The sequence below is a fragment of the Aptenodytes patagonicus genome, chromosome W, assembly GCF_965638725.1.
Source record: "Aptenodytes patagonicus chromosome W, bAptPat1.pri.cur, whole genome shotgun sequence".
In the NCBI taxonomy this organism is placed as follows: Eukaryota; Metazoa; Chordata; class Aves; order Sphenisciformes; family Spheniscidae; genus Aptenodytes; species Aptenodytes patagonicus.
In genome coordinates, this window is record NC_134981.1 from 3,963,841 (window position 1) to 4,034,625 (window position 70,785).

Consider the following 70,785-nt stretch of genomic DNA (forward strand, 5'->3'; position numbering starts at 1 on the left):
TGGGTTTTTTTCCTGGGTCTGCTTTTTTCTTGGTTGAGTGGAGAAAAATGGGGTCTGGTGGTGAAGTCTGGGGATATGGGAGGGTGGGCATGGACAGCATGCGTGTTTTGTTGTCTCATGTTGTCCTCATGGCAGGCTCTAGCCCATTCAGGCTGGGAGGAGGTGGGCAGATGGCCTCTTTCTCTCTCCTCCTTAGGTGAAGGTGGGGCTGTGCCAGCTCCTCCTGGGCATCGCTCACCGCTGGCATTTCCTCCTCCGGTTTTCCCCAGCATGGGGAGAAGGAAAACTCGGGGCCGAGGGCACCCAGCAGTGCAGAGAGACCACAGGGTCCAGCTTTTAATCAGTGCAGGCCTCAACCCACCTATCCATGGCTTTTGTCCTGAGCAATCTCCATCCCTGGTCCAGCTCTCCGCAGCCACATCCGTTGCCAGCAGAGGTGTCTAGCCTAGCAGTGAGATGCTATGGAAGGGAGATGCTCACAGCTCTCCTCCTTGCTCATGGGATCGTAGCCTTCAAGTCCCCGCTTTGGGAAGAGAGCCGAACTGTTTTCTTTAGTCTAGCAGAAAAAGGCTTATCATAGAATCACAGAATGGTTTGGGTCGGAAGGGACCTCTAAAGGCCATCTAGTCCAACCCCCCTGCAACGAGCAGGGACATCTTCAACTAGATCAGGTTGCTCAGAGCCCCGTCCAACCTGACCTGGAATGTTTCCAGGGATGGGGCATCCACCCCCTCTCTGGGCAACCTGGGCCAGTGTTTCACCACCCTCAGCGTAAAACATTTCTTCCTTCTATCTAGTCTGAATCTCCCCTCTTTTCGTTTAAAACCATTCCCCCTTGTCTTGTCACAACAGGTCCTGCTAAAAAGTCTGTCCCCATCTTTCTTATAAGCCCCCTTTAAGTACTGAAAGGCCGCAATAAGGTCTCCCCAAAGCCTTCTCTTCTCCAGGCTGGACAACCCCAACTCTCTGAGCTCATCCTCACAGGAGAGGTGTTCCAGCCCTCTGATCATTTTTGTGACCCTCCTCTGGACCCGCTCCAACAGGTCCATGTCTTTCCTGTACTGAGGACGGTGTGATGAGATGCTCAGAAACTAGAGCTAGGCACATTCAGGCAAAAAAACAAGAAAAAGATGCAAATTTTTTTAGTACCGAGACTAATAAAATGCTAGAAACACGTGCCAAGGTTCAGGGCAAGACTCCCTTGATTTGAAATCTTTCAGCCAAGATTGCCTCTCCTTCTAAATGCTGGAGGGCAGGCAGGAACGAGGGCCTTGCTGCAGAAATTACTGGGCAAAGTATTTTATTTTGTATGAAGCTGGAGGGCATAATACATGATCATAATGGTCCCTGTTGCTTGAAAATACCGGTATGAAATAAACCTTTGTTTTGTAGCCTAGATTTCCTATGAAGTGTGGTCTGAAATCCATGCATAGAGTTAGCATGGATGTTAAAATCTTGACTAACAGAGCGAATATTAGGAGGAATAGGGAAAGGAGGAAAAATGTTCTCCTGTAAAGTTTAGGACAGCAAGGGATGGGGATGCTTGGGGAGCAAAGATGCAAGCTGTGAAGGAAAATACTCTTGCACCCACTAAAGGGAGATTGATCGGTTGTGTTCAATATTGTGTGTAGCTCAGGTCCTCCCTCCCGAGCACGGCGTGAAAGCAGAGGAAATAAAAGCTTGGCTTTTGCTAAGGAAAAGAATGACCCGCAATGTCAGTTTTTCTGCGGGAAGAACGGCTGAATTCAGTGTTTTCCTTTCTCGCTCCATCCCGCTGCAACGCTTCGCTGTGCGGCTGGGCAGGCCGGCGAGCAGATAATGAATCTGCCGAAACGTGGTTATTGATATAGCTGAGATCATTATACCTAAGGGTCTTGTGAGCTTTCCCATCTAAAGGGGCATTTTTCAGAAGGTTGCGGTCATGACATAAACAGTCTCATTTCGTATGAAATCTCAGCTGGCGAAGTCCTCAACCTGGGAGCATTTTTTAAATACGTTATCAGGAAGGTAAATCAGGTCAGCCGCATTTTTTTTTTTTTCTCTCAGCTAGGAGAAGTGAAATGGTTCGTTTGCCTCTTACTGTTAATGTGATATTCTGCAAGGAGCTGTGGCCTGATCCACAGCTTTTGAAAGCAAATGAGATTGTTTCCACCTACATCAGGGAGCTTCTGCTAAATTTCTTATTCCTGGATAAGGATAACTTTCTGGATGGTAGAAATTAAAGCAAGTGGTCTGGGCAGAAGGTTATCAACGCCCACAGGCTGGCACTCTGGTTACGATGGGCAATTTGCTTGGTTGTCCTTAGCCCATCCACGGGTGGGATGGTGCGAGCAGACCCAGCAAGGAGTCGTGGCTCATTTTGTGCGAGAGCAAAGCAAAAATAATCCGTCGAGAAATTATGAGGCAGGGAAAGCGTTTCAAAAGCTGCGTGTAGCAATTGCACCGGGGCTGTGAGTTGTGCAAAAGTGGTTGCAGTGGAAGTCAGGCTGAAGTCTGCAGCCATCGCTAGGGTCTGGGTCTTTGCGGATGCTCTCCCCCTCCTCCCTTTTATCCCCCAGCAGATTGTATTTGTGTCACTTAGGTTTTTTTATGACCCATCTCAAGTTTGTTCTGGGGCGCTGGGAAGGTTTTTTGGCATCGGGGCTGGCAACACGTGTAAGGTAGATGTTCAGAAGCCTCACGTGGTCTGGACCTCCCTGGAGGTCTTCACCTCACCCAGCTTCAGCTGCTCTGGGGCGGGAGAGGTACCTCCGGTAAAACTCTGCACCAACCCATCAAGCTGTGCAAAGTGGCTCTTCGATCCACATTGTGCCTTTTATTATTAACGTCCATTTGTGTTTAGGATTCATCCTACCATCATTTTTTTTTAGGGGCCCTCCCCCAGTCCCAGCCCTGCACAAACACAAGCTGAAGCGGACTTGAAAATCTTTCCCGATAAAGACAAAGGGAGGTCTGAAGCAGTAAAACCAAGCAAAGTGACCTGGCAACTGCCTTCAGGCATGTGTCATCTAACCGAGTAATCAAGCGATACATCAAGTATTTATATAGGTGTGGGTTCAAGGAGGAGGATGTGCGTGCACTCCATTTGCAGCGCGTGCCCTGGGGAGCAGGAGCTGGTGTCATTCCCTCCTCGCTGCTGGCTTCAGGGATGAGGCGAGGTTCCCGGCCCGTGATCTTCAGCACTGGGAATGGCCGTTGTCTCAGATGAGCTGGCTACGGCTTCATTTTGGGAGATGGCGGAGGCTTTAATGCGTTTAGCTTTACAGCACCTCTCTGATGCCATGCCACCAAGCCTTCCGCGTCCTAATCTGTCGCCCTTGGAGATGATCCTTCTCTCCCACCAAGCAAGAGATTGCACAGGCAGCAGCTCTGCCCGGCTTCATCTTTGTTCATTAGGCTGAGAATAAGACCCAGTGGGGAAAGGTAAATGTTTTCCAAGCAAAATACAGGTTTAATTCAAAGTTTGTGTAGAAGTTTTGCCACGTTCTTGCTAACGTGGGTTCATTCTTGTTTCCTTGTGGCACCATGAAGCTGCAGGGGGGCAAGAAGGACTGGGAGCTGTGGATCAAGAAGGACTGGGAGCTGTGGATCAAGAAGGACTGGGAGCTGTGGGGCCAGCTTCACCCGGAGGTGGCTGCGTTTCCAGAGCTGGTACCGGTCCCTGCTTGAGCAGATATACTGGGGGAAGAGGGGAGGTCAGAGTGCAGCTCTTCCTCTGAGAGCTTCCCAGTGAAGCTATATGATGTAGCAAAATCCCGTCATAGAGCTACACATACAGTGTGTATATGTACACGTACACCCTGTACACGTATACAACATCATCTTGGCTACATCCAGCCCTGTTCCTCCATAGAAATCAAACTGTGTATTCATTTCTCTCTCAAGGAAATCTCTGGGTAGCATAAATGACCCTATTTCCATTGAAGGCACTGGAGCCTCATTGAGTTCCACCATCCACGTTAGGCAAAGCACTGGAGATCCCTTAGGATCGATCTGGATTATGACCATTAAGGTTTCAAATACGAAATCACTGAGACTCTGGCTAGATTGTTTTAGCAAAGCACTTAATCGACATTGGTTTTCACTGATTTGCTTTAGAGTTGGGGTTTTTTTGGCTGGGAATATTGTGACAGCAGCTTTGCATGTACACATAGCCTGGACCAGCGAATCTGCCCGGTCCGTGGCATGGGGTAACTGGTAATTCAGCCTCTCGCTGGAAACCACTCCTCGTCTGCAGAGCGTGGGGCTACTAGCAAGGAAATCCTTTTCACCAGTCACCCATTCAGCCTTTCCCAATGTCCACAATTACCTTTTAAAGATAAAAAACCAGCAGCTCTTACCTGAGCCATGAGCCCAGAGACCTTCTTAAACCAGATGGGTCGTATTCCCCATCCTCCTCCTTCCTGACCTGGTGGTACCCCAGCGATGAGGGTGTGCGTCAAGGTTGTGGGCTCACATCTCTTCCTTCCATTTACTCTGTCACCTTTAAAATAAGGCCAACATTTGGAAGCACTTAGGCAAGGCTTAACTTTATTGCCTGGAGAGCGGTGTTAAAGTTAATGGGGATACGTACCATAGCAAACGGAAACACGTGTGGGTGTGTGGGATAGACACCATGGAGAAAACCTCGCCAGGCTTTTCCAAGTTTCCCGTTTGCAAGCAGTTTCTTGTGAGATCTGGGGGGAAATATGTTGCTGGATTTTATTTCTTACCAAAATTAACCTGTAAAAAAATAATCATTTTTTTTTACCAACAGGTTTTGGCAATGAAATAGGGATGTTTGAGGAAGAAAATTATTTTCCTTTGAAAAATGTGACTGGTGCAGCAAATCTTATTGCGGAAAATATCTTCCTCTGGCTCTCAGAGAGCTGGATTGACTGAGGTTGATTATTGTGCTCCAACTAGCAAAAGTTTAAAACCGGCCTGAAAAACTCAAGTTCAAAAGGAAAAATTGCAAAAGTTCACAAAACCCAGTTTATTGTTAAAAAACCCCCAGCAAACAACTGTAGAAAGCAAAACTGTGTCAAAATTTATTTTGCCCATGAAAATCTTTAAATTTGATGATCATTTATTTTTCTGATTGGACAGGCATCCTTAAAGTACTTTTTATTCTGGAGAGCTTTCAATTCAATATACTTTTAATTAGAGCTTTCCTGACCTGGGATAAGCAATCATTACAACCTTTCCTATTTTTTTTTTTTACTAGGTGTTTCCCGTTGTGCTTGTGAACCGAGGTGGGGTCCAGCACAACCCTTTCTTCTCTTCTTTCTCCTGCTATTCTGATTTCACACCCTGTTAGAAGTAGCTTAGTCTCTCTTCCTTTATAGTCTAGGACACCAGTTCATCCCTCCGTTAACAGTGATCAAAAACCAGGAACCAATTTCACATGGAAAATGGGAAATAATTTCCAGGGTTCAGTGGGGACCTATTGGTCTGCAGTCCTATTTTGGACTCAGAGTCATCGCTGAGATGTTTTAGTTGTCACTGTCCACCCCCCAAGTATTGTTCCGTATGAAAATGTTGGGTTTGGCTTGCAGGAATTTGGGGACATTTTCAATCATAGAATCATTTCGGTTGGAAAAGACCTTTAAGATCATCGAGTCCAACCGTTAACCCAGCACTGCCAAGTCCACCACTAAACCATGTCCCTAAGCGCCACGTCTACACGTCTTTTAAACACCTCCAGGGATGGTGACTCCACCACTTCCCTGGGCAGCCTGTTCCAATGCTTGACAACCCTTTCAGTGAAGAAATTTTTCCTAATATCCAATCTAAACCTCCCCTGGAGCAGCCTGAGGCCGTTTCCTCTTCTTGTCCTATCGCTTGTTACTTGGGAGAAGAGACCGACCCCCACCTCGCTACAACCTCCTTTCAGGGAGTTGTAGAGAGCGATGAGGTCTCCCCTCAGCCTCCTTTTCTCCAGGCTAAACAACCCCAGTTCCCTCAGCCGCTCCTCATGAGACTTGTGCTCTAGAGCTTCGTTGCCCTTCTCTGGACACGCTCCAGCACCCCAGTGGTGCTGGGGACCTTTCCATAAAACCATCTTGGGAAACAAGACCACGAACAATGCACTTTGTTAGCATGGGATGGAAGTAATTGTTTCTTCCACAGGTTGGTTTTGGTGGATTGACGGGAGCAAGGCATTTTGATGGAAAAACAAAGCAGTTTTTGCAGGAAATGAAGAGTCGCTTGGCTTTGTGCTTAGGGTGCGGGTGGGTGGTTGGATGGGTGCTCCCATCCCAAGTTGGATGCAGGCTGTGGGACTACCAGGAAAAGCAGTGGGTGGCAATTGGTGTTTCTCTCCACGCCAGCTTGGCAGTCGCTGGATGCTGCCCAAGTTTTACTTTACCCTTATCTGGGGCCAGACATATTATTCGCACCGACTTCATTTACTGATTTACCCAGACACTCCTTAGAAACCCAGTAGTCAGAGGAGTTGCAGATAGTGGTTTGGGTGTGGGGATGGAAGCAGCTTTTTTTTTTTTTTTCCCTACAGACCAAGAAAGCGTGTAATAAAAGTTTCAAAAGTAACCGTGCTCTGAGCACAGAGCTCTTCCAAGCCATGTCTGGGAGTGCCAGGTTGCCCCAGGCTATCTTACACTTGATTTTGCCTCGTGCTTCAGAAAGATTTCCATTGTATAAACAATTTTGGTTGTCATTTGGGGTTTTTTTAATCTGCTTCTTTAAAGGAAAACCAGCAGAAAGGCATGTAACATGGAACTCAGTGTCTAGTTGCTCTCAACGGATTTATTGTATTAACAAAAAAAATCTGTATTTCCTCGTTGTCATAATACCTGTGCCAGAAAGGAACTAGTATTTTATTAAATGCAGTGTTTAACTTAATGCTCCGAGATGTGGCTGCTTAATTTGGGGCAGAATCTCAAGAATGAGCTGATCCCTAGGGCACCCAACGAGGAGAAGAGGAGGGACCTGTTATTTATCACTCAACACGATGGCCAACCCTTTGGGGTTGCGCGCATGCCAGCGAGCCAGGCTTAGCCAGGTTAGGCTGCTCGCGGAGGCGGCACACTCTGCTGAGCTGGGCTCCGGCGGGGTGACTCCTCTGCCGGGGACATCCCCGTGGGATGGGGTCGTTGGCTGCATGGGTGCAGCTGAGGTGGCCAGGAGGTGGCTTTCAAATCTGGGTGCCAGGGGGGCTTTGAAGCCCCACGCTGGGCACTTGGGAAGGGTTTTCAAAGTCACTCGTTCCTTGGATCGGGTACCCAATTTGGGGTCTTGTCACCTGGACAACACAGCGACTGGAGACTTGGGTAAGCAAACCCCCCTTTGAAGATGCCTTGCCTCCATCTTCTTGCTCGCTTGGGTCGTTCATGCGCAAAACCTGATTTTTTTTAGTTGAATTATATCCAGTGCTTTTCCAAAAGAGGTTTTCATCCCCCCCAGATTTACCTTGTCTCAGCCAAACGGGTGCACGGTTTGCAGGGGAAGCAGAGCAGATCGGTAGGAAAGTCACCCACAGGGTCACCTCTGCGGGGGCAAATCAGCACATGGTCAGGGGTCACCGGTTACACCAGGGAAAGGTTTGGCCCACCGAGTAGAAAACAAAAAGGATGCGATAAATCTGCTTTTAAAAAGAAGAGATTTAAAAAAAAAAACACCACAAAACCCCAAGTTTTTCTTTCCAAAGAACTTTGTGTGATTATTTAAAAAGGAAACATGAAAAGATCCCGGTAAAATCGGTCCGTGTCCCGCGTGTTGTTTAGACCTTAATAGTACAGGTGGACGAGGAGGGCTCCGTGCCAAATACTTTTGGTTTAGAGGGAGTGGTGGGAGTGAAATCTCCTAACCGCTCCTAGAAAGGCTTAACTTTCCGCACACAAATCAATGACAATCTCCGCTCGGCTGCAGACACCCCGGGAGCGACGCTGCCGGATTCCCCGTGCAGCCAAGGCAGGCAAGGGGAGGACGAGGGTCGGCACCTGGAGCGGGGAAGGTGGGTCGGATGCTGTACTTTCAACTTCCAAAATACGAGATCTTTAATTTTTTTTTCCCCTTTCAGGGCTTTTGCGGTTTATTGAGGGGAGGGGAAGGCGCTTGAATTTCATGCTCGGAGGCTAATCGTGTTCGTGTTAGAAATCTTCAGTGTGTCGTAGCGATCCTCTGTACTAATCTATTGCTATTTACATGCGTTTTTAATTGCTGGTTGAACTCGAACCTGTGATTCTCTTTCTGATTTCCTTGCTTGGTATCTTGAATCTTTACCAAGCCCGGAGATTTTGGCTGTGTATCAACACCTGTACGATACAACTTCTCAAGTTGCTGGGGTTTTTCTGTAAGTCCGGCTTAGTTGTTTGCTTGTTTGTTTGAGATAGGAAATATCAGTGCAAAAACACACCTGGTAACATCTCCTGCTGGGTAGGCAGAAGGGCTCTGATGAGGCAGATGATTCATATTTATAATATAATAGAGTAGAATAAAATATATGTTCCGTTCTGTATTTTTAATACTTACTAATATTTGTTTTAAAGTAATTTTTGTTTCGGTTGTTCTTTGCAGAAAACTTGTGGAAAAAACCCCGCTCTCCTCTTAAATAGTTAAAGCGGCTCAGCAGATTTAATGCTGGCAGAGAAATCGCGATTAAAGACAGGCTGGGAAGCGTGGTTGGGATGAGGCTGCTGCTCGGTGCAGGGTTAAGCCCGGCTCAAGCCGACCTGCTCGGCACTGCCCGTGCCGTAAGCGGGGATCGCACGGGGAAAACGGAGGTGCTTTATCTGGAGACCCCCTACTGGGAGTTTGGGTTTAAATCTCAGTCTCTCTCTGGAACTTTTTGCTTCTTTACTAGCAAATGGGACGCAGCAGGATGGTGTGTTATACGCAGTTAAGCTTTAATATTTTTAACAGCTCCTTGAGATTCAGTGCTATTTCAGCAGCACAAACCCCCTCTCCAGCTCCCCTGATCCTGCGCAGGTAATTCCCAGAGCTGCGTCGCCGATAAAAACAACAGCCATGGTTTTGTTTAAGGTTGGGCTGAATGAAAACAGGAGGGGAGGAATGTGCTCAGCAGAGGAGGAACCGGAGCTTGGCCATCCCGGCGTTGCTTTCCGGAGCGTGTCGGGTGGATGGAAAGACTTGGCACGGTCATGCGGGGACCTGCAGCTTGTTCTGCCCTTGAAAAGGGGATGTGGCAGCCATCTTCCGGTTCACCCAGGTACAATATTTGGAGGAATGAGACCGAGTGGGACTTTGCCCTCCTTTCTGCTTGGTGGAAGTGGGATCGGATAGAGGTTTCTCCTCCTGGGATGAACTGGAGGTTGGGAGCAGCAAAGGCAGCTGGGTCTATCCGTATCCCGGTCGCAGGGAGCGGATGCCGTGGGCACGGCCAGCCCTTGCTGCCTTCAACGCCTCCAACACCCCACACTGGAGAGCAAACCTTTTGCGGGCTTCTCAACGTGTATCCTGGTGTATCCACCCCGGGACAGCCCAGCAAATAACTCTTGGAAAGGTGGATGAGATGCTTTGCCGTCTTTCCCCGGTCTTCCAATGCCTTCCATCACTCCCACCACCGCAAAAAGGACATTTCAAACCCGTGCTCTGGAGCAGGCAGGATTTAACACCCACTTTACACTTGTGCTTGACGCTGTTTACTTCAGGTGCCAGGCAATACGGAGTCAGACCCGGCATGTTTGAGCGCTGAGCAAGCATTAGCCGTACGAACCTGGGATTTTCCGGCGAGCCTGGGGCTGTCCGGCCCCTAACTCCCTTAGCCTCCTTTGAAATTCCTCCTCTAATTAATAAGTAAGTGGCAAGTTTCACTGACATAATTTCAGAGCTATTGCTTTTAATTAAATAGCAAGCTATTAAAATAGTTTCAAAACACTGAAGTCTTCCCTCCCCAGTTCGTAGTCCTGGTCAGATTCCCATTAATTGTCACCGGTGGAATGGTTTTATAAATTTGGAAGCAATTAGGAAAGGTGAAGGATCTCAGACCGCACCAAAACGCGGTATTACCAGGTGTGTGCGGATGATCCTAGCAAAGGGGGCAGCGATGGGAGGGCTCATCCCTGCCGCTGCTCATGCCCCTGCCCTCCCGGCAGGATGGGGATGGAAGGCAGCATCACGCCGGGTATAGTATATAAATTTCTATAATGTATAATGTATATATATTATACACTGTTGTATTAGTATATAATGGTGCAGAAGGGGCAGCTGTGCGCTTTGGCACCCAGCAACACCACGCTGCGGGTCGGGTCAGCGAGGTAGCTGCACGGTTTATTTTCCTTTGGCTGAGAGCTTTAGCAATGAATAGAGGGAGGGGATCCGGGGCTGGGATGCTTCTGCCAAGAATGATTTGGAGGCCTCTTTATATTAGTCAGAGCTTTTTTATTCCTTACTGGAAGCCTGAGAGAAGCCGCGCGCCCGATGGCAACGTTGCTCACAGGTCTGCATAATTTTCAAGTATCGCTCATGTGAGCAGCTTGCCTTAATTATAGATTTATTTCTCGCTGCTGTTGGATCGCTTTGTTCCTTGTCCCTCAGAAAGATGTCCTTGCCCCTAAGGAATGGGTGCGTGGTGGTCGTGAGTACTTTTTGGGGGGAGGGGGAAGGATGCCACATCCGTGACGGTGGTTTTGCGAGGGGCTCGATGTGCTTGGCAGCTGCAGAAGAGGAGGAGGAAGAGGGGATGTCCCACACCATGAAGGCTCTGCGCCGTCTCCGTGTGGGTCCGGGCAGGCACGTGGATGTTGGGACCGTCAAATGACTTCCACCTCCCAGGGTGCGGGGAGAGGCAGCAACCCCGGCGTCGCCGTCCCCCACCCTGCCCTGCCTAACAGGGAACCAGTTTGGGAAGTGCCTCCGTGTTGCCCGCGGATGAGCCAGCCCAGGAGGAGGTAGGAGACCACTTTGGAGAGAGATCCTGGCACCGCTGGGAGGAGGCAGGGTGGAGGGATGGAGACCAGCCAGCTTCCTAAGTATGCAAACAACCCACACCCATGTTCGGTGTTTATCCCCGCTGAGCCCGTCACCATGGTATCTGGGCACCTTTTGCCAAGGTGAGTTGAAGCTGATGGAGCAGATCCTCTGCCAAACCCCTGGCTCTCTAGGCATGTGTCTGGGAGGTCTCTTAGATCAGCTGGATCTTCCGGGGTTACTGCTGCTGGGATAATCCCAATCGTTTTGCTGCTGCCTTTGGACCCCCCCCCCCCGCCGCTGCCTGCCCCATCCCTGGCTGGCTCCTGTCTTCCATGAGCTCATGAGCTCCTCAAAGCAGATGCATCCTCACCTCTGCCATGGGCTTTCCTTACGCCGTGTCGCACCACGGTGTCAGGCGGGCAGCCGGAGAGGTGGCTTCACAGCCCCCTGTGCTGGGACTGCTGCCTTGATGCAGAATTTGGGTCCTTCTCCCCCCCGTGGCTGTGGCTCTGTGCTGCTGGGGAGTGATCCAGCGGCTGGTGGTGCCTCCAGGAACATATGGGGTCTGGGCGCATCATTGGGTGACCAGCCGGTGATCTGTCGTGTTCTCCTCACTGTTCCTGTTCTCTATCACTGTTCTCCTGTGGTTTGGGGCAAGTTGTTCCGTCTGCTACCAGCAAAATGGAGGTGAGAAGGTTTGATGGCCTCCCAGGAGGAAATTGGAGGAGGGGAGAGGGAGAGGGAGAGGAGGGGAGAGGAGAGGGGAGAGGAGAGGAGAGGGGAGAGGAGAGGGGAGGGGAGAGGAGAGGGGAGAGGAGAGGAGAGGAGAGGAGAGGGGAGAGGAGAGGAGAGGAGAGGAGAGGAGAGGGGAGAGGAGAGGAGAGGAGAGGAGAGGAGAGGAGAGGAGAGGAGAGGAGAGGAGAGGAGAGGAGAGGAGAGGAGAGGAGAGGAGAGGAGAGGAGAGGAGAGGAGAGGAGAGGAGAGGAGAGGAGAGGAGAGGAGAGGAGAGGAGAGGAGAGGAGAGGAGAGGAGAGGGTGAAAAAAGAAAACAGCAAAGAGGAAAGAAAAGTAAGCAGCATATTTTTTCTGCAAGGTATTTAGCTGGGAACATATTTATTATCAATGTTGAGCAATTTCAAAATGGGAAATTTCCTCTCCTGCCCTACCAGCAAGTCGTTGCCCTGGCTGCTTGCTGGTGGTGTGCGAGAGGAGATGAGTCACACCGGCTAATCCCTGTCTCCTGACTGCCGTGTCCCCTCCAGACCTTCTCCCCGGCCTTGCAGGGCTGCAGACTTCTGGTGCAGCTGCCTTTCTTGCATAGGAATAATCGGTCAAGGGGATGAAACTCGAGGCAGCCTCAGATGCATTTGGCGGCTTCTCGTTTCCTAGCGGCTGCCCAGCGATTGCGTTACGGCTGCTTTTATAGCCTGCGCCGAGAGACTGAACACCAGCTGAAAGGGGACTCTGCAAGTCCACCTCAGCCGGGATTAATGCCTCCGTGCCACGGCTAGACGCTGGAAATACTAGAAGGGGACAGATTGCAAAAGAAATGGGTCAGATTTGCTTTCCTTTATCATCAGGTCCCTGTGCCGTGGGCAGGTCTCGCTGCCTCTGTCTTTAGGGAGGTGTTGGATGAGACAGCCTTCTCCATGGACAGGTCCCAGCCCCTTCAAGGTGCTAGGTGGCTTTGGGAGCTGCAAGGGAACATGAGAACATCTGAGCAGCCCAGGGCAGAGAAAAAGGTGGTGATTTACATCCAGGCCCAAGCTTGGTTCACTTCTGGCAACTTCTGCCCTCTTAGTCCTGTCTGAAGAGAAATTAAAGAGACTGGCTCCTCTGCGCCTTAATTTCCCTGATGTAAAATAAGTCAGTAGTCACCTTCCATGGGCCTTGGTCTTTTTTTGAGAGGACTTGGAGATGCTCTGGATATAGGGTGGAAAAATGAATGCCAAGTGTTACAGCAAAAGAGAGTCAGAGATTTTACAGCGGTGGCTGCAGAGGAGTAAGCAGGTTGCAATATCCCAGCCTTTCCACCGTGCGCATGCACTTTCCAAACAGTTTTGCTGCAATTAATTACAGTGTAATTAAAGCAGAACGACAGTGCTAACTAAGGGCAAAATCTTGTGAAACAAATAGCGTTTGGGCTGATTTTGTAATTGCTCCAAGTTCCCCAGATACAAATTACACTGTCAGGGCTCCTGATTTATGGCAGAACAATATATGCACAAATAACTCAGGGCAAGAGCTGCCTGCGTGGGTTTGCCAGTGCGGAGGTCCATGCCCCATCAGTTCTCCTTGTGGGTGACCCATGAAGTGTGTGGTTCTCCTTGAAGCGTGGGTTCTCCTTGAAGTGTCCCGTGGCCAGCAGGGCACGGGTGGCACCAGCTGTCCCCCTCTGCCCCATCCCCAAAGCTTCTCCCGAGGTTTCCTCGCCAGGGAGGTGGCAGTGCTCCATGATGCTGCAACTCCATCATGGGCAGAGGGACACAGCCGGCGACAAGCCACCAACGGGGACATGGTGGGCAGAGGGATCTCATTCATCCCTGGTGGTCCAGCCTATGGGACAACACGGCTGATGGAGCAGTTTAGCCCTTGGGTCCCAACTTTTTCATGCTTGCAGAAAGTCCCCATGTGGGTGAGCAGCAAGGCTTGGCTTGGCTGAATCGCAGGCAGATTGTGCCGCCTGATCCTTCTCGGGCTATCTGGTGGGGCCATGATAAATCGTGCCGGAGCACGGTGACTCAGCTGGGAAAAGTGACCTGCAAAGGGAATACAAAGAGGTTGTGGCCTTATCTGCTTCTCCAAGGGGGACCGGCTGTTTTGTTTTATAGATTTGTTTCCTCCGCTCCCGTTTCCAGCCATACTGGGAATATCGCGCTTTGTTTTCGTGCAGGAAGTCCCTTTCCAGATTACAGAACTGGAGTGGGTGTTTTCTCACCTTTAATTAAAAGGAGTGAAGCTGTGACTTTTTAGCAAAGAAATCCTGCCTTGCAAGCGTTTGGAGGTCGTTTGAGTTAATGCATTTCAAGAAATGCAAACAAAACCCCGAAAGTATCCAGACATCGTTGCCTGGAGTTTAAAAACAAGTGAGGTACGCTTCTAAAAAAAGTCACGAAATCAAGTGAAAAAGAAGGAGATGAGCTAAAAGCATCAATTCTTACAATTAAACCCCTCTCTGTTCATGGGGTTTGGGCCGTGAGTCGCTGTCTGCTGGTGTCACAGTGCCGCCGTGAGCCCGCTCGGTCACACCAAGGGCTCCCCGCGGGATTCAGCCGTGGAGGGATAATCTCTTCACCAGCCACCACAAAATCCCGTGGTGCTCATGAACATCCTTTGCTGTGGGTCACGGGTGGCTTCCCGGTGTACCTGGAAAGCCGTGGTGGTTCACACCACCATCCCGGCTGCGGCTCCGGGTTGAGCATCTCCCCCGGCAGGTTTTGGCGTCGGGTACCAGTGCCCACCCCCCAGCACATCCCACCAGCAGCCGAGCTCTTGCTCTGAATACTAAATCCTGAGGCAGAGAGAAGGAGCCCCTACACTGATTAATTTGAGCCCGCGCTGCTCTTATCCTGGTTTCAAAGTAATTGTCTCTCTTGTCCACAATTTTCTCTCCTTACATTTCACTGCATATTTATTAGGTTTTCGTGAGGCTATCTGCAGCCACATTAAACCAATTTACTCCTTGAAATGTCTGACCTTTGATCTGCCAGCCACTGCCTTTCGGAGCCAGAAAAAGACCCTTTAATAACGTGTCACATGAAAGGCTCGCTGCAGAGCCTGTCACTTGCACACCCAAACTCCAGTTAATAAAGTATCGGACGAATCAATTATTGCCTAATAATTGTTACCTACATTTTTGCGCTAAATGAGGAGAGTATTTTTCCCCTCTTTTCCCGGTCGCTTTATAATCTCCCACTAGAGAAAACTAATAAGGCAAATACATGTACACAGCTATAACTAATATTTCTCAAGCAAAATCTTCAAGCTTTGTAGCCGGTTCTGATCCTAGCAGACGCGGGGTTTTTTGCAGAGGCGTTAGACTATCTGGGTGCATTTCATTTTAGGAGTCCCTGCAGCATCCCTGTGTGCTCTGCTGTGTGCTGTGTCTCCTGAGCCCCTCCAGCTGCCCTCTGCAGCAGGCACAGGAGAGGAGAGGGGGGTTAGTGGGTTGCAAAGTGCTTTGCGGGGGATGTTTCGGCTGTTTTCCAGGCAAGGGCAGTGAGGCAGGGGGGGTGTCGTGACTTGTCCGTCACAGCAAGGTTGGAAGCAGCCACCCCAAGGACCACGCTCTTCACCATCACCTCCCAGCACCCCGGGCACCTCCCGGTGTCCTTGTGCATCAGGGTTGGATGCTCCTGTATCATCGCCGGAGGACAGGCATCCCGCTCCAGGGGTGATGCCTCATCTCCTAATCCATGGAAAGGACAAAGCGGGGAGAGGACCGCTTCCAGTGGGCTGCTGGCACAGCTGGCTCTCCACGCCACGAGACTGGGCAGCTCCCATCACGGTCGTGGCTGCATCCAGCCACACTGGGTACCTTTTATTTCACATTCCTGTCATGTATTTGAAGTGACCAATACGTTCTCTCTTACTGCTACGGAGCCGTCGAGCTCTCAGGGGTTTGCTGAGAAAAATAGAGGCAGATGTGGCCAAGCTGCTGCTGAAATAAGGACGTGGGGATGGAGCTGGTGGGGTGCAGCGTAGCTCCCTCAGGGTCTCTGCAGCCTCTGGGCACAAGACACTGCCGCCCTGAACCCCAAGAAGTGATCTGTAGCATCTCACACTGGGTCTCAGACCCCTTTTTGTCAGGCTGCTGGCTCCCTGCACCTGGTCTGGACTGCTTTTGGGGATGATGGAGAACATCGTTCAGGTCCTCATGGAAGCCAGAGCATCCATGAGGCCCCAGGGGTACAAGACCCTCTGCTCAGGCAGTGGGGCTTTGCTCATGCTTTGGGGAGAGGTCTCCCTAGCACTCCCGACCTCTTCTCTGGTAGGGACATCGATCCTGCTTCTGCTGAAATCAGCAGCAAAGCTGGGTTTCACGGGGGTGAAATGGGCCGGTGAAGTTTAATCACAGCAATTACAGTTTCTGTCACCTGCAAGGCTCTCCGATGCATCACTCTGAAACAACGTCTTGCCCAGGAGCTCCATTTCACTCCCAGTGACATCTCTCCAGGGCAGGAGCAGGCAGCTGTCTGGAGGGGAGCATGCCTGGGTACAGATCCATCCTGGAGGTGGCCTTGGCAACACACTTCAGCATTTATGTATTATTTATTTTCCCCGACGCTTTTCATCTCTTACGTAGTTGCTTAACAGCACCAGGCTTGCACAAAGTGATGGAGAAGGGCTGAAAAATGCGGGAGGCAACCCAGGTCTCCTCTCTCTGCTTTAATCTTCCTGGGAAGACTTCTCGCTTGCCATATGGGGAGGGACGTGCTCCTGACATCCCCAGCCTGCAAAACACCGCAGCGTAGAGCAGAAGCAAAGTCTCGAGTTTCAGGGGAAGGAGAAACCATCTGCATCGCTCTCTAGCACATCTGTGCTGATTTGGCTGCGAGGACTTGGTTGCAAGCCTGTAGGATTCATCTTCAGAAAGGCTGGTATTAATTGCCGTTGAAATGGGAAGCGTTAAAAGCTGGGCGAAGAAGAGGTGAAGAAAAACGGGGAAGCTTGGAAATACGATGGGCTGATAATTCTTTCCATCGCTCTTGAGAGTATTAACAACGTTGATGGTTAAAATAGTTACTGTAGGAGGCCATCTGCTAGGCTTTGCCTAGCATGAATTGGGAGGGGAGGTGGAAGTGAACATCGCTGGGGAGGTTTCAGACCAAATCCCAAATTTGAGATGAGATTCAGATGGTCCTGAAGACCGTCATAAACCTGCATTTCTTATCTGCATTAAAAAATAAATGTACCAAACCAGATCTTATTCTCTGCATTGTTGACTGCATTTTGGATGGAGGTACCTAATCTTCCTTCCAGCTTCAATACTGGCTCACACCTTGTGCCTTCATCTCTGCTTACCCAACAAAAAAAGTCATGGTCAGGGGCACATTTTATCCGGGACTGTTTCCAAGTTGAGCTTCAGAGGGGAAGTTAGCCTGGAACAAGACAGGGATGGGGAGAGGGACTCACGCTAGTCCTGGCCATGGAAAGCCACGCTTCCGTGTTGACCGAGAAGTCCTGTCCTGGAAGACCCCACGGAGACTTTCACCTTGTCCTTGTGTTTCTCAGAAACCAGCACTTTGCTTTCACACCTTCCAGCAAGGAGAGCCCTGGAGTCGTGGGTTGATTCCCCCTAAAATGATGCTGTCGCTTTTACCTTCATCTTTTATATTTGACACCCCGCGGTGCCCAGGCAGGAGCGTCCCAGCCGAGATGCTCCACATTATTTCCCAGCCCTAAATCCACGGATGCTCAGCTCGTGGCCCCCGCCTTACCCCATCCGTGTGGGCGAGGGGAAATTCAAGACTTTTTGACCTTCAGTTTTCCTCCTTGGGAGATGAAATTAATACTCCCTGCCGTACCTTGCAGGGATGCTGCTGGGATGAGTTAGTTAATAGACCAAATCTCGCTCGCCTGCCTCCGTGAGGGCGATCGCCGTGTGGCTGAGTCTTAACATTCGCCTTTCCAATGACCACAGGGGACTTTGGGTTGGGACTGCTGGGATTTTGTCACGACTTGGGCAGGAGCATCCCGTGGACCCCACCAGGATCTGGCCCTTGGGTGGCGAAGGGCTGAGGCTATTGCAAAGATGCCGCAGATGCCTCCCTGCAGCCTTGCACCACATAATTTCCAGGCTCGCAGTGCTGTCTCCGCAAAGGTAGATTTGGTTTCTATTAATAAGGGGATAATAGCACGGGAAACCTGGCTACAGGATGGCCCGTGCCCAATTACCGCGGTCGCTGGGCTACAGCAGCCGCTTCCCTGCAATTATCCCACTGCGCGCCGGTGCAGCGCAGCCCTCTGCATTTTATTCTTAGTAACAGAGCCCTGGGCAAGGTCAGGGGGGTCCCTGCAGCCGAAAGTCCCCTCCTGGGGGACGCGGGAGCTGAGGTGGGGATGGCGGAGCCACCTCAGTGTCACCTGCCGGTGGAGGGATCGGGCGGGGGCAACATCGGAGCGATGTTCCCCCAGCCCCGGAGGATGCAGCCACGAGGCTGGCAGCAAGGCAGTGCCCTGTTTTGTCCTTGTCTCAAGCCAAGTGGCGCAGGGGGGTCCTGGTGACCCCCATGGGGCACATCGGGCACTGTGGGGTCCATAGCAATCAGCCTCATTTTTGGGGGGCACAAAATCCCCGATCCAGTCAAGACATGGTTTAGTGGTGGACTTGGCAGTGTTAGGTTTAGGGCTGGACTCGATGATCTTAAGGGTCTTTTCCAACCTAAATGATTCGGTGATTCTATGATTTAAGACTGAACGTGATGCTTGGTCTCGGTCCCAGTATAAAATGGGTTGTATGGAAGCTCTGCTGGTTTGCCTCCACTGGGAATTGGCCCACCCAGCTTAGCAAGCCAAGGTGGGAATCACGGAGGCAGGAGGTGCAGGGGGTGGTCTGGGGATTGAGATTTGGGGAACGCAGGGTGAGTTTCTTTTCCAGCACATTCCCTGTGCGTCTGTGGGAAGCCACTTTGCTTCTTTATCCCTCAGCCGGGTATCCGTAAACACGGATAATAGCCTGACAGAGGGATGCAGCGAGAAGAAATACATTACAGCCAGGGAGATGCTCAAAGGCAAGCTACCCAAATCACTCTAAAAACATGGAAGACCCTTCCTAAACCTGCGTTGGTTGTGGGAAAGCAGTGAATGGAAAATATATGTCAAGGATAAAAAGTGATGCTTAAAGGGCAGGAATAAAGATTTTCTTGTGAGAAAAGCCCAGCTCTAGTCTGTGCTGTTTCAAATTAAGTTTTCGGTTTCCTAAAGGCAGCAGACAATGCTTCACTCAATTCTCTCCCCACTGTCATTAAAACTCGAGTGTGTTGTCTGAATATAGTATTTTGCCCTACCTTAAGAGCTCTAATCTTTTTAGGACCATTTCTTGCCGCTATCTGCAGACACTCGAAAGCCTTCTCGACGGCGGAGTGAAATACAATCCCTGTCTTGGGGAGCTTTACCTCCCCTTTGTCTTCTGCAAAGACAGAAGGAAAATAACCACTTAACAAATCTGCCAGGTCTGAATTTTCTCCCGCCTCCCCCCCCCCCCCCAAACTCCATCTCCCCTTTTGCAGCTATCATTTGTCGTGGGTTGCTTTCTCCCAGTGCCACCTGCCTGTTGCAGGGAGATGGCGAGGAGCCTTTTATTGTTTGCTGAACAATTCCCTGCAATTTGCTGTTCGCTATTTCTTTCGGGCTCCTTTAATCCTTTTTTTCACTTGCTGCTGCTTATTTTTAGCTCGCGCGCCGTTCTCATTTCTTCCCCAAAACTGTTTATGTTTTGAAAAGCCCTGCTTTGCTGCTGATGGTACCTTTTTTGAGCAGCCCTGGTTGCCTGCAAAGCCCTCCCTGCCCTCTCCTTCTCCCAGCGCCCTGCCAGGCTGGGTATTGGATGCAACGAGCTGTCATTCCCAGTTTCTCTGACTATCCCTGTTTTTCCCTTGGGAGCTCTCCTCCAGCCCTCCCTGGAAACCCACTTTTCCTTCGTGCCCGAATCATTTTGCTTTTGTTCAGTGAAAATCCCCGGTGAGCTGTGGGAATGCCGAGCTCCCAGCAATGCCACCGGCCCAAACCCTGCCATCCCAGCTCCTTTGGATGATTTACGCTGTCCCGGTGCAAACCAAAATCCTCTGGCTTTGCCAGCTGCCAAAACGCTGCCGGCAATGGGCTGAGCCAGCCGGCTGCCGGGCTGGTGCCACCGACCGCGGGATGTGGGCAGGAGGTTCAGCACATGGCAACCACCTGGCATGGGAAGCCCACGTGGTGGCCCCGACCTGGAGCCCCTCCGAGCTTTAGGCTGCCTCTAGTCTTAGGATAAACCCGAGCCTTAGTGGGAGCCAGCTGATCGTCTAGATAAGGTGGTGAGTTGGGATTTGGAAGAGCTAACTCCAAATTTTGGCTCTACCGTGGGCTTCCTCCATGGCCTTCGGCACATCACCGAGTATCTCTGTTCCTCATCTGTACAAACGAGGTAATCTTTTTTTTTCTCCCGCTGTTTATTTGGAGCACAGGCATCTAGGGATGGATTGCTCCTTCTTTGGTCTTGCTTATACAGTGCCTATAAGGGGATGAGCATCCCACTTGTAGCTATAAGACACGGGTGCAGTATGAATGGTCACTGCAATTAGTAATAGTAGTAATAATAATAATAATAAAAATAATAATAAACCCTGCACCTTGCACAGTAGAAACTTAGTCTCATTTGAAGATGCTCCGAGCTAACATCAGCAAACAGTAGTGGGTATTTTTATTTCCTTGCCTGTACGTGTGCTGGTAGGGCTGTGCTTTGCTCCTGTTACTTGGATCTACAGCTGGAGAATTAAAATCCATCTTTTCTCCTGCCTACAATCAGGATTCAAGCAGGACTTTCTTATCCACACAAACATCTGTTCTGCCCCAATTGACTGCCCTGAAGGCAAATAGCAACGTCCAGCGTCACCCCCTTGTTCTTGAGCTATCCAAACTGTCCCCGCTGTGTCAGCCAGGAAGATATATTTCATTTCTCCCTGGCGGTCCTGTCTCCTCCCTCGTTAATATTGCAACAAGCATTCCTCCTCGGTAGCACCGCCTGTCCCTCGGGAAGGCTTTCAGCCTCCCTGTTTTAGGCAGGTATATGGCAACTCTACTAGCTCCATCCTTCACGCAGACACAAAGCCGGTAGCATCAGCTCTGCCTTTTTCCTGGGATCACCCGGAAGGTAGATTTATCATAGTCTTCATCTGTTTTTTTTTTAATGAACCGGTGAATTTAGGTTGGAAAAGCAACTTGAATTTCCTGGCTTCAGAAATGATTATTTTGGTGCTTTTTTGTTTTTCCTCTGAGATACGCTGGCGGCTGGAGGCGCAACCCCAGACCTGCATCTTTAATTGCTGTTTTCATGAGCATCATGGCAACTGCACTGTGGTTTAGGAAAAAAAAGTGGGATCTCTGTTAATAACCAACTGGTCTCGCTGCCGGTATCTCGGGCTGGCAAAAAAGAGTTATTTCTGCTATTTGGTAATAACAAACTGATTTTCTGTGTTGTCTTTCAACATCGGATGAGTTCTTGCTGCCATTTCCCTTTAATAAGTGTTGTTTCCATTATTACTCAATAGTAAAATCTTTTCCCGGCGACTTTACCAGAAGTAGATTTACGGCTGCGAAAATAAACCTGGGTGTGATGAGATCTTGTCGTTTTATTATCTATAAAGAACCGTGCATCACTTTGTAGTTATCAAAATGTAATTATACATTTAGATTTTTCCACCATCTCTGTTTGTTTTTTGTTTGGGTTTTTTTTTTAAGAGGGAAATGATGAAAACTAAGAACTCCATGCTTAATAAAACTCAGAATATAACTGCTATTGCCTTTGCCCTGGCTTCTTCCAGAAGAACAGCAGAAAATAATCACCGTGCGCTGCGATGGTGCAGGTCTGCCCAGAATGACGTTCATGTTAAGACACATCTTCAGGGTTTTTTTTTTTGCGCGCACGGAAAATGTCAATGTTTCCTGGTTTGAGATATGGTATTTACCGATTCCTACGTGGGGCTGGATGTTAATAGTCGTCGGAGGCTCTGGGTGTGGGCGAATCATTGTATAATGCCCACACCCTTCGGGTGGCTTAGGGTGTGGCGTTGTCTTTGCCTCACCGTGCAGTTTTCAGATGTATTATTACCCAAAAGTAACACACCCTTCCGTGCTTCGTTGTTTTTATTAGGGATCGCTCTGAACCAGCGCTCCAAGCACCTGGCAAAGCCGCCGTTGGATGTGGAGCTCGTAACTCAGGCTTGCCTGGGCTTCCCGCTGGGATTCCCTGCGGAGGAGCTCTCACCGCTGATGCTTTGTGGTGGGAGCAGGTCAATTGGGGCATCTCCTCCCTACGGGAGTGATGGGCACGTAGGCATGTAGCCAAAGGCATCCATCATGGTTGGAGACCACCGGGGACTTGGGCTGATCTTACCTAGGCTGAGCTCCTAAACAGAGCTTAACTTAGATGGAGCTTTCCATGATGAGTAGCGGTAGGAGATGGAGAAGTGGGAAATGTGGGTATTTCTGTTGGGACTGGACAAGGCAGGAGAGAATTACCCCTCTGCAGAGGACTTCTAGCCTGAGCCCTGTTTTAGGGACTTCAGTTGGACTTGACCCATGCAAGGGCTTTTGAATTTGTGTGCTGTCCCGCCTCAGTTTCCCACCTCTCTGTGGGACGAGGATCATGACAACTACCCAACTGCTTCTTCCAGTGGTGCAGGCTCCTGATGGTGGCCAATATAGCCAATTCTTTCTCCAAATGAAGCCTTTTCTTGCAAACTGTTTAGGAAAGAGATGTCCCATTGAAGAGCCCACTTCATACCTCCCATAATGGCCTTTGCCCTTAGCACACCAGATGTCACATCTTCTCCATCCTGGCACGGCCACGATGGTGGCTCTTCCACCATCTCCACCTGGCCAGCCCTCAGGAGCATCTGTGGTGTCAGTGGTGACCCCCCCATCCATGGTGACCCCTTTGCTCACCTCTGCGTCGCCGCCATCTTCTCCAGCCACCCACTTCTCCTTCTGTGAAGGGTTTTTCTTGCCTGAAGTAGAGGGCTGTATTTAAATGAAACACATCCAAGGCAAACTCGCAGAGAAGTCTCACCTTTCCCCATGCCACATGATTGAATAGGGGGGCAAAGATGCAACCCCCTTATTAGAGTAATATAATTTTCCATCTCAAATAGGAACCAGGGATGTTTTAATGATTGGGCTCATTAGATGGACTTTCCTCTTAAAGTGTCTGTCTGGCAATTAAGGCTGGGAAAAGCATGACTGATGACCACACCTTCTGTGACTTAATGGGGAGTCTGAAGGCTGATCTTATTATCACACTGATACAGTCTGTGATAAAAAAGAATTTAAGATACTCTCCAGAGATTTATTTGCCCATTAGGAAGCTGCCAGGAGAAGGTTAAGGGAACTCGTAAGGTCAAAGCTGAACAGAGAAAAGTACGAAACGCTTGGGATCTGAGTGGGCAGAAACTGGAGGACACGGTTTCTGCTCTTTGCTCCGCTACTGACCCGTTACGTGGCCTTCACCAAGTCGCTTTGTTTCTGGTTTCTTTCCGATGTGGCTGGTCATCTCCTCGGGTGGGCACCGTGGTAGCCCTGCAGACGCTTGATGTAACATCACCGTGGCTTTGTCTCGGTGGCACAAGCCCCCTCGCCGCTGCTGCAGAGGCACGTGGAAAAAAATTGTGTTGAGTGGAAGGAAGCGTCTACAGTCAGGAGGAAAACGATGGTGTTTAGGGCAGGGAGCTGAAAAAGGGTACGGCAGAATTTCCATTCTCCTCCAAGAGCATCCTCATGGGTCCTCAGTGATTCCCTAACCTATTCTGTCCACTTTAAAACGTGACCCGCTGTAATATTTTACTTAAGCCTGGTGTTTAATGGACTGGAACTTATTGTAGAGCTCACTGTGCTGGCTTCAAACCTCCTGTTGGGTACCATTTTACTGGCATTAGCCTGCCATAGCTTGTCAGTGATTTTAACTGTGCTGATGGGTTGAACGCCCCAGGATACAGGAGCCGGCTCTTTCAGCTTTGTACTTAGCTTTAGCTTCCTTAAGTACAGTTGGGAGAGATAATTCAGCCAAATATGTTTTAGTACAAAGTGAAGTTTTTGATGACAAAAAGCCTACCCTGCGTGTGGGTCAGTTTTGTCAGATTAATAGAGGAATTGTGAAGAATGGAAGCATTTCATTTCAGCATCTTCAAAGCGAAAGTCCTGACTTTCACAGGCAGCGTGATTTGTTTGCCTCAACATTTCCTGTGTTTTTAATTAAACAGATGCCCAGAATTTAGGGGAAACGTGTTTCGGGCTGAGCAAGTAATTTTTTAACGTTTTTCAGTTCCACAAAGGAGAAGCCCTGCTCACTCTCACCCTCCCACTCCCGTGAACCAGAAAAGCCTCCTCTCCTTTGCTCCGCATCCTTTGCAAGGGGGGAGCGCCGACTCCGGCCCCGTCCAGGTCCATTAGGAAAGCGGAGAGTCCCAGACTTCTCTCATCGTCCCTTTGTGCCAAATTGAGTGTTGGGAGGCAACCTCCCCCCCCCCCCCGCTCCCCGCCCCCATATATTACTTAGAATTGTGTGAAAACTAAATAATTGAACATGAAGGCATTGGCTTTATGTCTTTTAAGGAATCCTTTTGAAGTTGACTCTTTTGACCTTCGAGGCCCTGCATAATTTTTCCTTCTCCTCTCTCCTCCTCTTTGTTGTTCCTTGCACTCCTGTAATCTTCTCTCCTGCCTGCTTCCTTCATCTCCTCCCACCCTGCTCCGCGACTCCACTTATCTCTGCCCCGTGTTTGAAGCGCTCGGTGGCTCGTGCAGCCAGCAGCCTCCTCTCCCCCCACAAGCCTTCCTCCCAGCTCCTCTCCGCTAGAAGCCTCTCCTACCCACCCTGTTTTCTCCTGCTGGCGTTTTACCTGGGCTCTTTCCACCCCCTGAATTGCTTTTTTCCTCCCTTCCATTGGGAAATGTTAAATTAGGGGACCTGCCTTAATCTTCTGGCTGGCCAAGTGCAATACGTCCACCCACAGCTTTCAGCAGGGGATGGGCTCTCTTCCCTCTCTCCAGACAGAAGTAGGACTCCACCCTCCCGTGCTAATAGTGTAATAACTGTGTGACCTTCTTGAGCTGAATCCACATCATGTCCAACCCCACTGTCTTCTCTGTTGGCCTCATGGTCTCCCCGTGGGTGGTCGTTGGGGATGTACGTTCCTACACCGTCCAGCACGCAGTGGGGTCCCAGCATCCCATCAGCAGGCTCTAACAATGCTCTAAAGTCAGAGTTTGGAATAATTCAACAAAAGAGGTTTCAGCCGGTGAAAAAGATCATTTAGGTAGTATATAAAAATTGCTACAGAGCTTCAATTTTACCAATTCAGGGAATGGTTTTCTCTGTTTACCGGGAGTCGTAGCTTCGCTGGGGTGAATCGGAGGACTCAGCTGACTTATAGAATCACAGAATGGTTTGGGTTGGAAGGGACCTCTAAAGGCCATCTAGTCCAACCCCCCTGCAAGGAGCAGGGACATCTTCAACTAGATCAGGTCGCTCAGAGCCCCGTCCAACCTGACCTGGAATGTTTCCAGGGATGGGGCATCCACCCCCTCTCTGGGCAACCTGTGTCAGTGCTTCACCACCCTCAGCATAAAACATTTCTTCCTTCTTTCTGACTTCAATGGGACAAGCAGTCTTCTTTCTAAAGAGTAAATTTCGCTCTGAATAAAGGATGCGTACACATGCACACGCATGTTTCATATTTAAGCATGAGAGTGCTGGAATTGGAAGGGAAGCAAAACTCTCGCCCTGCTTTTATCTGTGCAAGGTTTTCTTGCTTATTCCCCAGTAGGGAGGAATATGGATTTGCTCCTGGTGCAAGTAAATATTCATAGTGATTTCACGAGGACTTGAATTCCTCCTGCAGCAAATGTGTGAGCTGAGAAAGAGCAGCAGTGGTTGGTTTTATGAAGAACTGCTCTCCTTTCTTGCCAGGGTACAGAGTTCATTTTTCCACTGACACATCTCTGACAAACACCCAACGAGAGCGTGGCATGGGGAGCCAAGTGATTGTGTTGTCATGGCAAAGACTAGTGAAAGAAGAGCAAGATTTATATCGTGGCTGCTCAGAGGGTTGGAGAAAAATGGCCCAAAGCCAGAAGTCATGCAGGCATGGCTGATACGGTCTTCAGTTTTTGCCAAGTGTGGGCTGGTTGGTGGCTTATGTGAAATGGGCTGCATGGTCTTGGTCCAAGTCTTGGTGGGCATGATTCCACATCACAGAAACCAGCCGTACAGTTGACGCTTTTGCTGACAGTCTTAGCAGAAAGATGAGTTGCTGAATTGGCCCTGATGACGAGAAAAAAAAAAAAAACCTATCCGAAGAATTTTGCAGCTAGAGAAGCGCTACCTTCTACCAGGGAAGCAAGAAGAGCAGATGACCCCAGAAAGCCTGGCGCGCACACATACGACTATGGTGACGTGTTTAATTTACCCAAAAGCAATGAGGGGAAGGCTTTAGGTTGCTCTCTGGAGATGTGGCCTCAGGTGCAGGTCCCCTGCATGCCTGTGGTTGTATTATTTCATCTCCTTTGTGCCTCGGCTCCCTATCTGCAAAACCGGAGCATGGAGTCAGAGAATGGTTTTGGTGGCAGGGACCTTTGGAGGCTCCTGATTCAAATTCCCACTCTAGGGCAGGCTCATGCCTTTGTGTGGGCGAGTTTTGAGTATCTCCAAAGATACAAATCCCAACATCTCTCTGGTGTCGTGGTTCAAGGCTTGACCAGCCTCTTACTAAAAAATGTTTTTCTTACATCTGATCTAAACTTCTTTTGCTGCAACTTCTGTCCATAGCTGCTTCTTGTGCTCTGAGAAGAGTCTGACTCCATCTTCTCTATAGTTACGCATTAGGTAGGTATATGAAAAAATGAGATTCCCCCTTCACCCCCTCTTCTCTGGGCTGAACAAACCTCTCTTCTTACCTTGCGTGCCCCAGCCCCCTAATCACCTTGGTGTACCTCCACAGTGACAACGTCTATGTGGAGAGCCCAAATTGGACACAGCGCTTCAGCTGTGGTCTCGCAACTCCCGAGTAGAGGGGAAGGATCATTCCCTTGACCTCCAGGCAACATGTTTGCTAATGCAACTCAGGATGCGTCTGGCCATCTTCACTGCAAGGACATGCTGCTGACTCCTGGGCACCTTGTTGGCCACCAGGACCAGCAGGTCTTTTTCTACAAGGTGGCTTTCTAGCCAAACAGAGGTGGTGCTTGCTTCCTACCGAGGTGGCATGGATGGGAAGTGCCAGGGGCTTGGCAGAGCTCAAAGGGCGAGGAGCAGACTGTCCCTGGAGATGCAGGGTCTGGAGGATCAGACGGGGTATGAGCTTGGCCATGTTGTGTGCTGCTGGCTACAGCAAGACTTGGCTCAGCCTTCCTGTTTGAAAGCACGAAGCCTGTTAACGACTGAGAGGTGAGATGGCTGTAGGAGCAGGAAAGCGCTGTAGAAAGCCTGAGGATACACTGAAGCACTTTCTTTTGGTCTCAGGATTGCTCTTGTTCAGAGGAGGTGCAGCTTGTGTAGCCGCTGCGGTTGCTGATGCGGTACCTGCCCTGTGAATATAAAAGGAAGATTTCTGCCTCCACCGCTGCCCATCCATCACCTTTCACAAGCCTAGAAGCAAAAGGAAGAATAAAAGGAATAACAAGAAAATAAAGAAACATTGCAGCCAGAAAGCTATCCTCTGTGTTTCACAATTCTATAAATTATGCCCTTCCCTTCCTCTTTAATCACCAGGCATATAAAATACGCTTGCAGCAGAATCATATTCTTCCCATTAAAGTTTCAGAAGAGAAATACAGATCCCATCTGCCTGTTTAGCAAAGCAGGGTAGTGCACGACTGTTCCTTTTTTTTTTCCCCTCAAAATCTGCTTTATGGCAGGAATTTTCTCTTTTAGGACTAGCCACTCATTTCATTTTCTCATTTCAGCGTGCATTTTCACAAGCAGCCTCCTCTTTATTCTCACACAGGGCTTTCTCCAATGCCTTCAAACTCAAATGCTCCTAAAGAGCAGAGGTGCAACCTGCCCTTGATGAAGGTCAAAGAGAGATGAAGGTCATTTAGGACCTCAGCAGGGATGCATGGATTTCTGCTCTGCGGACAGGACAGACACTGTCTGAACAGCAAGAGTTGGCAATAATGAGAAATTAGTAAACTGGATTGTGGAGGCACCCATGTGCTTCACTGCCATCCATCCCTGCTTGCCTCCAAGGGTATTTGTATTTATTTGGTGTTGGTCTGGATTCCGGATGGGCATGAGATCTTAGGAATGGGTTGTCTGCATGGTGCAGGAGTAAGCGTGGCATCATCCCCTGCCATACAGCAACTGTCCCCACGACTCACCCGTGCGAAGGGCATGGCAAGGAGGATGCATTTGCGTGCATCGTCCCTCGGTGTGTAGGGTCAGATGGCAAGATGGGAGTGTATACATCCAGGGGGACCTGTGCTGACTCTGGTTGTGCATGTGAACGGGGAAGGCTTACATCTTTTGGAAAGCAGTGATGAATGGGAGTGCACGACAGCCTCCACTGCTCCCAGTTCAACCCACTGGGTCTTCGTAGAATCACAGAATGCTTTGGGCTGGAAGGGACCTCTAAAGGCCATCTAGTCCAACCCCCCTGCAACGAGCAGGGACATCTTCAACTAGATCAGGTCGCTCAGAGCCCCGTCCAACCTGACCTGGAATGTTTCCAGGGATGGGGCATCCACCCCCTCTCTGGGCAACCTGGGCCAGGGTTTCACCACCCTCAGCGTAAAACATTTCTTCCTTCTATCTAGTCTAAATCTACCCCCCTTTAGTTTAAAGCCATTCCCCCTTGTCCTGTCGCAACAGGCCCTGCTAAAAAGTCTGTCCCCATCTTTCTTCTAAGCCCCCTCTTTAAGTACTGACAGGCTGCAATAAGGTCTCCCTGGAGCCTTCTCTTCTCCAGGCTGGACAACCCCAACTCTCTCAGCCTGTCCTCACAGGAGAGGTGTTCCATCCCCCTGATCATTTTTGTTGTCTTCTCAATACCTGTTTGTGGCTTATCACGGGTTACGTGAGGCATGTGCAAAATGGCTTGAATGATTATTTATAGTACTGTGCCCTTAGAAATCCCTCCTATCCGGCAGAAGGACGTGTCCCTCTTTTTTACCATAACGCCTCATTCTCATGCAATGGCATTCAAAGCAGAGCCAATTCAGAGGATCAGGGCTATGTGGCTGCTTTTTCTGTGCCTGGAGATTTACACCCGCACTCCTGCTGCCCTTAAAGTTGCCCTGCTCTAAGTATAAATCAGACCGTGCTCTCTTAGATGCCTTATGCATTTCCAAGAAGTCACGCGCGATGGTAGAAAGGATCCACTGCAAAATGGTGCTGGGGGAATACAGCCACAGGGGGACTTATATTCCCCTTTCCTGATGGGTTCACCATAGAAGAGGGTTGTTGTTTTTTTACCACCTTGGGCAAGAAGCTGTTTGGTTTGATAGAGGTTCAAATTTTATTTTTAAGCAAAATATGAGAAACGCAGGAGAGGAAACCACACTCTGTTCCTTAAAATAAATGGAAGAAAAGACAGGGCTAGAAAAATATTCTCTGATGCACGTACTTCGTGAGCATGTACCTTGGCATACGCAGCATTGAGGAGCTCTGGATGTTTAACTGCATCATATCTTTTCCTCTGTAAGGTGCTTTTTATAAGGCCTGGTCGAGCTCTTGGGCTTATGAAACCCTATAGCCCATCTCTACGTGTGAAATGCCAGCAGCTCGCATTGAGCTCTGACTCTGCAATACCATTTGGAAGAGGGAGTGGAAACCAAACCTAGCTCATGACCTACCTGAGTGAGCCTGTCTCTGAGGCCATGACTCAGAGGAAGGGAAAGGGGAAAGGTGTGGGCGTTTTGGCCATCTATCTCCCCTTAAAACCCCTCCTGTTGCTCCTAGGCAGCCATCCCTCCCGGCTTTTTCTGCTCCATGCTTTGCATTCCCTATGCAAGCGCCCAATTCAGTGCTCAGCCTTCAAGAGCCGTGGAGGGAGACTTAAATCCCCACTTTCACCATCCACAAAGGCTGGAGCCACCAGCATCCACCTGGGCAAGGGGAGCAGCGTAGCCTCCCGCACCCACATCTGCGCCCTGCTCACACACACACCCACAGCACCATTACCTTATAATTAAATCCCTTTTTCCCCAACTGCAAGGATTCTGCTATAAACAAGGGTTTTCTCTAACCATAATTGCGCTCGGCGGAGGGCAAAGCTCTGCAATAACTCAGGGCTTTGTTCTGTGTGCAGGGAGCGAGTCCCTCTGCCTATCCTCAGGTATGCCAACAATGCGAGCGTAACTCCCCTCGACCTGACATGAATCTCAGGGTAGGGTTTGCAAATAGAGGCAGTGGTCAAAATGGGGCTTAAGTGCATTTATAAATATTTTGAAGTACCGGCTTGGATAAGGAAAGTCCCCGGCGTGCTGCGGCGCTGGTGTTTCATCGAGCGCTGGTGCGCGGCTTTGAAGTGCAGCGTTGGCAAGCTGCTGGGTTCCTGCCCATTCCTGGGAAGGGCTGAATGGAGAGATATATATGTATATAAAAAAGCACGTAAAACGCAAGACACAGCGTTTAGGCTGCTTTTTGGTGAGTGTCTTCACGGTCAAACGGGGAGAAGAAATTAAAATGCTCCAAGGGGTATTTTGCTAATGTGATGCATATGTGAAACAACATAATGTGGATTAGAAATGCCGGAGGTGGGAGGTGAGGTAGGTGGACGGAGAGGTAGATGTTTCCAAATGTCTGCTTTTATTGTGGCCCCTTAACTTTTTATTTTAACTTAAATCATCCCTTAGCTTAATTTTTCCTCTACTAGATAAAATTCACCATAATACATTCAACCAGAGACTGACATATCTGTTCTGTGAAAGGAGATGCAAAATACAGACAGTGAAATGATGGGGAAAGGGGGGTAAAATGCTGATGTTTTCCCACCCAGGACAAAAGGTATGTCCTGAAACAGTGTGAGTGATTCCACATTTCTGCCGGTGCTCTTCAGGACGTTTCCCAAACACCCCCCCCCCCCCGAGCATCCTCCGGTCCTTTGCTCAGGAGGTGGATCAAACCCGCACCTTGGTGAGAGTACGCAGAGGCGGCCTCGTGCTCCCCATGCACGTGCGACGCCCTTCTCCCACACACAGGTGCTTGGGGTTGCTGGTGTGTTAGGTGCCTGCATTTCTTTTTTTGTGTAAGATAGCAAAGCAGCTGCTCCGTAAGATACCCTCTGTCTAGGAGCTGCGAGCCAAAACCTCCGTAGGTACGGATATGTCGCACTGCACCACGAGGTTGATCTGTAACATCCCATAGGTCTGCCTGGAAGCTGTAGCACTTTTAACTAGGCTGGCCTAGTTACACTCGTACCGTTTCCCCCTAAGCAGATGCAATCAGAGCTGTGCAGATGTTGCCTTATGGGAGGCTGTGCCAATGGGAGATGACGCCTCTCTCCTGGAGGTTCCTGCCTCTATCACTGTGCTGCTGGAACCGTCCTCCAGGAGCACCAGCCAAGTTCCCTTCACCCAGCTGCCCACAGCAGTTGGAAGAAACCTGGTTGCTGCTTTTTCCTAGCAGAAATGGGGATTTTCATACGAACAGCCTCAAAGGCAGAGCTGTGAGGAGTAGTTACCTCTGGCCTGATAGTGGATGAGAAGCTGGGGGTCCTTTCTTATGCCTCTAGCACATCTTGGACCAGGAGAGAGCATCTGTCCTCAGTCTTCAAGTGCTGTATAGGGGCATACATAGTCCTTTGTGTGAAAGGGAATCAGCCACTGTGACAAAAGATGCTTTTGTAATGGTATAGCTGTCCCTGTTCTAGCTCTTGTGCCCATGCAGCTCTTTCTGTAAGTCACGAACGAGCTGCAGATCCCATGCCAACATCTTCACGGTGGCACCAGCACAGAAGCTCACTGTAGGACGGTGCAATTTGCATCCATCTGCAAGACTGTTCTGCAGACCACTGTAACATCCTCGTCCTTTTTGCACTGGTGCAAATCCAGAGTAGCATCATTGAAATCCCTGGAGTCAATCCATAGTTACACCAGGATAAATAAGAATATGCTTTACCCAGCAAAGCTCAACAAAAGTGTAAAATCCATCTGTTCAGCTCCAGAAAGGCCAAGTTCTGGCTGCAGCCACTGCCCTGTAATTCAAAGACTCCTTTGGGCATCCCCTTTGAGTCCAGACATGTGAGCAGCTTCCCTTGAAAATGTTTCCTTGTAAAGCCTTTGTGAACTTGTGCATGCATTGATGTTATGGTTATCTCACATGTAATTTCATCTGACATTGTAATGACAGCATGGGGAGTTCAAAATGTTACAGTAAATATAGTTGTTAGGGAAAAAAAAAAAAAAATATCCCAGCCCATCATCCTGAATGCCTCTTCACGTCATGGGAGAGATGCAGACAGACTCCAAACACCATCAGCATTTCTGGGTTCCAGTTGGAGACTGCCTGGAGTTCAGGATAGGCCAAAACAAACAGGCGAGACTGTCTCTCTTTACATGGCAGGGCTGCATTTTCTCTTCCTTTTTCCTATTTTTTTTCTTTTTGAAGGGTCACCCCTCTAAAATCCCTAAGAGGGGAGAGGCTGGGGTTTTTTTCCCTGCTTGCTTGGGCTGTTTTTGTAGGTGATGGCATGATGCACCCCTGGTCCTGCGCTCACACCCAGCCGAGAGCTGAATCCTGACTCAAGCCCCGGTTATTTTTGAACGCTGTCGGTTTGCAATACTGTATTGAAGGGTCATTTGCCAATTCCATTATAAGCCTCATTTACAACTCAGCTGTTTTAAATCGAATCAGACTGTGAGTTGGCGTGCGTGCGTAGTCAGCTGGGACGTAGGACTTGCCTTGCTCGGGGGCCCGACCCCACAAACCCCCTCCTTGCTTGCAGAAGCATCGGTTGAAAAATTAATCCTCTGGATTTCCAATTTTTTTTTCCATGCATTTGAGCTGAAACATCTAAGCAGTAGATATTTTTCTTTTTCTTCTTCCAGGTTGCATCTTGGGGAGAGTTCAGATGGGGTTTTTTTCTGTTGATCCTCACCAGCTTTTACTATATTTACCAAGCTGGGCATGGGTGGACCCCACCGAATCGCAGAGATTGCTCAGGCGGGTGAGGCTTTGCAGGATCAGGGCTGAGCTGACGACTCAGCTGCTGTTTAGCTTTCTAGCAGGTTGGCAGAGAAACCGGGGGCTTCGCACACAGAAGGAGCTGAGATACAAATGAGGTCTGAATCTGACCCCTGATCTTCAGTTAAATTGCTCTGTAACCTTGAGAGCTGGATTAAATCGTCCCCTGAAGATAGGGAGTTGCCTCTGGATATTCGGTGCTTGGGCCGCACTGTAAGGTTATGCTCATATTTTACCTGTGGTCTTCAGAGAGCTCATTAGTTGGTTGGTTTACATACAAGAAGTCTGGATGAAAGTCTCATCCCCTTTCCCTGTGTCCTCTGCTGAAGCCCAGCAGTATTTCCTCTAGAAACACCCAGCTCAAGGGTTAGAGACATGATGCACCTCGCTGGGGTTTCAGCATGGTGGGGACGTGTGATTCAGAGGAGTGTTGGCTTGCAGGAAAATGATCATAGAATCACAGGTTTGGGTTGGCAGGGACCTTTGAAGGCCATCTAGTCCAACCCCCCTGCCGTGGGCAGGGACATCTTCAACTAGATCAGGTCGCTCAGAGCCCCGTCCAACCTGACCTGGAATGTTTCCAGGGATGGAGCATCCATGATGCTCCTTCTCGGGTCAGTGAAGGATGAGGAGGTGCAATATTCACCCCTCTGCGATGGAGCTGGGGCTGTACCTGACTCTGAGGAGATGCTCACATGGGTAAAAACTGGGTGTATTGGGTCCCCTCTCTGAAGGCAGGGACTTGAATTTTCATCCTGTGTTGGGGTTGACTGCGGCAGCACGGTCCAAGCCCAGGGCTAGACTTCAGCCCATGGTACAGATGATGGAGTGGTGGTGCTGGAGGGGCCGTGTCTTTGCAGGCTGGGTCGCCGTCACAGGGCAAGATGCTCTGCAGAGGCACCTTCCATGAACACGTCTCTCCAAAAGCCTCTTTATGTCCATGTGGGAGCTATTCTGGCCCAGCTGTAGCAGGGGAGCTCATGTGCTTAGAGCTCCAGGACTTAAATGGCAATTAAAAATGAATGAGGCTGCAAAGGCTTTCACGAGAGCCAAGCAGAAAAATAATATTTTGGGCTATGCCGGAGGAAAATAGACCAATCTGAGGTACCGCTCTCGTAAATACCCATGGGACTGCGAGCCTAACGAATGCCAATGCGGTGTAAGCGGCGGAGGGCATGGTGGGAGGTGAAAGGTGAGGCTGAGCTGGCGTTATGGGGCTTGGCCCAAAGCAAGATGGGTTTTAGAGACGTGCTAGCTCCTGAGGTTGTCCTTGTGAGAGGTAGGGCGAGGCTTCTGCCACTGCCTTGGTGCAAGGCTGCAGATGCCTTGGCCATGTGGTGGGTCCGGCGGCGGGCCCGTCTTGGCCAACGCATGGGGATAGGGGCTCTTCCTGGAGGGACGATCCTGGGAGACGTGACGGGGACCAGCAAGAAACTCCCCCAAACAGGGATGCGCGTGACTGGGGATGCCCAGCGATGCTGCGGGGGAGCCCGGGGAGGGTCCGGAGGAGCAGCCCTGCCCGGGCAGGGGGGTGGAGCGCAGCTGCTGCCAATGCCACCGCCGCTGAGCTGAGCCTCCTACCCCACCGCTTCTGGAGCCTGCCTGTACCTGCTCCCAAGCCGATATTAAGCCTGCTCAAACACTGCACCGCCTTCTCCTCGCATTGTTTTCTGTACCCCACACCCAGCACCAAAATAGCGATAACCCCCCCCCTTCCCCACCCTCCCACGGTGACTCAGGCTGGCGAGCAGGCACACATCTGCTTCTGATTTAACGTGCTAGCGCTCTGACCCTTTTATTTTTACTTCCAAAGTCCTCCCTTCAGTGGCTTTCTCTCTGGGGGTGAGGGGAGGGAACAGAAGGGGGAGCTGGATCCCCATCCTTTGCCCCCTGCTTTTTTGGAGCACCCAAAAATGTGTTTTGTTTTATTTTGGAGCCGTGTTTTCGCGCAAGCTGGTGACAGCCTTACCCGGATCCGCATCCAAGTCCCTCACAATCCTGTCCACTCCGGAGGGACGCCAGCCAAACCAGTTTTCCATGGTTAAGCTGGGCACATTTTTCCGCCGTGGTTTTGTTGGTTTTTTTTTTTTTTTTTTTTTGTCAGGAAGCAAACCCACCCAGTGTGTGCGCGCTGTTCAATAGGAGCCTTTTTTTAATTTCTTTTCCTTTTTCTGGCTCCGGAGAAAAGCAGAACGAGAGGGAGCGAAGGGGCCTGCCTGTTTTCCCAGGAGAGCTCAGAATGGGAGGAAATAACTTTTTTTGCTATTTTTAAGGCTGCGCTGGAAGGAGGTACCCGCCGCCGCCGGGCTCACGGGGTTGTAATGTTGTGCACCCGTAGGGATGTATCCTATACGTATATATCTCCTATATAGCCCCCTATAGCAGTGGCTGGGCAGCTTGCACAAGGGGGAAGGTGGTGTTGGAGGAGAGCGGCTGCAAACACATGGACAGAAACGCCACCAACAATGTCACGTACCGCGTGGAGCCTCATCCAGGTCATGTCAGAGATGCTGGAGGGACCGGCAACCTGATGTTCAGCCAGGCCAGCTCCAGCGTGGGCGCATCTCTGGTGGGGATTTTCCTCTAGCTCTCTTTTTTTCCTCTTTTTGTTTTTTTGGGTTTGGTTTTTTTGGGTTTTTTTTTTTGCAGAACACGGCGTGGGAGGTGGGACGCCTCGCTTGAAGTGTGAGTGAGTTTCCATGAGAGTGGGGTGGTTGCACAGGATGACTGGAAACTCTTCTGTTTCGCTTGACATATTCCCCCTCCCACGGGATTTCTACGCGCACACAAACACACATGTATAATGTATACGTACGTGTGTGCGTATAGATACATAGGGAGGGGAGATATTCAGCCAGGATCGTTTGCTGTACCAATGACACTGCATTTAGAAGTCCCTAAACGCTGGAGCATGGCCAGGAGAGCATCAAGGCTAACGCAGAGTCCTGCAGAGAGGGACCTCTGAGGGTTTCCAAGAAAAAGCTCCATAACTAACTGGATATTGAGCACCTCCAGCCTTGCAGAAACCACAGCAGAGAGGAGCAGAAGGGACCTGATGCCCAGAGCACCAGCCACTTGAGCTCCAGACCTCCGAGGAGCTGCTTGGGTGGGTCAGATGTGACCGCCCCATAAAGCCCCCTCCTGCGGTACCTGCCTAGACACTGTGGTTAATTAATTTGCCCCTGCTTTGTGCGTAGATGAAGCCCTCAATACACCACCTGGAGCAAGGCTGTGCCTTCGATGTAGCTCCACTAGTTGTTGATTAGAGGCAAGGTGTTGATCCACCAAACTTCATACCAGAGTCTGGGAGCTCGTTATAAAATGATGTTCAGGTCAGGCCAGGGTGGGAGACCTTGGGGTAGATCTAAGGGGATGCTGGGGCTTTTCGGATACCTGGGGCCTGCCATGATGAGTGACGAGGGAGAGCGGAGAGGAGCTCAACCTGTTCATCATCACGTGCCGATGGAGGGGCCAACTTAAGCAACAAGCCCATAGAGGAGCTGAGGCCAGGAACAATGGCCTTAACTTAAATACCCCATGGACTGGGGTTGGGTCCTGGTGGTCAGGGAGCAGCGGCAAATTCCCATTACAACCAGTAGCACCCGACCGTTCAGCTCACTGGGGGAGGGTTTGATTCATAATTTGCAATTTCACCAGGTTGTATCTGTACATAAACAAGTTGCTGAAGTGCAGGGTGCCCAGTGTAGGCTCTCGGTAGCTGGAGCTAACTGCAGGGATAGATTTGTTGAGAGATGCATAATATTTTCTGCAATGTATAACTAGCCTTTAAAAATTCCCAAGGATGGATTCACAAAGGGCACAGGAGACGCTTGTGCCTCCACACCTCAGCGAGCGAATGAGTGGCACCTGTAATCACTATTTATCTTCTTAAGCAAATAGTCCTCGTGGTACTTCCCAAGTGATGTCGTACCAGAGGAATACAGCAGATCTCCAGTATTGATGTGCCCCAGATCTGCTTGGCCGGCTAAACTTCTGTATGAATTTCGGAAACTGGGAAGAGTGGCTGTCACTAAAATGAAGACGGGGTTAAATATGTCGCTGTCGGGATTGTTGGACACTCTGGAGGTGGTTCTCCAACACCTTTTATTTTGGATTTCCTGATGGGGCTTCAGGTGAAGATGGCTTTCTGATGGCCTGCTTATAGGAAACTAACAGTTCCAGCCCAAAAAAGTCGGTTTTATATAGTGTGTGTAAATATATATGGTTCACATGGGCTCAACTTGCCAGCCAGGTGTTGATAAGGATGAATCCTTGTATGCCCAAGGATTTTGTTCGGAGATTAGTATCAATATTGAAAAGTCCAGTAGGTAATGGAGAAACACCAGGCTGAAGGTCACTCGTGTGATCTCAATCCCTGAAGCGTAACCACTTTAATTATGCGATCAAACCATGCTCGGCTTCCGGGGCTCTTCCCTCAGGTAGGAGCTGTCTCATGCATCCTCGGCTCTGTGGAGGCTGGCCAAAAAGGGTTGGGCTGTCCCCCCGGGACTTCTTGGCCGTCCCTCTCCTCCCAGCATCAGTGGGAGGTCTCCATCTGCGTCAACGTCGCTGGGGCTCTGGCTGGCCGCTGTAGGCAGCCTTGGCACCGGCGTCCTATGGAGCATCTTCTTAAATTGTACTGACCTGCTCCGTTTATGGAGCTACTCCCTTGCCAGCAGCAACATGGGGTGATGTCACCTCTGCAGCCACCTACAGGGCTTTCTCCCCATCCATGCTGCAAGCGAGCATCTTCCATGGCCAATGTGACCCTCTTTGCATCCTTCCTTGACAGGGCATCTCTGCCCTTGCCTACTTTGTCCAGATCTAAGCAAAAATCCATGATTTTTTTGAGGAGGGATCCTCGGTTTTGGGTGGATGAGCTTATTACGTACCACTTAAAAACCAAACACCCCCACCTTTCCCGGCTCAACCCCACACTCCCCAGGCAAGACTGGTCCCAAGGGGAAGGCTGGTCTCAGTTATTAGAGGCTGGGGCGGGCAGTAAACCCCCGGTGCTATTGCTAGCGAGCCGGTTCCGTCCCACAGCATCATCTGTGGGTCTGCAAAGTGGCTCATCTCCTTTAAAAACCCAATGATTTCCTTGCGAGGGAGGCAGTGGTTGGTGTCACCGCGTTTTCCTCATCGGTTTCAGGCATCTCTCAGGGAAGTGATTGAAAGGCGAGGAGCGCGCTCTGCCCCACCTTCCCGCCGGAGGGGAGAAACGCTAGGTACTGGGGTGGGTGGTTTAATAACATGTTCTTCTGGAGACAAGATGTTCAGAGGGGAACTGTGCTTAAGGAAATATTCGCCTTTTTTGGGGTTTGCACCTTTTTTTTTTTTTAATAAAAGAAAAAAAAAACAAAACCCACCTCTCTGCCTGCCTTTCAAATAGGCTTTTAGGGATCCCAGCTCCTTCTTGGTAGGAAAGAAGAGGCGTCTTCCAAATCGGAGTCAAGCGCTTGGCCAAGGCAACGGTGTCATCCCCATGGGGCTGGCTTCGGGTGGGGTGTCAACGTGGGCGGCTCCGCTCAGGGACACTTGCACAAGGGACTTGCTCAAGGTCACGGAGCAATCGGTGGATGCGGGAACAGAGCCCCAGCATCCCTATACCCCCAAAATAACAACACAGCTAAGGAGCAGGAGCTATCAATCACCGGTCAGCGTATCCCATAGAAAGCAGCTGTAATATTTTGACAGATTAGGGTAATCTCACATGCACATCTTAATTGCCTCATTACGACGAGGCACAAATAAACCTGGAAAAAAAAAAACCAACATATATTTATGGGCTGATGGATGTAGCAGGCAGGTCTACATAGTGGCCGTGTGGCATGGGACCACGGGTAGATGCAGAGGGAGAGCAGCCAGCTCACCCTGGGTGCTGCCTCTGCTCCCGCAGCCTGGAGCGGGGATTGGGAAAGAGGAGCAGGTAGCAAAGCAGCAGAGCCAAAGCGTCTGTCCCTCGGGGTGCTGAGTGCCCTGGGCAGGGGAGGGAAGGAGTTGGTGGTAGAAAATAAATCGGGATGGGGAAAGCCGTTGAGACCTCCTGCTGATTCAATACTGGCTTTTCAGTATTTGAAGGGGGCTTAGAAGAAAGATGGGGACAGACTTTTCAGCAGGGCCTGTTGCGACAGGACAAGGGGGAATGGCTTTAAACTAAAAGAGGGGAGATTCAGACTAGATAGAAGGAAGAAATGTTTTACGCTGAGGGTGGTGAAGCACTGACACAGGTTGCCCAGAGAGGTGGTGGATGCCCCATCCCTGGAAACATTCCAGGTCAGGTTGGACGGGGCTCTGAGCGACCTGATCTAGTTGAAGATGTCCCTGCTCGTTGCAGGGGGGTTGGACTAGATGGCCTTTAGGGGTCCCTTCCAACCCAAACCATTCTGTGATTCTATGACTCCCTCACCTCCCGTGGGCAGCAGGCTGGAGTGGCCAGGGATGCTCAGCGCCCCAAATCCAGGTCCAGCCACCGCAGGGATGCTTTGCTGGATGGTCTCATGATTCAGATGTAGAGCTCGAATCCCTCCTGGGGTTTTGTGCCCGCAGGGACCGAGCATGAGGGATGTTGTGTTGGGGTGGCAGGATCCGGCCAGGGTGGGGGGAGTGGTGGTCGGGATGCTCAACCCCAAGCCTCACCCCTGGGCTTGCACCCCAAACCCTGCTCCGTGCGCAGGGTGGGTGAAGGGAAGAATTGGAGACAGCATTTGTTTTGCCTGGAAAAATGTCATTTTGACGCCGGTAGCAGGCAGAGATCAGCCAGAGCCTCAGGCTTCTTCCTCCGTTGCACTGAATGCAGAATGAGCACGACATGGGGGGGCAGCCGCCTTGCGCTCCCCGGCTTTCCCCGGGGCACTCCCATATCTTCAGGGTGGCACTCCCAGGGAGAGCCCAGCGCTTTGCACACCAAAAAGAAATGTGGTCAGGAGCCAGCTCCTTCCCTGGGGAAAATCATAGCAAAGAGAAGGCCAAGCAATGCACATTTTAAGATGAAATGCTCCGAGAATCTCTATACAAATATAAAAATATAAAAATATTAATACATAAATATGTAAAAATATAAATATATAGAAATATACAAATATTAAAATGTTGCATGTTATAGTAATGATGCTACATGCCAGCATACAATTAAAGGCCAAAATTGCCATCTCCCAGCTAAGACTCGGGTTGTGAAGCGTTGCCCCCATGGACGGAGCAGATGGGAAGGGGACATCCCCAGCCCTGCCGTAGCCCTGAACCAGGAGCCACGCGTTGCGCAAGCCTGGGCTCTTCCTGGCAGCCTTTATCTCCTCCAAGGGCCCGGCTTCGCAGGGCGTTGTCGCGGGAGATGAGGAAGGAGGTGGGAGAGGGAAGTGCTGATGAGCAGCCCTCACAGGTCTCCTGTGCCTGGCTTTGAGCAATACTGAGGCCCGGGGGCAGGATCCTGTCCCACCGCGTGGCTGGCACATCTTTCCCAGGGCTCCTCCAAGCTGTGGCCGTCCTCCGTTTCCACTCATACAAATGAATAGAGGCAATATTAGTTTACTTTATTTATTTTCTATAGATATAGCTCTCTAATCTGTTGAGTATACGTCTTTTTTTTACGTATCACAATGCTAAATGAGCATTTTGCCTCTCCCTCTCTGGTATTTCAGTTTTATGCTGGGATATTATTGGTTTTCAGAGGCTGTATTATGCGGAAGGAGGCTTGAAGTTAAAAGCAGACGTGAGAATAAAGCAACCAAAAAAATAAAAATAAAAAATCGAAGGGGCTTTCGAGGAGCAGAGTGCCCTGGATGAGCTTTGGGTCACCCAGGGAGCGCGCATAGCAGACGGTTTATAATATTGCTGCGGTCCCTGGCTTGTGTCTGGGTTGTATCACCCACGTTCGGGCAGGCAGTGAGGTTAGACCTCGGCATCACAGCTGAGACTCCTGCCTGCATCTGCCTACATCTGCCTACGTATCTCCATCGCGCTGGTGCGGCGGTCACCGGCCTGAGCCGGCAAAGCACCATCCTGCCCAAAAAAGGAAGGGTTTTTGCCCAAAAAGGGGACAAAGCTCAGCTCCCCACAATCCCCCTTTTCCCCTGTGGCAGCCTCAGGTGCCTAAACACGCTGGCAGAGCTCGCCACGCGCCCGCGGGCAGCGCGGGGGGAAGCGGTCCTGTGCCCGAATAGCATCTCCCAGGCTCATCCTTTTATAAATGGGGCTTTTCATGGCAAGAAAGTAATGAATGAGTTTTGAGCATGCCCATAAATGCAATCTTTCGAGACGTCATCTGCAGAGTACATTTATTTTAGGTGCCCTCCGCCCTTCCCTCCTCCCCCCGCCCCGGTTTATTTTAACAATGCTGTGCTTTTCTATTATAAAATGGGATTTTTCTGTTTAACTCCATGTAGTCCGTTCAGCATTTGCATGTCTGTGTGCATGCACTGGTGACATTTGTCACCATCAGATGCTATTTTTAGGCCTGTTATTGAGGACCCCACCCTTGGCTTGGGAAGGGGAAGGGGGGAGCGCAGGAGGAGGGAGAGAAGGGAGGGGGAGGAAGGAAAACATCAGCCTCAGCACACTTCCAGCCTGTGGCCATCAACCTCCCTGGGGGCATGGGAACCATAAGGTCATTTCTCAGGCTGGCTGAGCTCCGGAGCTGTCAAACCACCCTGCGAGTTAAAAAAATGCAAATGTATGCAAATGAATGGGCTGCTTCTCTTCCTCTCCCCCCCCCCCCCCCATTTAAATGACATGAATCACCTTCAATTTTGCCAGCATCCTGTAAAGTTACCGGCTTGCCTAAGTGCTTCGGTTAACAGAACCGCATCTCGAAGAGGACCAGGAGGGGAAAAGAAAGGAAAAGGAGTCCATTCCCACCGAAGGGAGCTGCACATCATTTTAGTTTATAATCACATACCCCCTGATCTTCTAATTCCATTTTTTCTTGCTTTCTTGCTTATCCTCCACAAATTAGGGAGGATAGAGTTTAGTGTCGGGAAAAAACCTCTGTAAAAACAATTGTCAGGGTAGTCTAATATTCTGCTTTTCTCATCTTTTGCCCTTAGGGTGATCTGGCAATAAAAGATCAAAATAGATTCGTAGGAAGACACGTTCCTTCACGTAAGGAGCTCCTTTAACACGAATGCTCCTTCCAAACAAAAATAAATGAGTAGAAGATAAATACAGCAATAGAAATTTAATTGCTCATGCTTATTATTAAGGATCCAAAGCCCTAAAAAGGAAGTTGTCTTTTCCTCCCCGGCTCAGGGGTTATTTATTATCTTACACTCCACTTGAATAACACATTGGATTTACTTTCATTTGTCGGCGATTTTCAAGGAAGATTTGATACGGAGCGGGTCGGGCTGGTAGAGAGCGTAGCTAGTTAACATGGTTAAGCACAGCACACTGTAATGAATCAATTTGTTTCAGACAACAGATGTAATTAGCGTGGAGCTAATGGGCACACCAGGGGATGAGGGACTGGAGCATCCTCCCTCAGCCGAAAATGTCGGTGGCTGGAGCTGAGGGCGGCTCGGAGGGGTGTAATTCCCGGTTCCTCTCTCCATCTCTGGGCACGGGGAGGTGGCTGGAGAGGGCTTCCCATGGTGGGGGCTGCCCTCCAGCCCCTGCCCCGCGAGGCCTCACTAGCTCAGGGACAGCTTGTCCCCCATCCCGGCGTTGCTCCCACCAGGCTGGTGACCCACAACCCTCCCCCCGGGGTGTGCTCCGTCTAGGTCGCACCGTCTTCCCAAGGCCTTCGCTCGCCGGCTCCCACACGGCGAGTGTTCGGCAGCGCTGATTAGGTGTGGGGGAGATAGCTGCAAGGTCTCGGCTGGAGATTGACCCTACGGAGGGAGGAGAAGGGAGATGGCGTTCCTCTTCCCACGGGAATGTTTGCTGCCGAGTCTGATCCCCTCTGCAGCTCCCCAGCCTCCCCCAAGGGTCACTGGCTTGCCGACCAAGGTGAAGCAAGGGTTTCCCTGGACTACCTCCATCAGACCAGGCTCTTTGCAGCCCTGAGGGCTGGAGGCAGGTGGTAGGGTGGGAGCCAGCCCCACACCATGGGGTAGACCAGGTCCCCATAGCTGGTGGGAAGGAGGTTTGGAGTCAGAGCGGCCAGAAACCGAGCAGGGAAGGACACCCAGGGCGTGGCGATGGATCCCAGGAGAGATGCGGAGAGGGCACGGGGTGGGATTGGGAACCTGCCAGAGATGCAGAGGGTGGGATTGGGAACCTGCCTGGTGGTCTCAGCCTTGTGAAAGGGGCCGGAGTGGGGCTGTAGTTTTGCTTACGTGTACCCTGGGCTCTCTCGGAGATAAACCGCTCGGCTGTGAACTGTCTACCTGCAGCGGGGCCACGAGGCAGGGCTCATAGAGTTGATACTGCGTGAACACATGCTCTGTGTCCTGGGGGTTTCCAAAGAGTTAGTGTATTCAAAGTTATTCTGGCTGTTTGATGTATTTTGTGTGTGATGGGATTAATGTATGCGTCGCCTGCTGGAGGAAGTCGCTCTCCTTTCCTGGGATTTCTCATGTGGAAGGGCTGCTGGAGCCATGTGAAAGAGGAAACATCTTACAGATTAAAAAATGGCAAAAAAATCAGGTTTTCCTTTTGGGTGTGGGCTTTTTGCTTCCAAATTTCCCTTTGAAGCTGGAGCTGCTCTAGCAGGGGAAGGTGTCTGCCAGATGCACAGGGCATTTGATACCATGCTAACAAGTCCAAACAGGATCGGGAATGGAGCAAGCTCAGCTCATGGGTGAAGATAGCAGACAGCCATCTGCCTCTGGCCAGGCCCTTGCTCCCTGGTTGTCTTTCTCGGAGCATTTAGGTACACTGTGACACACAACTCCTTGCTTGCCTCCCCCATTCCCAGATCCCTTGGGAAGACATCCCTCTGCGGGTTGTCCACACGCTGAGGTGACATGGGATAGCTTCCAGGCATGAAGTAGCAGGAGGACACAGAACTGGAGACCTGCTGCCCCGTAAGGACTGCTCTCCTGCTGCAGCAAACAGCCATGACCAGCAGTCCCTCCTACTTGGGACGTCCAGTTGTACCAGTCCCAAAAACAATTGCGTAGATGAGCTGGGCGCTCCAGCTTGTTTAAGCGGTGTAGGTGCTGGCACTTGGCAGTGTGAAGCAATACAGCATCACCTTTTCCCCAGATAGCTCCTGGCAGGGCAAAGCCAACATGTGCCTGGAAAGATGTTGGCTCGGGGAGGATGTGGAAGAAACGTGATGGGGAGGGAGTCATTGCACAAGGTTCCTGGGGGCGGGATGTGAAAGAGAAGAGCGAGCTTGTGGTGGTTATGAAAAGGTGAAGAGGGTGGGAACCAAGAAGAGAAGGATGGAGACAAAGAAGGAGATGAAGAGCTGTAGAGGGAAGCAGAGGTTAAATCACAGAGGACCTGGAAGGAGCTAAAGGTGACATGGAGATGCACTGGGGCAGTGCAAGCAGGAGGTGATTACAGAGGTCCGAGTGAGGCAAGGGAGAGGAAGACACTGAGAGAAGGCAGGGTCGTTTTGGCATTATTGGTTGGGAATCCCCTGCTAATGCTCTACCGTCTGTGTTTTGTCCTAGGGCACTAAATGAGAATATGGCCAATGGCATTGAAGATCTTATCGGGATCCCATTCCCGAACCACAGCAGTGAAGTCTTATGTGGTTTAAATGAGCAGCGGCATGACGGCCTCCTCTGCGATGTCATCCTCATTGTACAGGACCAGGAGTACCGGACCCATCGGTCCGTCCTTGCTGCCTGCAGCAAATACTTCAAAAAACTCTTCACTACCGGCACTTTAACAGACCAGCCCTATGTTTACGAGATTGACTTTGTCAAGCCTGAAGCACTTTCTGCCATCCTCGAGTTTGCCTACACCTCAACCCTCACCATCACCACCTCAAATGTCAAGCACATCCTCAGCGCTGCCAAGATGCTGGAGATCCAGTGCATTATCAATGTATGCCTTGAAATCATGGAGCCCGACAGAGAGGCAGAAGAGGAAGATGACAAAGAGGACGAAGACGATGATGAAGATGAAGATGAGGAAGAGGAGGAGGAGGAGGAAGTGGAAGATTTTGTCAATCAGGAGAACCTAACCGATGTCCAAGAAGTAAGCTGTCACCAAAGCCCTTCTAAGTCTGATCTTACTGAAGAAGCATATACAGAAGCACCTAAAGACTTTCCAAATCACTACCCAGCCAATAACTCCTCTGGACACTTGGGCGTGATACGAGACTTCTCCATCGAGTCCTTGCTAAGGGAAAACTTGTACCCTAAGGCGAACATCCCAGAAAGGAGGCCAGCTCTCTCTCCTTTCGCCCCTAGCTTCTTCCCCCATCTATGGAATGGTGATTTTAGCTCCTTCTCCCAGCTCGAGGAGCCACAAGTCGACAATGGCCCCTTGGATCTGGTGATCAAAAAGAGGAAGATCAAGGAAGAGGAGGAGAAGGAAGACCTGCCTCCGCCTCCTTTCCCTAATGACTTCTTCAAGGACATGTTTACCAACACCCCAGCAGCTCCCTTAGGGCATATTAAGGCAGAGACTGACTATAGCGCTTATCTCAATTTCCTAAGCGCTACCCAGTTCGGAGGAGTTTTTCCCCCGTGGCCCCTGGAGGAAGAGAGGAAGATAAAGCCCAAGGCGTCCCAGCAATGTCCCATCTGTAACAAAGTCATCATGGGGGCCGGGAAGCTGCCCAGGCACATGAGGACCCACACGGGAGAGAAGCCGTATATGTGCAATATCTGTGAAGTCCGCTTTACCAGGTGTGCGTTGGTTACCGCCGCCGTGCGTAGCCGTGCGCGGGGGGGGGGGGTGGTGGTTGAAGGGGCCACGTCATGACCCGTGGCTGATTCCTAAGCTACGCATCTCTTTTTCCCCCAAAAAAGTAGCAAAGCAAGCAGGGCATGATCTCTATCCCTTCAGAAAAAAAAGGAAGGGAGGGAGGGTGGAGGAAGAAAATGAACCTACTGATTTTGGTGGGTTGTGGATCACATCCACAGCTCACTGGATCCATCTGCTCGCTGGACAAAAGCTTAAATAAGTAACAGGATATTTTCAACCCCACCATAGTTCACCACAGTTAGACCAGAGGGAGCTGGAAAACAGATGGTGAAACAGCCAAGGAGGCTTCATCTCTAATGTGCTGGGAGATGCGTTGAGTTGGGAGGGTCATTTAGCTGCGGGATGTAATTAGTTTGGGTTTGCACATTTTGGCATCAGTGTAGACCACAACCAAGTTGCACATGTTTAGACATGACAGTGTCTGGGTTTTCTGAGGCTGGAGCCGTCCTAATTATTATACGTTAGCAGGCAGGTGGGTGTCGGTCTCTTTTCCCAAGTAACGAGCGATAGGACGGGAGGAAACAGCCTCACGTTGTGCCAGGGGAGGTTTAGATTGGACATGAGGAAAAACTTCTTCACCAAAAGGGTTGTCAGGCATTGGAACAGGCTGCCCAGGGAAGTGGTTGAGTCCCCATCCCTGGAGGTGTTTAAAAGACGTGTAGACGTGGCGCTTAGGGACACGGCGTAGTGGTGGACTTGGTAGTGTTAGGTTAATGGTTGGACTCGGTGATCTTAAAGGTCTTTTCCAACCTAAATGATTCTGTGATTCTATGACTTATCACCCCGAACGTTGGCCGTCCAAGAGCCTGGCACCTCGACTCCCTCCATGGTCAGTGGAAAGTGACCAGCACCCTCAGAGAGGTAGATGAGGAAAGGGGATGAGCAGGGGTCATCCCTGACCACAAAGACAACCTGCGGGGCTTAGATTGGGGCACCTAACTTTTAGGTATCTCAAGTTAGGTCAGACCAGCCCCAACACGGGCTGCTCCAAGGCAGGCGTGACCGGCCAGGTCCATCCCTGGTACCAATTCCCAGCCTTTGCACCTCTCTTCACCTCAGCGGACCCCTCGATGGTAATAAATCGGAGCAGGCTACACAAATCTAATGCTACAGCTTGCAATCCTGCTCTGAAAAGCTGGGCAAATTTAGTCGGTGAGCAGAGACAAATAGATTCCTGGACCTGCTCTTGCTGGGTATAATTAATATCTAATGAGTACAATCTTTACCATAATAATAAAGCTTTCTGACAAGAGCATGGTATTTCAGCTCCTGGCTGCGTGTGAGAGAGCGAGCCCTATTAGGCTGGGGTGAGCACACCAGAGGAAAATAATATGCACAGTAGGCAAAGGCGAGCTCCTGACAATGGCCGGACACCTGGGGTGCTCCCGCATTCAGCCTGTCTTTTCTTCTCCCGTCCCTGTGATAATATTCGAGTGGAAGTTATGCAGATGATGAGGATTTGACCTGAAAATAAATTTCCATGCTCCGCTCCATTAACGCAGCAGACACCGTATTATAATGCGGGGAGCATCGTGCCTCGGGCGGGCGTACGCAACGTGAGCCGGCTCACCCTGGTATTTGCAGGGGAGAGGCCACTGCCTGGTGCTAATTCCTGCCTGCAGGAATTTGCCTGCAGGAATTTGGATCCGGCTCCCGCTGGTGCTGCATCCTCAGGTTAGCGCTGGGTCGTCACCTCCGGACAGGGGGGCTCTGCTGGGAGGAGCGGGATGGGTTCAGCCCGGTGAGTGTGGCTGCGTCCCGGGCTGGAGGCACCACCTGGCCAGCCCCATCCTGCGGTCCCCGTCGCTCTCCTGGGTGTGACGCTGCGGGTGCTAATTGCTGACAAGGAAATAGCTTGGCTTGACCCATCACCGACACCTTCCCCGTGACGGGAATAATAGAGCTGAGCCCTCCCAGAGGGCTCCCAAAGTCCTTTGCAAGCACGGGCAGCATCGTCGGCTTCGCTTGGGGAAACTGAGGCACGGAGAGATGTTGGCATCGACTCGCAGTCACTGCGAAGGTTGGTAGGAGGGTTCAGGTGGGAATTCAGGTATCCTCACCCCTAATCCAGACAGGTGAAATCAGCATCTTGGAGGTTAAAAGCTCCAAGCAGAGATGGTCTAGTGTGGCCCGTTACTAACGCAGGGTTGAACCCGACAGCTTCTACATCCCCCCAGAGCTCAACAGCTTCTAAATACAAAGCAGAGGGGTGGGAGGACTTTAGCCCAGGAAAATAATCACAGAGAGAATTGGGACGAACCCAACGGTGCAGTCTCCCATCAGCACTCACGAAAACGAAGCCGTTCGTTTGGGTCACCCCACGCAGAGCTGAAGGCTGGAGGGATTTTTCCCTCTTTAGCACCCTGAGCAAAGTGGAAATTTCAAAACATGGGTTGATTTTTAAATGTATTTGGAAGTATTTTGGATAGCACGCAGCCGTTTGTTTTTGTTTGGGGGTTTTTTTAGCCATTTTCAGCATTACCCTAATGTGAGAGCTCTCCTTTAGGGGAAAGTGTATTTAAGCAAAGTGGAGTGATTGAGATGTAGAAAGAGATTTCTGCCGGGATTTCCTGAACGCTGCCACTTGCGTTACGTGTTTTGCTCTCAGGGGGGGAATCTCATGCTTCCCAAAAGCATCGGACTTGCACCCACGGCAGTGAGCGGTGCCTTCGCCACGGAGATGCAAGCCCAGACAGTCCCCCTTGGGCTCCCCTGGGAGTGAGGGTGCAGGGAAGCAGAGGTTCCCAAATGGGATTTCTGAATGAGTCAGTCCTTTGCGTTATTTCTGCGCTGAAGGAACGGTGGAGGAGTAAATTTACTGGGGGAAATGGAAAAAATATATTTTCCTGGTGGGGAGTCCCCCAACCTCCCCATCAGATCCCTTCCCCTTCGCATCCCAGGGCAGGGACCCCGCATGCACCTGGATCTGCCACTGCCGACTCCCAGGGACATCTGATCGCAGGAAGCAGGACTTCATTTAATAGCTCATTAATTTTTTCCTTAAACAAAGGCTGCTCAGCTTCTAGTCTGCTGTATTACCCTGCTAAAACACTGGAGAAAACTGCAAATATTTCAGCTTTTCCACCAAGACAACCCCGGAGTGCTCAAGGAGAAACTGTTCCAGCCAGAAAGGTTAACATTATTTGTTCCTATTATTTGTGTTGTGACAGCTCGCAGAGCCCTAATCGCTCTCCTAATGCAATTGCATTAAGGTTATTCACACACACGGAGCGCGGTTCTCCTTCGGAGAGCCTGCGAGCTGAGCTCCCATCTCGCAAAACCTGTGTTTCCTCCCCTGGGTGCTTCACCGTAGCCGGAGCATCTCGCCCCCCGTCGTCGTCCCCCCCCCCCCAGCCTCTGAACTTCTCCAGGTAGAACCATAAAACCTCTCTTCCATCCCACGGAGATGCTGCCGGGGCAGGGAGGATTGAGTTTCTCCCCGTCTGCTGCCGGGGATTGGTAATAGCCTGAAAAAAGCTTTGCCTGTATTTACATTATACAGTCCTGGCACGCTGCATGTTTATTAGGCAAAGCGATCCTGCTAGGTTAAACATTACATGTACAGGTTTAAATTATATTATAGGTGGGGCTGGTAGCTCTGCTTTTTATTAACATTTCCCAACACTTCGCATTACGAGCCCCTGCGTTCGTCTGCTTACGACTTCGCCGCGCATTATCCGTTTGGGATGAAATTTTCCACGCTGCTTTGTCTGCTGCTGAGAGCTGAGATTTCAGCCCTTTCGGGGGAAATGCGCCCTTGTTAAAGTCTTGGGATAACAGCATCTTTGACAATTTCAGAATGGGAAGTTGGGATCTGGCCCTGGGCTTGGCATGCGGGCCGAGAGATGCTTTTTTTTCCTGTCTCCCTCAAAATCTGCCTGAGTTGTAAACCTCACGTGAGCTCGTTGCAACCTGCGTACAGGCAGGGAGCTTTTCCACTGCCTGCGCTGTCGATGCAGGACCAGGCTGGGACCGGTTGCCCGAAGGCAATAAAGCATCGTCTGGTGAAGAAGTGACTCTCCTGCTAGGGATACTTCTCTGCATCCTTGATCCTGAGGGACTGGTTTGCAGGGATGCCCATCCCAGGGCTGCGCTCCCCGCGGCGTGGCCGACACGGGCGTGCTGCCAGTCACGTCGCTGAAAACTACTTCACGTGGGCAGGGTGGCAGAAATTAGTGCAAAGGCAGCACCTTGCAAGTTTTGAGGGCTTGACCTGCCAGCATAAGCTGATTTTCGGGGTGGTTTTTGCTTTTTTTTCACGCTCACATATTTTATATATAATGATGACATGACTCCATGTATTCTGCATATCCGTAGTCACATTGCTAACGTCTTGGAGGGGTCATACGGAAAGCATTTTGGAAAACAATATGAATTCTCCCACCTTGCTGTTTATTTAGTTGAACTCCGCTGGTGCAACCTAGGCAGCGCGCTTGGCTCGGTTCAGCTACAATCAGCTTCGCTTTTTATAATCGTATGCCTTAGCTGTGATTTTTGTAGACTGCAGAAGGAAACGCTTCTTATTTATTGGGAAAAAAAAATAGTGATTGGACTGCCAGTTTGGGAAAATATTCTTGCAGCTTTTAGATATTCCCCTTAAAAAAAACCAAACCTATATTTGTACATAACTGCTATTGGGATGGGTATTGTGCTGTCCCATGGCTGTATTTAAAAACCTTCTCCAAAATGTGTGTGAGGCTGGATGTGCGTGTCTTGGCCTTGGAGAAGATGGCCGGGAAGGACAGCGGGTGCAGAGCGCCCCGGGGGGCTGCCTGCACCTCTGCCTGCCTCACCCTGTGCCATGCTCCCGCTTCAAACGAAAGCTCCTGAGACACCAAGCGGTCAGTGCAAGGATAAAAGGAAAGGAAAAATCAGCTCCAAGAGGGAATTTGTTTAAGCAGCATTGACCCACAAGCTCAGCTAATTTCCTTATCTGCAGGCAGGAATATAGCTGTACTTATTTAGATATTCCCATATGGTTTTTGGGTTTATTCCAGGGTTTGGTTTTTTTTTTCCCTCCAATTTAGGCTGGTTTGAACTCTCTGGGATGGGTTGCAAACTCCTGACATGGAGGGCTGCGTCTGTGCGGTGTTTAGGCGCTGTCGCCCCGGGAAGGAGAAGGTGGATGCAAACGCCAGCCTACAAAAGCATCCACACGTTGGGGTGGTGCCACGGCTGGAAGCCCCGGGATGAGCTCCCCACCTTCCCGTCACCTTTCCCTCTCCTGACCCAAGGGGCAATCCCAACCGCATCCCTTCCAGCCCACGCTGCCTGACCGAGTGCCTTTTCTTTTGCAGGCAGGACAAGCTCAAAATCCACATGCGGAAGCACACGGGGGAGCGGCCGTACCTGTGCATCCACTGCAACGCCAAATTCGTGCACAACTACGACCTGAAGAATCACATGCGCATCCATACGGGCGTCCGGCCCTACCAATGCGAGTTCTGCTACAAGAGCTTCACCCGCTCCGACCACCTCCATCGCCACATCAAACGCCAGAGCTGCCGGATCGCGCGACCCCGGCGAGGACGCAAACCGGCGGCGTGGAGGGCGGCCGGCTTGCTCTTCGCTCCCGGTGGCCCGCCGGTGGAGAAGAGCTTCGTGATGCCACCGACGTTGGAGGAGATGAGCGGCCACCTTGGCGGCGCGGCCATGTGCCTTCCCGGCCCCAGCCCCAAGCACTTTTTGAGCGGGGCCAAGACCGCCTTCAGCCTGCAGGAGCTGGAGAGCCAGTTTGAAGAAACCCAGATGAAGCTCTTCAGGCGAGCCCAGCTGGACATGGAGAGGAATGCGGGCATCTTCGCCTTCGCCCTGGGCCATAACGAAAACCTTGCTGCCCAGCCCTTCTTCCCCCTTCCCGATCCTTGGAGCACGGGCTTCAGCGGCTTGGCAGGGCTCGGCCATGTGGCTCCCATCTCGGAGGCGAGCAACTAAACCCGTGCCCGGTCCCACCATGGGTCCGCTCCCTTCCCAACAGGGCGACTGGCTCCCTCGGGGTCCCCGCCTGCCCTTTCGCATTGTCTGGCTCCCAAGAAGCTCTTCGTCCCCTCGCCGCCATGGCCTGCCGCAGGGCTTGGGGCACGGGGCCATCCCCAGGGCGAGCGGGTGGGTGGGCAGGTGCTGCGCCCCATGGCCACCGGCACTTTAGACTCTGCGATGCACTTGGCTTTGGGGCCGTGGGGCACTCGCTGCCCCATCCAGCCGCCCACCGCTCGTGGCTCCGTCCGGGAAGGCCAGGCCAGGACTGCTGCTCTCTTCAACGCTCCCAAAAATGTCACTTGCCTTAGTCCAGGGCATGGCCATCACCATGAGATGGCTCTTCTGGGGGAGATGTTCCCTACTTTCCACCCGCGAGGCCTGCTGGACACCAACAAGCCGTCCAGACTTGGTTTTGATATTTTACATTCCTTGGCCCTTTTGGTCAGCAGGACTTTTTTTTTTTTTTTTTTTAATTAATTCCCACGTCTGGCAACAAAATTTATTCTACAAGGGATAAAGGGGAGGGTCAAGCAGCCACACTGGGAGGAAGAGGATCCCGGCCGTTGTCTTTCTCAGCGGTATATCAGATTTGCAGGGCTGGTGAAAGCCCTGCTGTGCAGGATGAGTTGGGACCCTAAAAACATCCAAAAAAAAAGAGATAGAAAATCACCCAGGAGCAAACCTGGGTGGAAAAGGGGGTTTTTACTTATTTTGGTTCTTTGGCCATTCCAAAATTTCAGAAGGAGAACCAAAGCCTCTTTGGAGTATTTTAACTTCAGTTGCTTGAAAAGGTGAAGGAAATTTTTTGGAAGGATCAGAAATGTTTCGATCTTGAGCTTTTATTAAACCTTTGCTTTGCAAAAATAAACCATGTGGGAATTTTGAAATGAAAAATTCATTTCAAACCAAAGAGTCAGAATTCACCACCGCTGACCATTCTGAAATGTCTGGTTTTGCGTCTTTAATTCCCCCTAATTCCTATATATATTTTGATGACAAAAATTTACAAAACACTTGAGTGTCCCCGAATCTGCAATGTCGATGGGAAAAAACTGGGTGTGCCAATATCCCTGCTGCTTGTCTCAAGGGATCTTTGTGGAAAAGAAGTCCACTAAAGATGAGATTGTCTACTTGCAAGCAAGTAGAAATACTATTTTTTCACCATTTGTTGGTTCAAAAGATGAGGCGGTAACATATGATGGGGTGCTCCACGCTGAAGGTTGCCCACGGTGGCCACCAGGTCTGGGGTCCTCCCCAGCACCCCTGCAGACCCTGGCCTGGCCACCCCTATCTAATATTTCTTTTGAGGCGAAAAAATTGGCAAATTGGCTGGAATCGCCTCGTCAGCCTCCTTCAGCCCCTGAAAACATGAGCTACTCTCGAGAATAAAGGCTTTTGATGGCCACCTGCCTCCGACGGCTCCTCTTGGATGTGGTGGGACCCCAGTTTCACCACCGGCTGAGATGGCTTGCGGTGGGTGCCCTGGGAAGCTGGTTTTACATGAAACCAGCTCTCAAAAATGTAAATGTTACAAATTAGGGCTTTTTCTTTCTCTTTTTACTGTTACCTTTCAACGTCAGCAGAATCAAAGGGAACGAGAGGACCGCGGGTTCATTTATTTTTTGGTTTGCCCATCGATGGTGCCGCTTCGAAGCGGTAGCTGGATGAGGGTCTCCCCACCGGAGCATGGAGGGGACACAAGGGGTCCAGGATCCACAGCCCACCACGAGGGCATGAAGGACTTCTGCTCTGAGACCATCCATAGCAGAACGATCCCAAGGAACTGCCCAACACTCGCTTCCTCCTCCAAAAAGAAATCCACAAAGACTCCGCGGGCAACAAGTCAATGGAGGGGGGGGAAAAAAAAAAAAGAAGGAAAAAAAAAAAGAAAACTTCTTAAAACTGCATCAAACTTTTTTTTTTTTTTTTAAATCCATATCAACTTCTTACACAAGCGACGTTTTGCAGATGACTGGTTACTTCAGGTGTTTTTTTGTCTACGATTTGGAGTCATTGTAAAGTATCCAAAGATGCCGAGTACTGTATAATCTACAAGGACTTGAAGCAAGGTGGTTTTTCTGTCTCGATTTGTTTGTTGGGTTGGTTGGGTTGTTTTTCCTATTTGTCTAGGGGGGAAAAACCTTTGCAATTTTTCTATTTATAACTATTTTTATGTGATTCCTTTATGTACAAAACAATGGAAAAAAAAAAATGAAAACAAAAAAGGAGAGAAACACACACACAGACAAACAAATTTGCCTTAGTTACTCACGGGACAATCACCCTTAACTTTCATTGACGCTAGAAAGTGGATGGAAAAAAAAGAGACTAGATCCTTTTACGTATTTATTAAACTGTATTAATTGATGCTCTTAAATTATTAGCAGGACTTGGTTCTCTTGCCTGTGGCCACGCTGAGATGGCTAAGCCACTGCAGATGCTGAGCTGCCTCCCTCCTCGGGCCGGCATGGCCATCCCCGTGGCCTCAGGTCTACAGATGTTTGCTGGACACACAAATTTGGTGCTTTCCAGAGGCACCTTTTGGAAAGCCAAAATAATCACACATTCATTAAGCATCTAGCTGGTACGGGCTCTGGCCCGAGGCAGCCGTTGGCGTTGCGATGCTGATGATGATTAACAAGTTAAGGTTGATTTTCCCGCGTTGCGCTGGGTTGGGTTGGGTTGGATGGAGCCGGGTGCTGGTGGCGATCACGTTTTGGGGTGGGGAGGGAAATAGAAAACCCTATTTCTTCCCATTTCTTCCCATTTCAATGTTGTGCAGTTCCTCCAGGCCACAGGTATCCACGTGCGAGCCCGGCTAAGTGTGGAGGTGCCTTCCCAGGGCTCTGCTCCCCTTCCCCAGCTGGGACGGGTGTGATGAGCACCGAGCCTCGGGCTGGAAGGACGCAGGGCTCTCTCCCAGCTCACGGTGCGGTGGCTTCTTGTTCACCTTCTCACCACAGCTCCTAGGGCCCAGCTGCAGCAGGTACCGATGAGCACTGGGCTGCATCCAAAGCAGCGTGGCCAGCAGGTGGAGGGAGGGGATTCTGCCCCTCTACTCTGCTCTGGTGAGACCCCACCTGGAGCCCTGTGTCCAGCTCTGGAGCCCTCAGCATAAGAAAGACACGGACCTGTTGGAGCGGGTCCAGAGGAGGGTCACGAAAATGATCAGGGGGATGGAACACCTCTGCTCTGAGGACAGGCTGAGAGAGTTGGGGTTGTCCAGCCTGGAGAAGAGAAGGCTCCGGGGAGACCTTATTGCGGCCTTTCAGTACTTAAAGGGGGCTTATAAGAAAGACGGGGACAGACTTTTTAGCAGGGTCTGTAGCGACAGGACAAGGGGGAATGGCTTTAAACTAAAAGAGGGGAGATTCAGACTAGATAGAAGGAAGAAATGTTTTATGCTGAGTGTGGTGAATCACTGGCCCGGGTTGCCCAGAGAGGGGGTGGATGCCCCATCCCTGGAAACATTCCAGGTCAGGTTGGACGGGGCTCTGAGCGACCTGATCTAGTTGAAGATGTCCCTGCCCACGGCAGGGGGGGTTGGACTAGATGACCTTTAGAGGTCCCTTCCAACCCAAAGGTCCCTTCAAATCCAATTCTGTGATTCTATGATTCTATGAACACAGCTGACGTGAACGTGAGCCCTGCAATTCATGTTACCGCGACGGAGTTGCAGAATTTCCTTGTTATTTGTGAAAGAGGTGCAAAACCCTGGAAAATAGGTCCCAGGTATGAATGGTGGGACTCATCCCACATCGTTCAACCATTTGGAAGTGAAGTAACAGACACCCTGTGCACATTGAGACACCTACATGTTGACACTTTAATTTTGGGTGTCCTAACCTGCAACGTGATTTCCAGCCTTCCTCTGAAGCCGTCCTGGCTCTGGAGGGAGGCAGGTACTGCTGGAGGGTGATTCACCCCACCTACGCTGGACCTCCCAAGGGTGGGATGAATCACCTTCGACGGCACCTGTCTATCTACTACCTACCAGCGTGGTTTGGAAAAACTAGCTTGGTCTAAACTGCTTTCCTTTCCCATAGCTACAGTGAGATAAAGTTAACCACGGGGAGGGATGTTCCCATCACCGCAGCTCCCTCCTCTCTGCTCAGCTGATGGGGCAGTCCCTGGCAAAACCTTTCCCAGGAGAATGGGATGCTGGCACAGCCCAGGGACCGTTCCCAGCTCAGTCAGCTTGACTTCTTCCCAGTCTGTTTTCACTGGGAATGCAATGGGAAATAAGGGTCCAAGTCCATCCTCCCAAGCCTGGGGAACCAGGGACTCGGGCTCGCTGGTTGTACACCCCACTGCAACCCCAGCAAAACACCCCGAGCTCTCACAGCCACCGGTTATTTTCCTTCCCTCACCCTCCCGGGAAGCACTGCGCAGCACCAGGTGCTCAGGCAGGGGTCTGGACCTGCGGGCACAGTGCAAAAACGTGGCTTGAGAAGGTGGAAATATCAATCCCCCTCCCAGGGCAGGCGGTCGGTCGTTGAGCGTCTCGTCTGTGCTCAGAGCCTGCAGGACCACGGCAGGGTCAGCACATAAACAGTGTGTTTCTGAGCACAAAAAAATACAAAATGAAAATTAAGTGAATTACTTTTTAGCTCTTTAAAGACATTTTTTTTTTTTAAATCTTGTGGCTTTTAACCCCATTTTATGCTCATATTCTGGTTTGCTAATGATGCCAAAAAAAAAAAGATTTGCAAGGGGAGGGTGAAAAATCTGAAAATTGCTCGGAGGAGCTGTGCGCTAATCAGACACAGGGGAATCACAGAAAGAAACCAGCTTCAGTAAATGCTTGTTAGCAGCAACATATGGCTACGCTTTTGCTCCTCAACAGCTGCTGTTATCTGCTGGATCATCCAGACCACGGTGGGGGAAACGGTGCCGGGGCGATGCTGCGCACACAGCATTTGCTTGCACCAGGTGTTGCTGCAAAAGGAGCATCTCCTGTGTCTGAGCAGCACGGAGCTGGATGGGCAACTCCTTTGAGCCCTTGGCTCAAAACCCTTTGGTGAGCGGTGCAAGAGCCTCTTCCTCCAGCTGCGCGGGAGAAATGAAATACCCAAAAAATAAAAAAAAAAAAAAGGAGAGAAAGAGCTTGCACTTTGGGAAGCGAGAGGCTTTTCCATTTGACAGTCACCTGCAGGAAAAAAAAAGTGAGTAATTTCTTAAAATACCCCCTAAAAGGCTCCAGACCTGAACTTGTGGTCCTCAGCAGGACACCCAGTGACACCAGTGAGGCTGCAAACACTGCCCCATCTCTGCTCCGCTCCTGCCCTGCCCACAGCCCCGTGGGACCTGCCGTGCCCCCCATCCCGGCATTTTCACACCCGTTTTGGAGGGGATTAGTGCTTTATTTGCAGTCTTGGTGCCCTGAAGCTAGAAGATTGTGTGGTTGCAAAGGAAAGTTTTAAGATAAGGGAGTAAATGAAGCGAGACCTCAACCATCTCGTTTTGAGAAAATGCTGTGTTTTGGAGCAGGTCGCCCATGGTTGGGTTTTTAGGGTCTGCCGTCGCCTTTTGGCACCTCTGACACCTCCTTGGTCCGCACGTGACTTTCTTTCCAAGCCAAAAAAAAAGGGAAGAAATGAGAAAAAACCCTTCTTGTAGAAGATACACCGATTGTCCCTGTGTAGCCCAAGCGAGCACAGCCCCATCCCACCTCCCAGCCCCACCTCCGGGATCCCCACCACCCCGATGGCAGGAGAGAAAATACCTGTGGCTTGGAAATGCCTTTTTTTTCCCTTGTTTTCCTGTGTTGAACCGATGTTTTACATGACTTGCACTAATTGCTGTAGGGCAGGATACTGTTAGGTTTCTTTGTTTCGGTCTCTCGTTTGGTTGCGACTCCTCTTGGCTAAGAAAACAGCAGTCCTATACACGTACCTGCTGCACATTTTACACCCCTGGAGAAAATAAACTATTACCTGAAGCAGTGAGTGGCTCGTGTATCCTTAACGCTGCTGTGGGGCTGGGGGCCGGAGAACTTAACGGCATCAAATGATGGTGAGATGGGTGATGGACCACCTCGTGGTAGCCCTCCAGGGTGACCCTTCATGTGGCATCTGGGCTGTCACCGTGAGGGTGCTTGGGCTGAGGAGCAACCCCTGGCAATGTCCGATACCCCGGCATGAAATCTGTCTGCAGGAAAAAAAACCCAAACAACCCAAACGTAAGCACAGTTTGGGGCTTTTCCCCCCATTTCTGCTCATCCGCTTTCTGCAGCTCCTTGGCACGCTCAAACTCGCACTGCCCTCGTGTGGTGGCCTGGTGACAGCTCTGCCATCGAAGCAGCGCTGGGGTCGTTGGTGTTGCGGTACCTGTACCTGGAGGTGTTTTGGGGGTCTCGGTTGCAACAGGACAGGCACGATCCTCCATCACCTCCCGTCGTGCCCAGCCACATCTACCTGCCAGGCAGAGGAAATAAAAAGCTCAACCACATCGAGATGGAGTTTAACGCTTGGACTCAATGATCTTAAGGGTCTTTTCCAACCTAAATGATTCTTTTCTGCACCCCAATTAACCACAACCAAATAATTAGGCCAGTGAGGTTGGGGACATCCCACCCACCACCGTCGGCGACCTCATGGGGACCCTGATTTTGAGAAGATTATTCTCTGCAGCCCAAGGGTGAGCCGGGACTGGACCCTGTGATGCCCAACACAGCCCCAGCTGATATTTCCCTCTTCCCCTCGTGGTACCAGTAACAGTATTGCTCGGTTCAGGTGAGCAGAGGGGACAAATATAAACCTTATACAATTGTATAAAGCTCATTTCCTTAGGAATTGAGGCTAAAAGCCATAAATGCAAATACCAAGGAAGAAGCCAAGCAGCAGTGGCAAGCTACAACCCCCCTTTATAATTGGAAGTTTTATTTTATTTCTTTCTTCCTGCAGTGAAGACACCGACTGAGATGTCACAAATCTGATCGGGCTTCCTAATAGTTCATGCAGCGCCTCGAGCCTCAGGGGTCATCTTAAATTCAGGCAGCCAATTTGCAGGCAGGCGATGCAAAGCACACAAGGCGCTGGCTTGCTCAGACCAGGCAGGGGTTGAGGTTTTAAGGACAGACCCTGGCTGTCAGCTAAAACCCTCTGCTGCTCTCGGGTAACCTCCGGCAAATCCTTATACCGATGGCTGTAAACCCGCCTGCCTTTAAGGTGTAGCTCTTAACTCGGTTTCCATAGTAAACAGGGCAGTGTTTTCTCGGTGGGGTTTTGCATCGTTTAGGAAATATTTAAGGCTTCGCCCTCGAGTTCTCAGAACCTGGGTTTTCATTTAAGCAGCTTTTATGAGATGTTTCTGGCCCTCGCTTTTGCTGGGAAGTTTTGATGATAATCACTGAAAAATCAGCTGGAAATACAAAGTTCTCCACCGGTACTTTGCAGCGTTCACAACCTTTCTGAGGTGCGGTCCTTGGATCTGAAGCGAAGGTGAGCAGTGATTTGCTCCGAGCGCTGCTGCGGGGACGAAGGAGCCGGGCTGTGACACACCGAAATTTGAAGACAAGAGCTGGATGAGGAAAGCGAAGAGCGAGCAGGGGTTCCGCAGGAGGTGGAAGATGATCTCCCATGGGGAAACGGCAGAGCTGAGGGCAACCACCACTGCCGGAGCAGCAGCCCATGCGTAGATGTGCTCCTCATCCAGCTGGCTGGTGTCCTGCTCTTTTGTGTTTGATCAGCTCAGCCGATGACAAAGGTTATTGTAGCTCCAAGCACCAGAGATGCTTTTTCCCTGGAGCAGAAATAGCCAAGCTCTATATATACATAATATATGTATCTACTTTAAGATAGATTCATCAACCCTAATGTATGTGTAAATACATATGCAGACCTACATACCTATAATATGTGTTTAGCTGCTATCCTCACTAGATCTCAGGTAGAAGACAGTATTATTTCTCCTTTGGGGGGGGGAAACTGAGGCACGGGGAGGCACTGAGATTTATTCATGGCTCCCTTGCAGCACACGGGTATCTGAGTGTGCGCTGCCAGCCTACCCTTTACACGTGGTCCTTGCATGGGTGCAAATCATCACTGGGGAGCCGTCAACCCTGGCAGTGGCTTCATCGGTCTGTTAAATTTAATGCTAGGAGGGTGCATCCCCATGCATCCTCGTCTCCTTGTCTCCAGCATCCCCGTCTGATACAGTGGGCCACTGCGCAAATCACCAGTGAGAAAAAAATTTGGAGCAAGAGGGAAAAAGAAAGCAACCAAGAGAGGACTTTTTTGAAGGAGACCATGCTGAGACGAGCCGGTGAGAGCAGCAGGAGCCATCAGGGACCCACGCGGCCGTGGCTGGTTCGGGGGACCGTGCTCTGCATTAGCAGGCGTCTGCCATAAAGGTTTGTTTCCAAGGTTGAAAGGCTGCCACTACCACCCCCCCAAAATAACAGTGAGCAAGACGGGAGATAAATATCCATGTCCCACCCGGTGATGCTCTGAAGCAACCGGGTGAGAATGAGGGAGAACGAACCATGGGGATGTTTCCGAATGCTGATGAGGAAGAAAACCCCCTTCCCAATGCCCGTACAAGCGGCATCAGGGTAAAACCCAGCAGTGGGGAGGGGGTGCAGCCACCGCCACCAGCCCCCCTGGTCGGGCAGGGATATCCAAAGCGCAGGATGTGGTCACGTCAGGCACGTGGGTTTCTTGTTTGCAGCAAACACATGCACCCACCGCGCCGAAGCCCGCACCGCTCCGCACCAGCTGCTGCATTAACGCCCCACATGCCAGGCTATACGCTCGATCTATCCAAGGGGGATGCTCGCGTGGGCCTTAAGGGGAGGAAAAGGGACATCTGAGCACGTGGGAGCAGGTACGGTTTAGAGAGGCCTTGGGCACCGGAGATGCGGGTGCCAGGGAAGGATGCTCGGCGGGTGTGAGAGCCCACATGGGAAGGCACGGGGCAAGAAGCACTGTGCCCAGTGGCAGCAACGGGCCCCTCATATGAAGCAGCTAAAAAAGGAGCTGGAAGATGTTGAGGGGGTGTTGGAGGGCGCCGCTGACCCTTCGCAATGTGTTTCTCTAACACAGGTTAGCAGGAAGTTGCACGTGCAAAATTTATTGAAAAGGGATTTTCAAGACACCAACAAGCTTTGAAAAATATCACGTTGGAAATCTGAAGGTGCTCGGTGTTTCTGCACATTGGGAGGATCTCCTGCCTGGGTGGCAGCAACGGGGTGGATGAAGGAAAGGGATTCAGCTCATCTAGGTCAGACACCCACAGCAGAGACGCCGCCGTCTCAGCTTGCTGTCTACATTCCTCCTGTAGTCAAGGGGAGAGCAATCCCTCTCGAGGTAAACATCTGAAAAGGGGTCAAATAAACCGCACTTTCAAAGTGCCTGTTGCTCGCCAGTGGCCGGGAAAGGAGGACGTACGTCCCGAGTGTCCCCCCTCATGCACTGTCCCTTTGCTTATCAGCCTCCTGCCATGCACTCTCCACCTGGTCCTTTGCACGGAGACCCAGCATCGCTATAAACTCCGTTCAAAGCTTTCACTAATCACCACTGAAGAGCCTGACACATTTAAATGCCCGGGATGGGATATTGCATGATACTAAAGGCAAAATTCCCTGTATGGATCAGCAGAGCAGAGAGGCAGGAGGCTGCGGGTGTGCCAACAGCTCGTTACGTGCCAGATGAAGGGCTAACGAAGGCCATGACCAGCTGAAGCTCCACAGGTTGAGCCCGAAGCACTGAAAAGGGGCGTTAGGCCGTGCTGAGTTAATCCTAGATCTCCAGGGAAGGGGATGGTGGGATCTGCACCTCCTTCAGCTCTCACCATGGGGTGAATGGGATTTCTCCTGCATCCTTGGTAGCTCAGCCAGACAGAGGTGAGAGAGGATACCTGCATCATTCAAAAGGTTAGTTAAAGTGTTTGAAAAGCAACTTTTTGGCTTGGAAAAAAAAACCAAAACTGTCAATTTATCAGAGTCCTGGCCTCAAACAAAGCCGGGGACTGAAGCCAGGTTTAGAGGCCTCCCATTGCATTTAATAAATTATCTTGTGTTCTCTCCCACCAGCCTACCCCAGGCGCGCTGTGATTCTTAGCCCATGACTGTAACCTGCTCCATCTCCCTGCTTAGAGAGAAACTCATTTCATTTGACTTCAGGACTGAGACTTGGGCTCCTCGAGGGAAGGCGGCTAATCTTTCTGCCTTAGCTCCTCTATTTGTAAAATGGAAATGATGACTTTATCCATCTTTATGGGTTGCGGTGAGGATTACTGCTTAATCTGAGACTCTGCTGCGCACTGGCGAGGGAGCCCGGTGTGAGAGCGTGTATTAGCTGTATTGATTGGGATGCTGCTTCCTTGCTATGGCCGTAATCGCTCCAAGGATGCGGTGGGATTTGCGAATGGAGAAGGGGAGGGAGGGATTTAGAAGCTAATTTCAGTGTCAGGGGGAGCAGGTACATGCTCATCCCTGTTGCCAACTGGGGAGCAGCTTGCTCAGGCAGAGATGGGGAAATTTAACTATAGGGAGAGATGAGTCTTGCTGTGCCCTTAACCGATGTGCGTGTACTGATGCTCTTGTGTGTGGGTCCGCTATCGGCCAAGACATGGGAAACGTCTCCAAGCGTTGAAAAGCAGGAAAAGTGCAAAAGCTGAAACAAGGAGGTGACAAAGAAGCTGTAAGAAAAGGCAGCCGGGGAGCTAGTGGGACAGTAGGAGTTACAGGAGCCTGGAAAGGAGAAAATATCAGGGGATGGCAGGGATGTGGTTTGAAAAGAAAGCCGTGTCCTTTGCTGTCCCGGGTCCTCTGCACTGTGGGGCAGAGTGTGGTTTTGAGAGCAACCACCAGCCTTCCTCCTACACCACGTGCATTAACCCAGCTGCACCCTGACCCCAGCATGTCCATACGGCGCACAGGTTGGGCCAGCTGCAGGTTCTTCTGTTGGTGGATGGGTCAACGATTATAAAGTATCCCAGATCCATCAAGAAAGCATAAGCTAAGGTGTCCAGAGTCTTTTCTGCCAAGCTTTTTTGGGGGCTCTCTCCTCTTGGGCAGAGGGTTTATGTGGATAGAGATGTGCTTTGGTCTCAGAAGGGGGTTTGAGCTGGGACTTAACCTGGTAGTATAAGCAAACCCATTAATTCAGCCTACTTCACTGTACACGCCCAAGTTTAATGCTTAAGTCAGGACACCGTCTTTTCTCCTGATGTCCTGGAGAAGCCACGGGGGCACCTCCTGGATAGATGTTGAATTCTGGGTGAGCAGAAACCCCTTTAGGAGTTGCTCATTTCTCTTTACTAGATGCAGACGGAGCAAGTACAGCGCTAGCTCAGGAGGATGAAGTGAGATGGGACGAGTGCAGGTCAGGGGCTTGTGGGGAGGAGGGCCTGACGGAGGGATAAATACCACCGAACATGCCAGACTGACCTGACAGCCAATCTTTTCTTCCTATTACTGACAAAATTTCCAACTAAATGATTAAGCACAAAACTTGATCTCTTTCCCAACACAGTTGTCATGGGTAACATGGTTGATAATATCCAGAATGCAACCAGTTTAGGTGCCCCACACCAGTGCCCTGACCAAAGACCTTTCGGTATTTAAAGCCACCATCAGCTTTTTAGCATTTTTCTTCCAATATCTGTCCTTGCTCCTGTTGCTGTGGTATCCAAGGGAAAAAGCTCAGCTTGCTTCAGGATTGTTAATTGCTAGGAGACATTTAAAATCCCAGCGATCCCATTGTGTAGCACTAAGCGAAGCCTGGTTGTGCTCGTAGACTTGGGCAGTTTGCAGAAACTGACCCCAGTATGGGGGTTTTTTTGTTTGTTTGTTTGCTTCAGGTTTGGAAACCTGGTCAGAAAGGAGAAGGTGTTTTTTCTGGTAATGCATTAACCCAAGATGTGTAAAATCTGTGCTCAGTTCTCTGCCCTGCCCAGACTTTTGGCATCAGCCGGGCTGTGTTTTGTCCACCCATGGCAAACAAGGACTCTGCGATCTGGCCATGCGGTGTTGGGTTGGATTGACAATGGGGCTGGACCATCTGAGCTCATTGCTGTGGCATCCCCAGGTAGTCACTGCAGATTAAACAGGTATTTTTAGGGCATGGTTCATCTTATCTGCCTTTAAATGTCACAAATGGATCATGCCCCAAAGTGCCTGCGGTCCTCCACTGACTCCAAAGGGAGCCCAGACTCTCTTGCTCAAGCGCAGGTCTCCTTACGAAGATATTTAAAGCTAGGGTTGATGAATCCCTCACTCTGTAGACACCAAAATTAACCCTGATTTCAGGTAGTGCATCTAGGTGCTATGGCAAAATGAACAGTCCTCAGTAAAGGTCCTTTTGCCCAACCTCAACCCTGTCCTCTGCTTCAGCTCAGGGCTCCTCTGAAGGGGTACAAAGTGCTGGCTCTGAGTTCCATGCCCGAGGGCCTGCCGTGGGAGCCATGCAGCTGGGGCAGTTTGCATTTTGAGCTCGCCTCCTGTAAATTAAAGGATCCAGCTGGGCGGTTTTGCCTTGGACAGGCAGGCATAGAGGGAGGAAGAGTCCCGGCAGCACTGTGACCATGTAAGCACCAGTCCTGCCCATGTGAGAGACAAAATCCAGCCGTGCAAGCCTTGAGCTCTGTCAAGGCAACAGGACAGAGCTGCAGTTGTCTCTGTTGGTGCACGACCAAAGCCTAAGAGGATCTGCATGTGCATATTGTCCTCCAGCGTCTTCATAATTCATCGTGGTATGTCTGAAACAAGCTTCCGGCAATGTGTTTTTGCTACTGCCCTTAAAATAGGATGCAGAAGGAAAGGTTTATGGGAGATAATTCATTTTATTGGCTCTTCTGCACCAGAATTAATTGCAGCCACATTTATTGCTCAGGAAAGTAGAGATGAGGTAGATAAAGGAATGTCTTTGTTTAGGGTAATGAATAATTTATGTCGTAAATTCACCAGAACCTTGAAATTTGAAGGACTTACTTTGCTTCCTTCCGTGTCCAGGGAGCGAGATTGAGCCTTAACCCTTGCGTGTGACTGATGTTTTATGACTTTCCCGTCACTATGATCATCTGCTCGACTCTTCTGTAACACAAAAATGTAGAATTTCCCTGTGTAGGGTGGCTTGGGCTACCTATAGAGTTGGCATCCAGGCCACTTTTGTGTGCAGTGGTGAGAGGTGTATCCAAGGAAAAACCCATCCTGTCCTACGACAGATGTCCAAGGCAGAATAAAAAATAAAACTGACTACAGAGGGAGCTTTGACAAACAGCTTTGATGGCCAGTCTTCCATCTGATAAGAGACAGGGGTTACGTGTCAAACCCATAACTTCTAGTTGAGTTGGAAGAGGTGGCTTTAGAAAGACACCCTGAAGAACACGGACTAAAAACCTCCCAAACGTTACTAGAAAGTGGCAGTTTCTTTCGCAAAGTGACTTCCCCCCAGGCTGTAGGCTCCTGATGAGTATTTAGGATTTGTGTCCCAGGAAATCCCTCATATCTGCAATATCTATTTTATCTAAGGGGACAGATCTGTTATTGAGACCTATTCTGCCCCTGGGGTGGGCACCACTACCTGCCCAGCCCTCCGACAGCCTGCACCGCTGTGCAGATGGCACGTGCCCTGCTTCCCAGACTGGGAATCAGACGGTTTTGTAAGCCTTTGCCTTGGAGACGGAGGGCAAATGTTGGAATCAGCCTTGCCTGCTCGTGCTCTGGAGCAGAGCTGGAGGGCTCTCAAGCATGCATGCATTGGTGTCCCTTGGATGATCTCCTACTTCAAAATGAGGGGGACGGGAGGGAAAGACAGTGAGTCAGAAACTCTAACTTCAAAGACAAGCTGGGATGGGAGCCCGTGCCAGCTTATGAGAGGAAAACCAGGGATGTTTTCGATTAGCGAGAAGGTAAAACACATGGTTAGAATGAATAGCAATGTCCTTTCATAGCTCTCTTCTAGTCAAAGACAGGCCAGTTGTGGGGGACACTGGCATTCTCAGTGGAAACTATTATGTCTTGGGAGGAAAAAAAAAAAATGCATTTATTTTAATCAACTGAGAAATAGGTCTGTAAATCCTTCTGCCTTGGAGAGGCCCTGATAGAGCGATGCTAGCTGGATCCTTTACATGAGACACCAGTGTTACCATCTCTACAGAGCAGAGGACTGGTGGCAAACTCAAGTTAAAAAGGGAGACTACGGGGGAGAAAAAAAAAATAATCTGTGGCCTAATCCTGCCTCCACAGAAGCTAATGTTGCTCTAAAAAAATCCCAGTCACAGAGTGGTTGTCCAGTCTGAAGGGAGGTCACCAGCAGATCTCAGCTGGGCACTGTTTCAACATATGCAGAAGTCCCTTCACAGCACGAAAAATAGGTGGACAGGCATTTGCAGGGAAAATATATTTTTCAGAGTAGCTGAATGCAAAAAGCAGCAGAGGGCTCATGGTGTAGAGTGAGCAGGCCACCGGATGGCAGATGAAACTCAGGCTTGATAAACAAGTGCTGAACGTGGAGGGCAGAAAATGATGCCACTGCAGTGACTTGGGTGGTTCAGCCGGAATCCGACAGATGATGACAAACACCAACAGTGGCTGAAAATAGGTATTCAGGGCTCGGATTTTGGATGTGGACACCTAAAATGGGATTCAGCTGCCTGACTTGGCAGTGATTCATCAAGAGCTGCCCTAGTTGCCCTAAGTGTGGCCCCTGTGTCTTGTGCACGTTGCCCTTGCTCTGGTCAAAGCTGAACTATGTCCTGAAGGCCTCAAAGGTCCCTGCTTCCAATACCCATCTTCACATCCAAGATACAGCTGAGGCAAAATACAAATAATGGTGGGGAAAAAAGGATCTCACTCTCTTCTAATTTTTCTTTTAAAGTACAAGCTTGCAGGTCTTGCTTTCCTTCCTTGGATGAGCAAGGAAGGCACAAGCCTGTTCCCCCTCTTTGCCCGCCCTGCCTCCAATTTGCAGGTCAGCATTCATCCAGCAGTTGAATTTTCAGCTGTCGCAGAGGCAGAGAGGAGGGGAAAAAAGGTCTGATAACTAAAAAGCCACCCGTGGATCATTCACAACCAGACAGCCAGAGGTGGAGGCTGCTGGGTGAGTAATTTTCACTGGCAGAAGTGACCAAACAGTAGGCAGCATTTTTCCCTTGCTCGGTGTTGAGAGTTGTCAGACAGCTGGTGAGATGGTCTCTAGCTTCTGCTGGAAACTTGTGGGACAGGAGAGGTAATTCATCAGCTGCTGAAGGTTGTTAGCCCTCAGCTTCTCTTGTCTTCCTCAACATGGCCCTGAAACTCATCTTCTGTGGATGGGAAGACTTAAACACCTGGGCGCTGCCTCCTCCAGGAGGATACTCTGCTGTCCCGGTGAAGCAGGTCTGTGAGACACGAGTTTAGCATGTGTGAGGGCCTGAACACCAAACTCTTTTAACTGTGTATCTCCCAAATCTTCTAACCTCACCCATGCTGTTTGACTCCCCTTCTCCTTCCCTGCCTCAGTTTTTCCTTCAGTATTTTTCACTCCCACTTACTCTAGTCTTCAAACCCAAGAATTACCCCTCCTCGGCTACATGAACAGCCAAGACTGTGTTACGTCGGTTAGAAAATGGTAGGTCACAGCTTTTTGAGCCAGCTGGGAGATGTGGAAACTGGAGGAAGGTCCGGGCAGCGTTTGACATAACTGTGCTCCCGCAGGCTCCAGGTTAGTGCTGGAGCCGGGCGGCAAGGTCTGCACCCTGCCCGCAGCTGGGGAGGGATCAGGTTGGAGAGCATGGGAAGGCATGGATTATCGCAGGCGAAAGGGTAAAAAAAATCTCTGTTTGCCTTGTCTCAGCAGACTGTGGTTTACACAGAGGCTTCAGGCCAGGAGGAGGAGGAGCGTGCCAGCTTTCCATCAGGTTAGATTTTGGTGTAGGGGGGACATTCCCCAGCCGGCATTGGCCATAGGAGGCATCACGCCACATGCACACCCCTTGACTCACCACTCCTTGGGGTTATGATTTTTTTTCTTCCCCAAGCCTGAAATCACTTACAAGGCAAATCATTACATTTACTCCATTCTGGTATACACTGACTCAGGCTCATGTGCTCCTTAGCAAAGCTTAGACCTGTTTCTCCCCCATCGCTGCCTCTCTCTGCCCGTTCAGCCATGGAATAGGTCCACAAAGGCTTCCACTTGCTCTCATCCATCTGAGGCTCTTCAAGCTCACGTAAGGGACGGAGCAAGGGCTGAGCCCGTCTGTGCTGTAGGACTGCACTGAGTGAGAGGCAGAGCTGCAGCCCCTGCCACCAATGTCCAACAAGGCGGCCACATCATGCTGCATGACATCTTGTTTGGTGGGCTGCAACAAAAGCCTAAAGTTATCGCAGGCACCGAGTAAAAACTGGAAGTTACAATGATGTTGTATGGCAACAGGAACTTCATATTCATTCACAGTCAAGCGTGTAATTTTGGTCCAGCCACTTTGCACAGCCTGCACTCGGGGTCAAAAAATTGGTCCAAGTCCAGCCAGGTCATATGAACTTTGGGTCCATCTCAAGATATGCCCCGATTCCCCTCCTCCTGATGACTCCAGAACTTAGTGTAACTTTACACCCAAGCATAAGCAAACTCGGTCTCGTGCTTAACCGCTAGCGTAGCATCTCCTAGCTTTTATTGCGTTGCATCAGTCCTCAGCTGGATGTCCCATGTGCTGCCTCACTAGAACTGCTTTAACAGCATCCCTGGGCTAAGTGTTAGAAGAGACTTTGGGGTGTCCATCAGAAAGGTGGCTGGCTACAGCCTCTACCACAACCCATCTGTGTCCGTCTGAGCCAGATGCTTCAATACTTCGTGCACACCTGGAACTCTCTGAAGTAGCCAAGATGCTAAATTCACAAACCAAGGTCTGGTACAGAAGCAGTTGGGGTTACATTAGCACCAGGCTGCACAGTGGGGTTTTTCAACACTGAAAACTAAAAATAGAGACCAAGTTTGCTTTTGATCAACCAAGAGAACAGCTATTTAAAATTCAATACTTAAAATCATTGCAATTTGAAGTAATGCTCCAACAAAAGTTAATGAAAGATAAACCTATTCTGAATGATACAAAGGAAAAAAAGGAGTAATTACTTAGCCAAGCTATAATTTCATTCGTTGTTATTAGGTGGATTTAGATTACTTGCTCACTCGAGATTAGAGATTTGAAGTACATGGCTGAAATCCTCTTTCTAATCCAGAATTGCTAAATCCTTGGCTATTTCTCCATTATCAGATTGATTTGCATCTATGTTCATGTTCAGGACATAATTTCAGTTCTCTGCCAAGTATTTGTTCCTTTCTTCTTCCCTAAACATAATCCCCTATTTTCCTGATAGCAAACACTGTAGAAAAACCAACAGCACCAACTCCTCCCAGGTTCCCCAAGGCTCCCAATGCTTCATTACCTCAGCAGGGTGCTGTAATTACGAACTTCAAAGCAAATGATAATTAATTATATTGAAACAAAAGATGCCAACAATGTGCAACCACTTGAAAAAGAGGTCGGTTGATGTTGTTTGGGGTTTTTTTTTTTAAACTTTAACAAACTTGTACACAGGCTTGACAAACCTTCTGCTTTGGATTGCTGCTACCAGAAATGAAATCTAACCCCCGTGCCCTGTTGCTCGGTCCCCTTGGCCTTGCCTGACCGAGAGGTGTTGCTGGGTGTGTGGACGTGGCGAAGGAAGGAGGGAGCAGATGGACCTGGTGCTCCAAGAAACAGGAGCTAAGCCTCAGCTGGTCAACTGGAGTGGCCCTGATGGTGTCAGCAGAGTTATGCCAACTTATGGCAGGGAAGGACTTGATCCTTCGTTCTTTGGAAGAGGATTTTCAGACCCTGTTCCCACCGGTTCTCATATAAACCCATTTCCCTTGGTGATATAGGTACTTGGGGAACTCCCTGAGGTGCTGCCTGTCTGCCCTCATCATCATTAGGGGAAGAGGTGAATTATCTCTGGGTGAGCACTAGAGAAGATGGAGTAGCTGGTGATTTCAGTTTGCACAGTCAAGGGAAAAGCATCGCGTCCCCTGATTCTGCTCGCTGACGTTCAACCCGTGGACTACTTTGGGCTAGCAGGATGTCACTTCACGTTCGCTGCCACATTCTAGCAACTGAATCTCACATCAAGACAGGGAGCAAGGAGTTAACCAAGTCTTGCGCTCAGAGACCAGCTGTCGGGGACGGTGTTTAGGCAGCTCTTGAACTGTGGCACTTACTAACCTGCCCATTAGTATTGCTGGAAAAGGCATCTGTATTTTCCTATGTAGAGTAAAACAAAATGGAGAATTGTATGGAAAAAAAACCCCATGTTTCATCTGAGGGGGGTAAAAAAAAAAAAAAAGTAGTCCAGTGGAGATTTAACTCCAGCCCTTTTGGTTTTTCAGCTGTTTAAATGGTTGGGGTGCAAAGGGAGTGGTTGGGTGCTGCCCAGAGTCATAACCACACTGGTTAATGTTTCAGTGCTCAGTCACGTCTGGTTTCTAGCTGTTACCTGCTCTCACTCAACTGATTTTTAACTCACTTGGCATTTTCCGTGCGTGCGAGATGTTTCGTTAGATCCCTTATGCTGTGTGTGTGGAAATAAAAGGCCAGCTAAGAACAGACAAGCCATTAGGCATTAGGTGAGGTATAATCCTCCCTAATCACATTTCTAAACCTGGTAGTTGGAGGTAGGATTAGAGTTATTAACATGGGGACACAAAAGCATATAATTTATTTAACAATTACTGGCTCTTTGTGAAGGGGGGTATACACAAGCTGCAACCGCACACCAGCTCCTCCATCTCGTGCAGGGTGAAGCTGCTGTCAGTGACAAAGCTGGCAGATACGGCTTGCCGTCCACTGGCACAAAGGGCAGCAAAATAGGGGTTACCTTGAATATAAGCAGAAGCAAATCTGAAATCCCCTTGCAGGACCCCTGTGCAGTCCTATAGGAGCATACCTGACATGTAGATATTGAGCTGCGTAAATATAAGAAAATAAAATATCATAGGGTGAAAAAATTTAGTCAGTGTTTCTTAGTCTTCTCTTTTCCTGAACACACTGTAATATAACTGTACAATAGTTTAAAAAGCTGGAACTTGTAGGATGAAGAGCAGGAGGCAAACGCAACAACTGGGAAGCAGCAATGTTGTGCAAGAGCAGCAGGGAAGGGAATTCCAGAGCTCCTGGACCAAACCCTGTCCTGAGCATGCCATACAGTTTTCCCAGCTCAGCTGGGCACTACGGTGTTACACCAGAGATTTATGTGTCAGTTAGACGTCCCG

At 50.2% G+C, this 70,785-nt stretch overlaps 1 protein-coding gene across 1 annotated transcript; it reads left to right on the top strand.

The window, feature by feature from the left end:
* Positions 1–7,213: 7,213 nt before the first annotated feature.
* Positions 7,214–53,193, top strand: LOC143172115 (zinc finger and BTB domain-containing protein 7C-like). The gene is made up of 3 exons (XM_076361374.1): positions 7,214–7,271; positions 44,308–45,495; positions 50,872–53,193. The coding sequence occupies exons 2-3, from the start codon at positions 44,324–44,326 to the stop codon at positions 51,506–51,508; spliced, it is 1,809 nt and encodes a 602-aa protein (XP_076217489.1). The 5' UTR covers positions 7,214–7,271; positions 44,308–44,323; the 3' UTR covers positions 51,509–53,193.
* The last annotated feature ends 17,592 nt before the right edge of the window (positions 53,194–70,785 follow it).

Bases quoted from the DNA above. Each gene is read 5' to 3' on its own strand.
- LOC143172115 (XM_076361374.1), top strand. From the start codon at position 44,324: ATGGCCAATGGCATTGAAGATCTTATCGGGATCCCATTCCCGAACCAC. The intron at 45,496-50,871 runs GTGTGCGTTGGT...TTTCTTTTGCAG, and splicing joins TGTGAAGTCCGCTTTACCAG to GCAGGACAAGCTCAAAATCC.